This window comes from Salmo salar, chromosome 03 (genome assembly GCF_965601325.2).
Source record: "Salmo salar chromosome 03, fSalSal1, whole genome shotgun sequence".
NCBI lineage: Eukaryota > Metazoa > Chordata > Actinopteri > Salmoniformes > Salmonidae > Salmo > Salmo salar.
The window spans coordinates 25,287,093-25,358,791 of NC_138293.1; the positions used below are offsets into that span (position 1 = coordinate 25,287,093).

Sequence of the window (71,699 nt, forward strand, 5' to 3'; positions counted from 1 at the left end):
ACTCGATTAATTTCTACTTTTATTTATATCCGACTCTGGATTCAAAAATAAGTGGTCTGTTTTATCAATAGATGGCATGTGTGATTGCTTCTTATAACCGAGATAAGGCAATTGGGAGTGTGCAGAACAGGGCAGGCAGCAGTGTGCTGAGTTTATTGAAAGAGTTCCTCTCTCTGACGCCCCCTCGCTCTCCCCCCTCCCCTCGATTTGAAGGGCTGCCTGGGTGGTCTCCCCCTCTCTCCACTTTGGTGAGCTGTTGCTTAGCAGCTAATAATAGGAGATGTTTGCAAAGTAATTTGCCTCTTCCTTGGCCAATGAGAACCAGAGCGCTTTTCCATCAAACCACCCTTTTCAGGATTTGCAGAGGGGCTAACTTCTCCAAATGTTACTGCTACGGGATCAGAGGCAGACTTAAGAGATCTGATCGAGACGTTCCTACTTCGAAATGTTGTTTTATAAGCTATTAGGACGGATGAAGACTGAAGGATCTATACGGATTTGGGCACATAATGTTGGGATGGAGTTGCAAGACTTTGGCTCAAGGAAAGACTAGAATATATTATCCAAACTTTTACCCGGTGGATGCGTTAGTATTCTATCTTGGATTATTGTCGCTTTTGCTGAACTCGCACTGTTTCTCTCTTGCTTTGCTCTGTGCTTTGTTTTCTTGTTTGGACTATGGCCTCGGATCCCAGAGTCCCAGGGGCCGGTGTTTTTGGAGATTTACCCCCAAATTATATGCGTTCTCCGCCGCCAGTAAACTCAGATCTTCTCCGGAGACCCAGCTACTGCCACGCTGCTTTCGCATTAAAACAGATTTCTAAGGTGATGAAATGCTTTCGATGGAATATGCTTACTGTTTCATTCATCGTCTCTGTGAATGAGTGTTATGTTCTGGTACTTTTGCGGAAACTGATGTTACTACTACTCGAATGGAGGAATATCAATTGAGGGAGTTTTATGTCAACATGTCATACAATGTGATATTTCGCTGTTACATTGTAACATTTACTGGCACGCACTGATTTCACACTTACAGCCCGGATCCCCCTATGAATGAGAATAACTTTATCCATTCATTTTTAGAAGCAATACAACTCCAAATAGTTATTTCTGCGTGTGTGGGATCTGTTCAACTCTATTTGTAAGAAGTTAGACTCAGGGTCCCCGTTGTGGGCTAGTTTGTTTGAAAATGCAGTGGGTCTTACAGCGGAATTCACTGATTACGTTTTATCTGACAAAGCATCACTGGACCGCATGAACACTTGGAAATGTGTCAAAACTCCTAAGTGAAACCAAAACATCTGTCCAGTGTCTGTACTAGACCGGTGACATTGTTTGTAAAGTTTGAAAGGGTATAGTAGAAGGTCTTCAGACAGTGTTTTCATTTTAAATTATAGGAGTAGAGATTTTTGGTATAGGAACTGCTTATTGTCAAATCCTTGCATAGCCTGTAAGAAGGTATGTAGCCTATAAAGGAAAGTACGGTGTAGGCTACATCACTCCTGACTCAAATATGTGCAATCTTGTAATCTTTCAACTTCCATTTAAAACTAGGAGTTGCGTTAGTGCACAACAGCATTAGGTTTCATATTTTTTACCAGGAGGTTGTTAGGGGCAGCTGGCTGAGTGTTTAAAAAAGGAAATATAGTAAGATTGGACAAAAATGGAAGTCCTAGTCCAAGTACACAAAAGTGTTCAAATCAAATTGTATTGGTCACTTACACATATTTAGCAGATGTTATTGCTGGTGGAGCGAAATGCTGTTCCTAGCTCCAACAGAGCAGTAATATTTAACAGTGCAGTACTATCTAAAACGATTCACAACAAAACACACACATCTAAAAGTAAAAGAATGGAATTAAGAAATATATAAATATTAGATTGAGCAATGTTGGAGTGGCATTGACTAAAATACAGTAGAATAGAATACAGTATATACATATGAAATGAGTAAGGCAGTATGTAAACACGATAGCCTCTAGTAGATGCTTATTTAATCCTAGTTGTTATTAGTGTATTATTCATGTATAGTAGGCTACACAAGAACAGCATAGAGTACTTTATATCCCATTTGACAACTATGCTGTTTATTTTTGTTAAGTCCAAACCATGTAACCATAATTGTGATGTCATGGGTTTTGATTCCATAGCAAACCCCCATGCCTCTGGTGATGAGTGGCACCCTGACCTCGCTTGTGCCAACTGTGAGGGCCAATTCCAATCCAAAGACTGGCCATTGCTTGACCCTTTTTTATGTTGGGCCCTCAATGACCTACTAACACTTAGGTTTCTGGCTGGTTATATTCTGATATTCACATGGTCTCTAGATCTGACATTATCTCAGTGATGTATTTCACATAGATATGATTTGCTTACAGGACAACTGACATGAAGACTCTCACGTAGCTGACTAATACAGTAGATACTGTAATGTTGAACATGCCCTTAAGTATGTCGCATTATCACAATGAAAGTCATACTCGAGTTAGCTATCTTATTAGCATAGCATTCTCTGCCCTTGTAGTTGATTCTTAGTAATACTAGAAAGACTACTATATTGAGTTTTTTTTATTATCTTACAGTTAGATGCAATGTAGTCTTCCATTAGTGAATACTTGTACTTGTCTATGCCATAGCCATACATTCCATGTAATGCAATCGGTTGTTATTAACGTGTAATAACAATGTAATAACACTTTTCTCTCCCTCCATGTTCCTCCTGTCTCTTTAGGGGAAGGCTGTGGGTCAGAAAGCCCCGTTGTGGGTTCGGGCGAGGTTCCAGGCTCTTCTCTTTTCTTTGGGCTGTCACATCCAGCGACATTGTGGAAAAGTCCTTTTCATTGGACTGCTTGTGTTCAGTGCCTTGTCTGTGGGTTTGCGGGTCGCTGCCATTGAGACGGACATTGAGCAACTATGGGTTGAAGGTGAGTCTGGCGTTTCAGTTTCGGGGTATGGTTTGGGGGGTTGTCTGGGAAGGGGAGAAAGGGGTCGTTTCTTTGCCCAAATGAACTTGTTGGAGACATTTTGCCATCTAAACTACTGAAGGGGGGACAGGAAACTGTATGGGTGCTGTCTGACTGATTTGTCGATCAGTAGTTGAGATGGCTGTTTTTTTTTTAGAGACGATGCTCTACAGTTGTTATTCATGATTGGGTGATATATAAAAATGTGTTGTTTTTTTTCTTTGTAATTTTTAGTAAAATTGAAAGTTGTGATACTTTGTAAGCTCTGCACTTTTGAGTGTGTTGTTTGCTGATGCCAAAGTTGCTTTGCATTGAGAATGGGTCAAGATATTCCTACTTTATTGCACACAAGGAGCTAGCATTGTTGTTCCCTGCATATGCAGGCCTTCTCTTGTTCTTCTCATCAGCCTTGTTTTGTTTGCCATGGTGGTTCCATGATCCATGTATTATTTGCCGTCCTTTCTGTGTGCAGGCTGGGTTATCTGTGCATATTCGGGCAGCTTTATTTGGTTTTCACACTGCCAAATTCCTTTTAAGCCCCCTAGGCTTTTGCCGCACTCCTGATCCCAAGAGCAGATGGGCTGTGTGAATCGTTAGCCATCTTTGAGGAGCTGACCCTCCCCCCTAGCTCCCTGTGTGGTCCTTAACTATTCTTGGATTCCATTCAACAATAAAGGCACCCCCTTTCCTACAAAAATATGTTAATATGACTGAAGATTTCCCACCTGTTTTGGACATTCTAAAAAGAGTCACAGCAGTTGTAGTATAAACACTCCCTAAAGGTTGTATCTTTCAGTATCTGTGTATTTTATTCCTTACCAACACTTTGGCTGGGAAGGGGACTACTCACTTGTTGTCAATGAAATGCCTGTGGTCTGACACACTGTGTTTGAGTTTTTGTCAGATTGGTGAAGCCAAAGATTTTCAGATTTACTTGTCAGATTGTAGTTGTTGTCTGAGTCTGACTCACAAACAAGATGTGAAATTATCGCCGTGTAATTTGTCATGATCATAGTATTTTGGTAATGTGCTAGTGTGTATTTCATACACATTAAATAAACTAACCGTTTGTCTTCTGAAAGGAGGTTGTTAGATGTAGCCATAGGGTTTGTTATGCCTAATCATGGAGTCATTCTGAGAGTGAAATGCCCAAATGCTGAAAAGGAATGCTGTTCCTTTAAGAGGCAGTGCCCATGTTTCTAAAGTTTCTGCCTGTGTTGTTTCCCCCAATAGCCCATTGACAAAGCTGCTCAGAGTTGAATGAAAAGTAAGTGGTTTGGTAACAAGGAGAGGTTAGATCTTCTCACACACACACACACACGCACGCACGCACGCACGCACGCACGCACGCACGCACGCACGCACGCACGCACACACACACACACACACACACACACACACACACACACACACACACACACACACACACACACACACACACACACACACACTTTCACAAAAGGGAGGAAATATTTCCTAATAGAACAGAGAAGTTCATTGCTCTCTTAGAAAAGATGAGTGTCCAAAGAACATTATTTTATTCATCAACAACTTACAGTCTGGACTCAAACTTTAAAAATAGCAAGTGTAGAAGGCTTAATCTTTTCTCATTACAGAACGTACGTCTATAGGGTCTTCTTGTCAACACATGCAGAGGTGTATTCTAACCACATATGAGGGATGAGGGTGCTGATATGAGGACTCCTGGGCTCACACTTGGCCAGCTGGGAGTTCCTGAGAGCATATGCCCTCCATCATATATCCTCAGGCCATATCTGTCCCCAACTCAACCCCCACCCAAATGTCATGTTTGCCACCATGCTAGTGTAGATGTCTGGCTGCTTGTGAAGTCAGACCACCAGGCTTCTTACCTTAGCCTACCCTATACCCTACCTGGCCTACCCAATTCTACCCAACCCTAACCTAGCCCAGGATAATGTGCTAACACTTGTGCCATAGGACAATAGAAAATAGTGTTTTGGAGAGAATTTGTTTTCCGACCCTGATAATGCAAATCCCTGCTGTACACTGTCACTACAGCCGTAGCTGGGACTAGTGTGTCTGTTCTGAATGTTGATATGCTATTGATGGTATATAAACCAGTAGTTGGTGCTAGTCAGAAACATATGGGAGTAGGTTTCTTCAAACTGAGGAAAGGTGTGGTAGTTAAACATATGGTACCTGTTAAGGTGTATATATGGGGTTGTGACAGATACAAGCCTAAACGGTTCTTTCTCTAGGTGGACAGACTACTTCCACTGGTTGGCTAATATAGACAGAGTGCTGACTAAATTCAGCTAAGGAACCTTTTTTTGTTAGTCATATGTTGTTTTCCTTTGGACATTTTTTGCTCCTGCAGAAGCAATGAAGAGCAAGCAACAACACAGGAAAGGGGGCTAGCAGTCATGGGTGGGACCTGGGGAGAATGTGACCTAGTGTGTATTGTCTGTAGGAAGAAAAGGGGAATAATAAAGTGAAGTGTAGGGAGATGAGGTTGGGGTTGGGGGTGGGGGAGCATTGGGGTTGAAGGTTTTAGGGGTATACACTTCAACATTTTCCCATTCCCTAAAAACAACAGTATGGCTTCTCTCTCAGGACACATTTCTCTCACCAGTTCAAGCAGGACTTAGAAGAAAAGGTATATTGCCTGGGTAGGGAGTTGTTTTTTCTGGATGTAATATATGTTTAGCTATAGCGTTATTACTATGGCAACAGTAGATTACCCAAAGGTTTGATATTTTGTAGTGGGTAAAATATACCACCAAAGAGCAGCAAAAAGTTTTGAAAAGAGCATTCAGAGTGGAAAATAAATGTTTACATGTAATGTACAAGTATGTACTTGTAGCCCACATGAACTAAGCCCATCCTTCTTGACACAGTTTTGATGATCTTGACAGACATGTACACACAGACAAGCTGTGCAAATATTACAAAGTGACTTGGGATTTGTGTTTTAAAAAGAGACTGTAGAAGTGGGGAAAATAACATATACAGAGAGCATGAATGACCTACTCCACATGGCAAACAGTAGGTACCTTCTAGAGCCCTAGCAGCACGAGGGGAACAGTAGGTACCTTCTAGAGTCCTAGCAGCACGAGGGGAACAGTAGGTACCTTCTAGAGCCCTAGCAGCACGAGGGGAACAGTAGGTACCTTCTAGAGTCCTAGCAGCACGAGGGGAACAGTAGGTACCTTCTAGAGCCCTAGCAGCACGAGGGGAACAGTTGGTACCTTCTAGAGCCCTAGCAGCACGAGGGGAACAGTTGGTACCTTCTAGAGCCCTAGCAGCACGAGGAGAACAGTATGTACCTTCTAGAGTCCTAGCAGCACGAGGAGAACAGTATGTACCTTCTAGACTCTAGCAGCACGAGGGGAACAGTAGGTACCTTCTAGAGCCCTAGCAGCACGAGGGGAACAGTTGGTACCTTCTAGAGTCCTAGCAGCACGAGGGGAACAGTAGGTACCTTCTAGAGTCCTAGCAGCACGAGGAGAACAGTATGTACCTTCTAGAGTCCTAGCAGCACGAGGGGAACAGTTGGTACCTTCTAGAGTCCTAGCAGCACGAGGGGAACAGTTGGTACCTTCTAGAGCCCTAGCAGCACGAGGGGAACAGTAGGTACCTTCTAGAGCCCTAGCAGCACGAGGGGAACATGTGGACGCTTCAGTGTTTGGAACAGTTATCTAAACAAAAATGCAAGGTAAATGCTATAATTAATCAGAAAATACACAGTCTTCCAGTTCAGGGTCTGCTACAAGAGAATGAAAGGTCTATGAGGCATTATTGGAGGTGAATGGCAAGCCACAGAGCCCCAGCTAGATAAATAAACTCCAACTGCTGAGCCTCAGACCTCACCAGTAGAAAGAACAAACAAGGCCAGAGTCAACCTGGGTCAGTTGAAAATGTTTATTTCAACCCCCCCCAACCCTCTCCCTCCCTTCCTTCGTTCCCCCCACACCTCCCACCACTCTGCAATCATCCAGCCTCAGTTCTTTCCTCAAGGAACAGACACGGGCTGAATGCAAAAGCTCACCAGCTCCCTCAATTATTGAAGTCGCCATTAACCGTCCACTGTGGACAGAATTATAATATACAGTGCTAAGTTATATCCTTTTTTGGATATTTACAGTATTAAAGCAGTGACTCATAGCTGTGTATCTTTTCAAGTTATGTAGTGTTTATGGGACTTGTCTTTTTTACATGTATAATTACATTTCAGCACTATATGTAACTGTAGACCTGTTTAGCATCCTGTATTTTATGTTGCTTGAAAGTCATTGCAGACACTGGTGTGCATTTTTGGGAGTGCTGAAGGCCTATCTCTGTTACAGACCTCCTGCAAGCACAGTCTCACACATCTCCTGTATAATCTCTATTTCATTCACTTGGACAGTTTCTTAAATCCTGCCAAAAGAGATTGTTCTCCTTGGTCAACTTTAAATAGAGTGACACCAGTCACCTTTTTGGGTAGAGTTTGCCCGTTTTCCTCTCCGCTTGCCCCCTCTGGAAAAAGAAGAATGGAGAAAAACATTTTCTTTGTACTTGGTGTGGAGGGGGGGGAGAAATGGTCCTTGGGCTCAATAAATGTATTTCTAGGCTGAATGAGACCAGCAATTTGGGACATTTTTGCCTTTCACCATGGGATGAATGTATGTTTCAACCACACATTAAGCTGCATTAGCAGCCAGTGGAGTGCCTAATGTGACTATTTTTCGCAGCAGCCAACACTAGGGATGATTAGCATAATTAGTACAGGCAAGCCTATACATATGGAAATGTAAAGTGCCTAAATGCCAACACCAGTGGAAATTTATGTCAATGCTGACAGAAGTATCAAGATCTGAATAGATTGTAACTGAAACGGATTCTTTTTGCCTTTCACTTTCAATGGTATTTTTACAGTTCTTCCTCTCAAATTGAACTTCATTTCTCATCCTCTCACTTTTTGGGGGGAAGGAATACCTCACTGTCCTCTCCTTTTACCACCTTGTCCAATTCAGACACTCCCCCCCACCCCCTCAAACATACACACACACACACACACAGACCGACACACACTGTATTTCTATAGTTAAGGTAGAAAGCCAAGCCCCCCCATGCCTGCATTGTTTTATTTGCTGGGAAAAAGTCTTGGTCCATTTGCTTTTGTTGTGAAAGTTCCCTCTTTATTTTTTCCTGTTTGTTGGGAAACATCTGAAAGAAATTCAGGAGGGGTGTGACAAAAGCCTGCATTCAATCTCTGCTGACCTGCCTGGTTTCTCTCTGAATTAGGAGCCTCTCTATCTGCTAAGTAACACATTGAACTGGGATGGGGAGGTGCTGCTGAACTTGTAAAAGGATGGCCTATAGAAAATGGCAGTAGAACTAAAGCTTGATTTCAGTAAAGACTTGTTTCGCTCTCTGCCAGCCAGGGCCAAATCTATCCCTCTGCTTTTATACTGCATGCTTTTTTTTTATGGATAACAAAGAGCGGAGAAAGGGCAAGATGACGGACTGACAGTTCCTAAACAGAACCATTCCAGCAAAGTCTATTTTCTATGTGAATGTATTTGAGTGAGTGGCGAGGCTGTGTGCGCATTTAAGTTTGTACCTCTGTGATTTTGCATCCTAGAAGGTCTAATCTGTGCTACAGTACAACACCGTATATTCTCTGTTTTATTCCTTTGGCGGCTGAAGCAGGTAAAGCATGTCTCTTCCAGCATGTCTCTTCCTTGTGGGACTTCCTCCAAAGCAGCATGGGTCCTTTCAGTGGCCTCCTAATCCAGCTAATCTGGCCCACAACACTTTGAAGGTGGTCTCCGCTAATGGAGACTGGAATTGGACCTAGAGCTTGCATGCGAATGGTGCTGCTGCTGGCTCAGTCCTAATTGTTAACTGGGTTAATAATTGGGGGGGTTTTGTGATGGCGCCTAAAAGTCTCTGAGCGAAGCTGGAGAAGTAGCTCGGCTTCTTGTGTGGGACTTCTTCCTCATTTGATTGGATACATTGTGTTGCCTTTGACCAACACTTTTTGAGTTTGATCTCAACTGTTTACAATCACTAAACCTGTGCAGATGTATAGGCAGACAACATAACAGACAGTCATCGAGAGGATATACATTGATACAGTATGGTATGGTATGGGCATCTCCTGTGAGGTCTGTGGGGCTGGTCTTTTCCTGGGTGGTGGTGGGCTGGACATGAGGGAGATTGGAGCTGACAGGGTCCATCAGTGGTCTGACACCAAGGAGCAGGGGGCTTCATCTCCTTGGTTAATTACATGCCACTTTCCATACTGCCCACTGATAGGGGAGCTAACACACACACACACACACACACACACACACACACACACACACACACACACACACACACACACACACACACACACACACCAGCCTGATAGGTCTGCCTGGCCCTGGGTCCGGACTCTGGGTGGGAGGCCTTCTCCCTGAAACCTGCTACCATTGTCTGTCTGTCTCTGGCCAGCCCCAACCCCCAGCCTTCTTCTGAGAAGAAGTGAGGACCCCATCTGGATGGAGATTAGCTTCAGCTTTAGCATAGGAATGGCTATGGTAGGCAGTCCTCGCTCCACTATGTCTGTGATATAAACACGTTTGACTGATGGATAGAATCCCTGCATATGCTTGCAAGATGAGATGGACCATAACTGGGGATGAATTGGTCTGTAAAGGGGGTGTCACCTCCGGTGGTTGAAGTGAAAAATGGAACAGAGGGAGAACAAATGGAGGTGCTTTTCTTGGAGCGCAGCATCTTGACTGGAGTGGCTTTGTGAAGAAGTATGGGCTCCCTGATCTCTTCAACCATGTTATGTTGATATGATTTACTGCTATCTTATTTCCCCATCCAATATGGGATTGTTGAAGGACGCTGATAGCTACATGTCTTAGGTTTTGACAACTGTCTCTTAATTAAAAGTTATTTTGGCTTAATGCTAACCCTTCACATGGGTTTCTGCAGGTTTTCAAAGGACCCCAAATCCAGACACTTCTCTATAACCTTCCTGACTGCTTTGTGAAAAGTATTTGGGCGCCTGTCTCTTTAATGGCTCCTGGTTGCAGGCTGAGTGGATCAGAGCAGAGAGTGGATCAGAGCAGAGAGTGGATCAGAGCAGAGAGTGGATCAGAGCAGAGAGTGGATCAGAGCAGAGAGTGAAGCAGAGCAGAGAGTGGATCAGAGCAGAGAGTGAAGCAGAGAAGAGAGTGAAGCAGAGCGGAGAGTGAAGCAGAGCAGAGAGTGGATCAGAGCAGAGAGTGGATCAGAGCAGAGAGGGGATCAAAGCAGAGAGTGGATCAGAGCAGAGAGTGAAGCAGAGCAGAGAGTGGATCAGAGCAGAGAGTGAAGCAGAGCAGAGAGTGGATCAGAGCAGAGTGAAGCAGAGCAGAGAGTGGATCAGAGCAGAGAGTGAAGCAGAGCAGAGAGTGGATCAGAGCAGAGAGTGGATCAGAGCAGAGAGTGAAGCAGAGCAGAGAGTGGATCAGAGCAGAGAGTGGATCAGAGCAGAGAGTGAAGCAGAGCAGAGAGTGGATCAGAGCAGAGAGTGGATCAGAGCAGAGAGGGGATCAAAGCAGAGAGTGGATCCAAGCAGAGAGTGGATCAGAGCAGAGAATGGAGCAGAGCAGAGAGTGGATCAGAGCAGAGAGTGGATCAGAGCAGAGAGTGGATCAGAGCAGAGAGTGAAGCAGAGCAGAGAGTGGATCAGAGCAGAGAGTGGATCAGAGCAGAGAGTGAAGCAGAGCAGAGAGTGGATCAGAGCAGAGAGTGGATCAGAGCAGAGAGTGAAGCAGAGCAGAGAGTGAAGCAGAGCAGAGAGTGGAGCAGAGCAGAGAGTGGAGCAGAGCAGAGAGTGGATCAGAGCAGAGAGGGGATCAGAGCAGAGAGTGGATCAGAGCAGAGAGTGGATCAGAGCAGAGTGAAGCAGAGCAGAGAGTGGATCAGAGCAGAGAGTGAAGCAGAGCAGAGAGTGGATCAGAGCAGAGAGTGTATCAGAGCAGAGAGTGAAGCAGAGCAGAGAGTGGATCAGAGCAGAGAGTGGATCAGAGCAGAGAGTGAAGCAGAGCAGAGAGTGGATCAGAGCAGAGAGGGGATCAAAGCAGAGAGTGAAGCAGAGCAGAGAGTGAAGCAGAGCAGAGAGTGAAGCAGAGCAGAGAGTGGATCCGAGCAGAGAGTGGATCAGAGCAGAGAGTGGAGCAGAGCAGAGAGTGGATCAGAGCAGAGAGTGGATCAGAGCAGAGAGTGGATCAGAGCAGAGAGTGAAGCAGAGCAGAGAGTGGATCAGAGCAGAGAGTGGATCAGAGCAGAGAGTGAAGCAGAGCAGAGAGTGAAGCAGAGCAGAGAGTGGATCAGAGCAGAGAGTGGATCAGAGCAGAGAGTGGATCAGAGCAGAGAGTGAAGCAGAGCAGAGAGTGGATCAGAGCAGAGAGTGGATCAGAGCAGAGAGTGAAGCAGAGCAGAGAGTGAAGCAGAGCAGAGAGTGAAGCAGCGCAGGAGAGTTGAGCAGAGAGTGGATCAGAGCAGAGAGTGAAGCAGAGCAGAGAGTGGATCAGAGCAGAGAGTGGATCAGAGCAGAGAGTGGATCAGAGCAGAGAGTGAAGCAGAGCAGAGAGTGAAGCAGAGCAGAGAGTGGATCAGAGCAGAGAGTGGATCAGAGCAGAGAGTGAAGCAGAGCAGAGAGTGGATCAGAGCAGAGAGTGGATCAGAGCAGAGAGTGAAGCAGAGCAGAGAGTGAAGCAGAGCAGACAGTGAAGCAGCGCAGGAGAGTTGAGCAGAGAGTGGAGCAGAGCAGGAGAGTGGAGCAGAGCAGAGGGTGGAGCAGAGCAGCGAGTGGAACAGAGCAGAGAGTGGAGCAGAGAGTGGAGCAGAGAGTGGAGCAGAGAGTGGAGCAGAGCAGAGAGTGGAGCAGAGCAGAGAGTGGATCAGAGCAGAGAGTGGAGCAGAGAGTGGAGCAGAGCTAGTGAAGCAGAGGGTGGAGCAGAGCAGAGGGTGGAGCAGAGCAGACAGTGGAGCAGAGCAGAGAGTGGAGCAGAGAGTGGAGCAGAGAGTGGAGCAGAGCTAGTGAAGCAGAGGGTGGAGCAGAGGGTGGAGCAGAGCAGAGGGTAGAGCAGAGAGTGGAGCAGAGCAGAGAGTGGAGCAGAGCAGAGAGTGGAGCAGAGCAGAGGGTGGAGCAGAGCAGAGAGTGGAGCAGAGCAGAGAGTGGAGCAGAGCAGAGAGTGGAGCAGAGCTAGTGAAGCCTCCATCTGGTGAGTGGTTGAGCTCTCTCTCACAGAGCAGAGCAGTGACTGAGTGTCGGGCCGGGGCCCCAACCGGGGTTCTAGCTGGGTGGTCCAGATGGGCGGAACGAGACACAAATAGCTATAATTTACTTCAGGATCCCTGTAATTACAGTCCCAAAGCTTGAAAGTCAGTTCCTGTAGATGCCCCAATGTATTAAATATGAGCGCAATGTCTCAAGTCAAACAAGTGTGTCTTCTTAAGTCTGGTTTGATTTTAATCAGAGTTCGAAAACAAGTTAACACGTACTAGTGTGTATGTACCCTGGGTGTTTCAGGTTGTTGTTCATTGGATAGGACAGTTTGTTCATGAGTGGCACCAAGGCTGACTTCAAAAGTGATGGCTTCACAAACATAAAGCACTTTGCTTTTGATTATTTGGTGGAAAGGCACATTCTGCATTATCACAAATTACATTAGCTTACCTTATTTTATGAATTCACAAGTAGGCTATGAAGGCTAGAAGAAAGCCGTGAAAGATTGTGATGTGTTTCCAAGCCAGTTATAACTTGATCTTACACTTCGAGACCCGTTTTTCTCCTCCCTCAATTAGAGGAGCTGGCTCAGGATTGGGGGAGGTGGTGCGAGGAAGACAGACAGAGGACGAGAGAGAGAGAGGGAGAGAAGCGGAGAGAGGGAGAGAAGCGGAGAGGCGAGGTGGCCACAGCGAGAGCCAGCCTCTGCGGAATTGTCATGTAGTGGAACACGGAGGGGCAGACGAGCCCACTCTGATCCAGAGCGGTGTGTTTCATGTGCCCTTGGCATGGCCACAGATACCCTGCTCACTCTTTTCAGGGCAGCCTCTGGTAATTAGGGGGCTGGACTCCAGAGTTTCCTCTCAGGGCTTTGATGCTTTCATCCCAGCTCTGCATACCACATCAACAGAATTTCTGCCTCGTTGTTCTCCCTCATCCAACCCTGGCACCACCTTTTGTTCTTTCTCTCTCCTAGCTTCTCCCTCTCCTTCTCTGATGGGTTAGTTCTGGTATGGTGGAAGTTTGCTGTAAAGCATGGATAGCATATCGTGCCTTCGTTTTTTACTGAAACCGTCTGTCTAGGCTAGAGGCTGTGTTTTTGGCTGTTTCAGTTTCTTACACATTCAAGCCCCAGGTGAAACAGACTGTGAAACTGGGGATGGTGGTGCTGCCATTCTGTGTCGTGCCGTGTTGTTAGTGATGGGGTTTGGGCACAGTGAGGAGGATTTCCCTAACAGAACACATCTGCTTCACAGAGGGAGCCAATGAGAAGCTTTGACTCATTTCTCTTGGCTAGACGTTTTGTGTCTGAAGTGCCTTCAAAACCAACATTGGCAAGGGTGTTGGCCAATCTGTGTTCATGTGTATGTACTGCGTTCACTACACTCACGCGACACTCATTTCAATGCAGGGAGCCAACTCTGAACTTGTTTGTGTGTGTCTGCAATGCTTGTTGCACTAGTCTGATAATAATATGAGCTGTGCATAGTCACAATCAGCAGATTTCTCCCTGTCTCTCTCTCTCCATCTCTCCACCCCTCTCTCTCTCTCTGCTGTGGTCTCTGTATCACTTGGACCCATGCCAAGTACTCTGGTTTGAACTACACAGCTATTTAGAACCTAAGTCTTGGAGAGTCGGGAGGAGGGGTGGGCAGAAAGTTGAAAAACTGAAACTCAGCCTAATTAATGACTTTTTTCCCCCACTACCCTCCCTGATTGCTATTAAATTAAACTGTGAATCTTAAAACTGAGTCTTAAAAAGGGTATATTTCTAGAACTGTACAATCTGTGGACCTTTCTGTTCTTCACTCTCTCTGTTGATTGACGTTTCAACTTGCGTCATGCTTCCTCTGCAGTGGTAATGAGGCTCAGCTCTCTTGCCACATCGCAGCGCAATGAACATAAATAACCCGATAGCCCTTATATACGTGGGAGATGAGATGAGTCTTTAACCCAATCCCCCCTCTCCATCTCTCTTCTTCTCTCTTCTAGCCGGTAGCCGAGTGAGTCGGGAGCTGCGCTACACCAAGGAGAAACAGGGAGAGGAGTCTGTGTTCACGTCACAGATGCTCATACAAACCCCCAAACAGGAAGGGACCAACATTCTGACACAGGGTGCTTTGCTGCTTCACCTGGAGGCAGCGCTCTCAGCCAGCAAGGTCCAGGTGTCTCTGTTTGGAAAGTAGGTAGACCCATGGGATCACTGGGGATTACGTCACAGCTAAAGAAAGGGGGTTGTCCGGGCTTACATATATTTCATGTTCTGTATGTCTTCTCTCCTCAGATCATGGGATCTCAATAAAATCTGCTACAAATCTGGTGTCCCTATCATAGAAAATGTCATGATTGAAAGGGTAAGTTGATATTTTTTTAAAGGAAATATCCCTGCCTGTCATTTTTGGTCCATGACTATTAACATGCATGTTTTTATTCTTTATTATGTAGTCTTGATAGTTTGCATAATAACTGATGAATGTATCCATGGTTTGCAGATGATTGACAAGCTGTTCCCCTGTATGATTGTTACCCCACTGGACTGTTTTTGGGAAGGTGCAAAGCTCCAGGGGGGGTCAGCATACTTACCGTAAGTTCCAGAATAATTGTTCTTCAAATCATGCAAATTGTTTTCTTCCATATTGCTTGGAAATACAGAATGTGTTTTAGTGTTTATATGAGTCAGCTATCTTGAATCCCAGTATTAGAGTTACGTTAGGGCCCGTGCCCAGCTAGCTTGGCCTCTTTCACCTTATTCATACATTGGGTTTGGCAGGGGCCAGGGAATGTGACTTGGCTACAAAATCTCAATTGACCTCCTGGTTCTCCCACACTCTTCATAACAAGAGGCTTTAGTTTGGAACCAATACAGTGGCGGCAGCAATAACCTACAGTGGTGGCGATAACAACCTAACATCAAGCTTTGACTAAAGAGCCGGTTCGCCCTGTTGTTAGGAAGAGGCCTACTTCAGTCGTCACCTATGCTTTTCCTGTCGTCGTAGCTGTGAGGGGGATAACCCCCGCATGCACGCACACACACACACACACACACACTGACACGCACACGCACACGCACACACAGTCCCCCAGCCGAGCAGGGGTTGGTAAAGGGGGCAGGGAGAGGGAGGTAGGGAGGGGATGGCTGCTACTGGGTGGGTTGGTAAAGGGGACAGGGAGAGGGAGGGAGGGAGGGGATGGCTGCTACTGGGTGGGTTGGTAAGGGGACAGGGAGGGAGGGAGGGAGGGAGGGAGGGAGGGAGGGAGGGAGGGAGGGAGGGAGGGAGGGAGGGAGGGAGGGAGGGAGGGAGGGAGGGAGGGAGGGAGGGGGAGGGAGGGAGGGAGGGCTGCTACTGGGTGGGTTGGTAAAGGGGACAGGGAGAGGGAGGGAGGGGATGGCTGCTACTGGGTGGGTTGGTAAAGGGGACAGGGTGAGGGAGGAGGGAGGGAGGGAGGGAGGGAGGGAGGGAGGGAGGGAGGGAGGGAGGGAGGGAGGGGAGGGAGGGAGGGAGGGAGGGAGGGAGGGAGGGAGGGAGGGAGGGAGGTGGCTGCTACTGGGTGGGTTGGTAAAGGGGACAGGGAGGGAGGGAGGGAGGGAGGGAGGGAGGGAGGGAGGGAGGGAGGGAGGGAGGGAGGGAGGGAGGGAGGGAGGGAGGGAGGGAGGGAGGGAGGGAGGGAGGGAGAGAGATGGCTGCTACTGGGTGGGTTGGTAAAGGGGGCAGGGAGAGGGAGGGAGGGAGGGGATGGCTGCTACTGGGTGGGTTGGTAAAGGGGACAGGGAGGGAGGGAGGGAGGGAGGGAGGGAGGGAGGGAGGGAGGGAGGGAGGGAGGGAGGGAGGGAGGGAGGGAGGGAGGGAGGGAGGGATGGCTGCTACTGGGTGGGTTGGTAAAGGGGACAGGGAGAGGGAGGGAGGGAGGGAGAGATGGCTGCTACTGGGTGGGTTGGTAAAGGGGACAGGGAGAGGGAGGGAGGGAGGGAGAGATGGCTGCTACTGGGTGGGTTGGTAAAGGGGACAGGGAGACGGAGGGAGGGAGGGGATGGCTGCTACTGGGTGGGTTGGTAAAGGAGACAGGGAGAGGGAGGGAGGGAGGGGATGGCTGCTACTGGGTGGGTTGGTAAAGGGGACAGGGAGAGGGAGGGAGGGAGAGATGGCTGCTACTGGGTGGGTTGGTAAAGGGGGGCAGGGGAGCCTTTGGGTCAGACAATGGTAAGCATTCTTTCAGTTTACGAGTGAGTGTCCATCAGTGAGGGGGCCCTGGAGGGGGACTCAGCTTTGTCAGCAACGAGTAACACTGTGCATTCTCATGGTAATCGCCCGGGCTCCGAGCTGTAAGTTGTCCAACAAATAAAAAGTGCATTATTCAAGTCTTGGTCCCCAAAGAGCGTATAATAAATTAACAGTGGAGTTTGGTTAATTTTACGATGCTTTTTACCATATTCCTTGCTAATTCTCTCTAAATTGATAGTTAAATTACATAATTTTCTTTCACTTTCTGCATATCAAAAAGTTTGATTATAAATTCTACTAAAACCAATAGTTCAATTTGAGAGTCTGGTTTTGAAACCAGTTTTCTGCAGCCACATGCCTGCACATTGAGCAACAAACAGTGTTTTCTCCTGTTTTCGCCCAGCAGGCAGCTCTCTCTCCTCTCTCTCTCTCTCTCTCTCTCTCTCTCTCTCTCTCTCTCTCTCTCTCTCTCTCTCTCTCTCCTCTCTCTCTCTCTCTCTCTCTCTCTCTCTGTCTCTGTCTCTGTCTCTGTCTCTCGCTCTCGCTTTCTCTCATGTAGTGTGAGAGGAGAGAGTAGGGAAGAGCCTTTGATGATCACAGATCCACAAGTATTCCCCTAAATCACAGTGTTGAAATATGTTCTCAAAAATGTCTTTGTTGTTATTTATTTGCTGTTTCTTTTTGCTGCTCTGAAGAGAGCTGGGGGTGGCCTGGCCACTGAGGCTAATGTCCCCTCTAGCTTCCGCTTCAGTTCAGCCGAGTTTAATGCAAAAAGAGGGAGCGGGAGAGAGAGAGAGAGAGAGGGAGAGGGAGAGAGAGAAAAAAATCTTTAGAGAACAAAGAGCAGCAATCTATGGAAAAACAAAAGGGCCTAGGCTGGTTCACTCAAGCAAAAAATAGCAGATAAAGGAGCCTCTCTTTGCAAGCAGGAGCAAAGGCGCTTGGTATGTGGGAATGGGAGACTAGCAGCTTTATTTGAAGCCACTCTCTTCATGAATCATTGGAGTGAGGTTGGGCCCAGAGTTAGGACACTTCGGGGATTCCTTTCTCTCTCTCTACCAACTAAAGTAAATGGCCTCGAAGTATCTAGGTTTAAAAATATATATATATAGTTTTTATATGATTGGTACAACATTATTTTATGACTTGTAATGTTCTGAGTTGTAGTTTTTGTGTTCACATTTTTTTAATATAGTTTCATTATTGGATTTTTTGAAGGTGCGAGAATGTCAAATTAGAACATAAAATCGACCAAGTGGGTTATATATTTGCCATGAGACATCTTTAGATTATTGTAAGAAATAAATGGTACAATTTTAACACAGGACAAAGTCAAAAAGATTTTGATGATCATCTGCAGCACCTGACTACTCCAGAAAACGGAGACATTACAACCTATGCAGCCAAGGCCCTTTCCCGTTGTCTGGTGTATTATGGGTAATGTGATATGATATAGATGTCACAAGGGCAATCTTGTAAAGCAGAGGGTGCTTCCTCTTGACAAGTACTCTCCTTGTATTGGTGGGAGCCATTGAGTTAGCGCACTGTAAAGTTGACTTTGTACAGCCAAAGCTGTCAACTGACACCAAAGCATTATCCCTCAGGCCACATAATTGCCTGCTCTTTGGGGCAAATGATACATTTTGCATGGGAGGAGGACCCAAAGGCAGCAGCAGCGAAAGGACTCAGGATTAGGCCTTTTGAAAGGCTCTGTGAACATCACACCACTAAACAGTGTGAGAGGCAGGCAGGCAATCAGCCCGGCCTCCCAGCAGAGAGAGCACACAGACAGACTCCCTGCTCAGCTCAGCCACCAGCCAGCAAGCCCTCTCACTGCTCTACTGCAGCCTTATCAAGATGTCTGCGAGTCAGAGGTAATTGTTATGACTTGATGCACAAAGTTAAGAAATAGGAGCGAGCAGCCTGCCGCCGTGCCTTTCCCTCTGCATTGTGGCCCCGTGTAACAGGATAATAAACGCTACTTTATAAACGCAGCATCTGCAGCTCCTCGCCACCAGGGAGAGTCCGGCAGAGGCAGGGCAAGACCAGAACCAGCCAATGGCATACAGGAAGGCAGGGAAGTCTGGAGGTGTAGGAACGGTGGCATGGGGTGTAGCTGGAGGAGGAAAGGAAAAGGAAGATGCAGAAGGTTCTGCAGAAAGAGCACAGCTGAACTGCACTGGATAGGACTGTATATAAAGACATGCAGTGTCGCAGATTGCTATGTCCATGGCATCTCTCTACTGTGCCCTGCGACTCCCTCTGAGCCTGTATGTTTCTCTGTTCCTCTACAGGGGGATGCCTGACATCCAGTGGATGAACCTGGACCCTCTGAAGCTGATGGAGGAGCTCAGCCAGTTCACCAGTCTGGAGGGCTTCAGGGAAATGCTGGACAAGGCCCAGGTGGGTCACGCTTACATGAACCGCCCCTGCCTGGACCCCAACGACCCCGAGTGCCCCCTCAGCGCCCCCAACAAGGACCTGAGAGAGGTAAGCTAGCGCCACAGTACCCCTATCTCCCTTCCACCTCTCCATCTCTGCCTCTCTATCTCTTTCCACCACCACTCTACCTCTCTTTTAAAGAAGATAGTATTTTAGTGAGCCGAATGTGCCTGGTTGTTAAATAAGCTAACTGTTGGCCCTGCCTGTCTGTCTGTCTCCCTCCACAGAGTCCTGACATTGCCGGGCGTCTCCAAGGTGGTTGCCACGGCTTCTCCAAAAAGTTCATGCACTGGCAGGAGGAGCTTATTCTGGGCGGCCGGGTCAAGGACACCCAGAATGCTTTGCAGAGGTAAGAGGGGGAGGGGGTGTACACCAGGGCCAGGGGAGGATTGAAGGCGAGTGAAGGGAGTGGAGCGAGGGCAGGGAGGGCCTAGCTAGCAGTGAGGAATCCCTCTGACTCCTAAAAACCTCACACAGCCAAGGAATGCCGCTGACTCCTAAGAACCTCACACATCCGAGGAATGCCTCTGACTCCTAAGAACCTCACACATCTGAGGAATGCCTCTGACTCTTAATAACCTCACACATCTGAGGAATGCCTCTGACTCCTAAGAACCTCACACATCTGAGGAATGCCTCTGACTCCTAAGAACCTCACACAGCCGAGGAATGCCTCTGACTCCTAAGAACCTCACACATCTGAGGAATGCCTCTGACTCCTAAGAACCTCACACATCTGAGGAATGCCTCTGACTCCTAATAACCTCACACATCTGAGGAATGCCTCTGACTCCTAAGAACCTCACACATCTGAGGAATGCCTCTGACTCTTAATAACCTCACACATCTGAGGAATGCCTCTGACTCCTAAGAACCTCACACATCTGAGGAATGCCTCTGACTCCTAAGAACCTCACACATCTGAGGAATGCCTCTCATGAAGCAGGATCAGTTTCCTCCTCTGACCCCTGTGTAGGACAGATCAATCAAACATGATGGACAGCCACATAAACTAAAGACAGATTTGTTGTGGAGGGGAGTGGGGGAAAAAGGCAGCCTCTCCTTTAAGTCAGAGAATGAAAAAGGGGACGCCAAAGATAAGTCCAAATACAAGGGTGTACTACCACACATTTCTAATGCTAAGGATATTTACATTTTACATTTACGTCATTTAGCAGACGCTCTTATCCAGAGCGACTTACAAATATGTAAAACATCTTGATATACTGCCATATGTATGTAAGACACATTTCCTGGGCTCTGTTATGTATTATGAATGATTTATTTTATTTCAATTGAATTTAAAACCACAGCACAAATATGGATGGATTGACAGTGTTGGGCCTCTGCCCAGATCACGACCCTGGCAAATCTGGAGGGAGGGATACAGTCATTTAAAGCCATAGAGTTTTTTCCATGATATGATTTACGATAATCTCATTCACATTTTTAACACCACAACTCTCACATCGATGCCAAGTTGCCTTCAGGGCCATCTGTGCTCGCTGTGGAAAAAGGCATCAAGACACCTGCTTTCACCCGTTCAGGCAATAGAGCCTGAATCTGCATTCAGAAACAATAGCCAACAGTTGAATTCTCCACCCGTTTCTCCACGTACACTGTATACAACCACCTTTTGGTTTATATGACAGCCGAGACAGGAGTCCCCTAACAAGAGGACTCATAACGTTTTTCTGTACTATTTGGGGGGATTTGAATGTGGGGAACATGCCTCCTCTGTGTGGCCTGAGCTCACTTGGCTGCAGGCGTCTGACGGTGTCTCTCTCTCTCTGCCTCCTGCAGTGCGGAGGCCCTCCAGACCATGTTTCTCCTGATGAGCCCCAAGCAGCTCTACGAGCACTTTAAGGACGACTATGAGATCCATGACATCAACTGGAATGAGGACAAGGCCACCGCCATCCTGGAGTCCTGGCAAAGGAAGTTTGTAGAGGTATGTATGGGTCAAAAGTGGTACTCATTAGTGCTCTACACCTGGTCAAAAGTATCAAACTATATAGGAAATAGGATGTCATTTGGTATGAAGCCTATGTTTCTGGACCCTAGCTCCCCACCTCTGCCGCCTGCACCTTTCACCAACCTGTCTTGACCCGTTTGAGTAATATGCCGGCAAATAAGAAATCAGAGAACAAATCATAGAGCGTTCTTTAGGTTGGCCTCAGGTTGGCTTGTTTTTCCCTACTCCTTTAAATTTGAGTCATGCTGTTTACCTACCACATGCGTAAAGGACTGGATTTGGTCCAGGGACTGCAACCTCTGCCTGAATTCCATCAATCCTCAACTGCCTAGTAAACAGAGTCCTCCAAGGAGGCCACTGACAGACTACCAGTTATAGGAACAAGCTGTTTTTGTGATAGCTGACACCCAGCATGCGGACTGAAGGAGTGGGAGGGTCATGCCTCCACCAATGCCCGCTCGCAAGAGAGGAGAAGAGGGAGAGAGTGAACGGGAGATGAGGAGAGGGTCACTGTAAAAACAAAGTGCAGGGTGTTGGGTTCCCCTAAGGTTATCGGCCATTCATGGTGCTGATGGAGTAGCTTGAGAGACCACGTGATCTCATTTGATCCCCTTGACCCTTGCTCTCTGGTATCTGTAGTCCTTATTTGTCAAGCTTCATAGGGGCTCACCTATATCTTGTTTGTGTGTTGTTGGCCCAAAATAGGAAGTTATGGGCATGCCCTGATCAAACTAGATCACTACTACTGGCTTATAATATTCATTAATTAATTATATTAATGACCCTCAGCTCATTTAAAATAAAGTTATTTGTTTCCCCCCCCCCCCCCTCAGGTGGCTCATGGCAGTATCCCCCAGAACTCCACTTCAGAGATCCATGCCTTCTCCACCACCACCCTCAACGACATCATGAAGTCCTTCTCTGATGTCAGTGTCATCCGGGTGGCTGGAGGCTACCTGCTCATGGTAAGAAGTAGTAACCGACTCTCTCTACTGTAGCTTCATCATTGATATCAGTGGTTCAGTATGGATGCGTATTCGCCTGTGCTGAGTTCAAATCCTCACCCTCTCTCTTCTCTCCCGTCCTATTCTAGCTGGCTTACGCCTGTGTGACCATGCTCCGTTGGGACTGTGCCAAGTCCCAGGGGGCCGTGGGGCTGGCTGGCGTGCTCCTGGTGGCTCTGTCTGTGGCAGCTGGCCTGGGGCTGTGCTCTCTGCTGGGCCTGTCCTTTAACGCTGCCACCACACAGGTTCTCCCCTTCCTGGCTCTGGGGATCGGTGTGGATGACATGTTCCTTCTGGCCCACTCCTTCACTGAGACTGGCATCAACATCCCCTTTAAGGTAAATTAGCTACCTCCACTCCCCAAGCCCCCTAGTTCAATCACCTGTAGATCCACTGTAACCTCATACTTAGTCTCTGTCCCAAAATCATGGCTCTGGTCAACATTAGTGCACTATATAGGGAATAGGGTGCCATTTGTGACGCATACTTAGTTATATTAGTTAGAATGACAACAGTTACTTATATTCATCTACTCTGGCTGGCCTGGCACTAACCGTTGACTGTGTTTTGGTTTACCCCTGCAGGAGAGGACAGGGGACTGCCTGAGGAGGACTGGCACCAGTGTGGCGCTCACCTCCATCAACAACATGATCGCCTTCTTCATGGCAGCCCTGGTCCCCATCCCAGCACTGCGTGCCTTCTCTCTGCAGGTACTAGACTGTGCTGTATGCCCCACTGTTTACACTGCCTAGCTCTGCCATGGAACCAGGAGTGCTAGGCACCCACGCTGAAGGAGACACACACATTAAAAAAATTGGGCCACAGGCTTTTTTAGAAGTGACATTTATTATTATTTATTTTTTTTAAATTTAGGGGTGGATCAGCTTAATATAGCAGAAAGAATATTGCTTCCATCAATGTAATTGTCTGCATCATTTCCAATCACCCATATATTTTTGGGGTAAATATATATATCCATACACGCATGCATACATATACACATATATACATACACATACCTGTGGGGGGTGTCTTTGTTCTTTTCCCTTCCTCTTTGTATTGCTCACTGCAGCCTTTATCGCACTCTCTCCCTCCCTCCCTCTCTCTCTCTCTCTCTCTCTCTCTCTCTCTCTCTCTCTCTCTCTCTCCTCTCCTCTCTCTCTCTCTCTCTCTCTCTCTCTCTCCTCTCTCTCTCTCTCTCCCTCTCTCTCTCTCTCTCTCTCTCCTGTTCTCTCGCTCTCTCTCTCTTTCTCCCGTTCTCTCTCTCGCTCTCTCAGGTGGGGAGGGTGGAAATAATCAGAGTAGGGAGTGGATCAGTATATCACTGGGCCGTCAGCCTCTAGCTCTGTGATCTACCCGCCTCCCCCCTGGGTGGTCTGTGGTGCAGTGAAACCATACCAACTATAATGTCAGCCCCAGGGTGATAGAGTAGGGAGGTAGGAGGGGTTCTGCACAGACACGCAGAGAGGGAAAGGGGGATACCTAATCAGTTGCACAACTGAATGCATTCAACCAAAACGTGTCTTCCTGCATTTAACCCAACCCTTCTGAATCAGAGAGGTGTGGGGGGGCTGTCTTAATCGATGTCCAACTACCTTGCTCAAGGGCAAAATGGCACATTTTTCCAACTTGCCGGCTCTGGGATTCGAATCAGCGACCTTTCGGTTTCTAGCCCAACGCTCTTAAAAGCAGCAGCGGCCTTGGGAGTCCCCTTTCCTCTCCCTCAGTTCCCTGGCTTGTTGACTATTTTCGCTGGTGATTTAGGGAGCGTTTTTTACTTTGTTTGTTTTCTTTTACTTTCTGGGACTGAATCCGAGGCACTAAAACAGCAAGAGAGCTTGAATGTAGAGCCCTTTTTTGTGGAGCTCAAGAAGGCAGCTGTGGAGTCGGGTGGCAGCATTGGAGCGAAGTCATGAACAGGGTTGGCCCCTCTCCTAAACAGTATTTCTCTCTCTCCTTCCCCCCTCTCTCTCTCTCTCTCTCTCCTCTCTCTCTCTCTCCTCTCTCTCTCTCTCTCTCTCTCTCTCTCTCTCTCTCTCTCTCTCTCTCTCTCTCTCTCTCTCTCTCTCTCTCTCTCTCTCTCTCTCTCTCTCTCTCTCTCTCTCCCTAGGCGGCCATTATTGTGGTGTTCAACTTCGCCATGGTGCTCCTCATCTTCCCGGCCATTCTGAGTTTGGACCTACACCGTCGGGAGGACAAGCGTCTGGACATCCTGTGTTGTTTCTACAGCCCCTGCTCCTCCCGGGTCATCCAGATCCAACCCCAGGAGTTCTCCGATGCCAACGACAACACCACCACCACCACCACCACCCACAGCCACGCGCCTGGCACCCAGACTACAACAACCTACACAGGCTCCACCATCATTACCAGCACCCAGATCACCACCACCGTCCAGGCCTTCACCCAGTGTGACGCGGCAGGCCAGCACATAGTCACCATCCTGCCCCCCACCTCCCAGATCTCCACCAGCCCTCCCTCTGTGGTGGTGGCCTCCTCCCCTGTTCCCCCCTCCCCCACCGACTCCTACGGCTCCCAGCTCTTCAGCCCATCCAGCTCCACCCGGGACCTCCTGGCCCAGATGGATGAGTCCAAGGAGGCCAGGGAGTGTGTTCCACTCCCCTTCTTCCGCTGGAACCTATCAAGCTTCGCCCGGGACAAGTACGCTCCTCTCCTCCTAAAGCCAGAGAGCAAGGTGGTGGTCGTGGTCCTCTTTGTGGCTCTGCTGGGGCTCAGCCTGTACGGAACCACCATGGTCCATGATGGACTCTACCTGACCGACATTGTGCCCCGCGACACCAAGGAGTACGACTTCATCAACGCCCAGTTCAAGTACTTCTCTTTCTACAACATGTACCTGGTGACCATGGACGGCTTTGACTACGCCCGCTCCCAGCGTCTCCTCATCCAGCTGCACAACTCCTTCATCTCGGTCAAGTATGTGGTGAAGGACAGCGACCAGCAGCTGCCCCGGATGTGGCTGCACTATTTCCAAGACTGGCTCAGAGGTAAATACAGTTTAATTAAAGGAGACCTTATTTTAGTTCATTCTAGAAGCCCCATAGTGATTCTAGTGTTAGTCAGTGTGTATTTGAAAGGGAACTCCGTCTGTGGTGGGTTCTTGCCCTTGAGGTAGAGAGTTTGGTGATGTCAGGGCCTTTGGAGTGACAGGCTGGGGTTTGATGTTTATCTTTAGTCTAAGGACAAAGGTGGAGGATGGGAGGTGGATGGGAGGTGAGTTAACGCCTGTGGCGGTGAAAGTTCACCCACATCCAGCAGGGCTGGAGGGCAGATGATATCATAGGAAGGCCAAAGGTTACCTTTTGGCTCTTCCCTCCGGCTTAACGTTGTTGGAGGTCCTAGACTAGTCGTGAGGGAGTATTACTGTACAGGGTATTAAGCTATTAAGCTAATATTAAGCTATCGAGGGTGGGCCGTGGGTAACCAGGTTTGCCGTTCCAAAACATGAGGAACTGAACTCTTCAATCGATGGAGAACTGGAGTGGCATAAAAGACTCTCTCTCTCCACTCCTCCCTCGATGCTATGCCTTTCTAGTCAGAATCTCCCTGTAATTAGAGAAAGGTTGTGTGGAACTGGTTTTTAGCTGCAGCGCCAGACTTTGTCATTTGGAAAACACGAAAGGCTTTGCTGGTTAGTTTATTCAGCCCATACACATGAGGAACAGAGCTGTTGTTTTTGGATGAGTGTGTGTGATTGTAGGAGGTTGATATTCAGAACACTCTGTAAAACGTCTTATTTTAATTTGATGACTCATTCTAAACGTGCCAGTCTACCATCATGTTTTCACTACTCTAAAATATAACTCCTAGCATAGTACTCAAAACATCGTCAATAGTTATATGATATAATAACCATGAGAATGTAGTGGTAAAAGTAGATCCGACAGAGATGGCTAACCCTGTGCTGTCCTGTGTTCTTTTTCTCTCTCCTTTAGGACTGCAGGCTGCCTTCGATGCAGACTGGGAATCAGGCAGAATCACCTGGGATAACTACCGTAACGGCACTGAGGATGGTGTTCTGGCCTACAAGCTGCTCATCCAGACAGGCTCCAAGAAGGACCCCTTCAACTACAACCAGGTGTGTACCGTTACAGTGCCATGCCCCTACTGAGTTCAATAGAACTCCGTTTCCCAGCTCTGACCTCAATGGGACTTCCTGGTTAGGTTGAATCACCCCTCAATATGTTAGAAGGTATAGTCCTGCTACTGCGAATGCTAAACCCAGTCTCTCTCTGTCTGTCTACTCCAGCTGACTTCTCGTCGTCTGATGAATGAGGAGGGTCTGATTCACCCAGAGGTCTTCTATATCTACCTGACTGTGTGGGTGAGCAATGACCCTCTGGGCTATGCTGCCTCTCAGGGTAACTTCTACCCTCAGCCTCGCGAGTGGATCCACGACAAGTATGACACCACCGGAGAGAATCTGCGCAGTAAGTAGGCATCTCTTTAAAATCATATTAATCATTTTTAATCAAGTTGCTACCATGATCCAAGTTCATAATGGTCTAGGACATGTGTATCTTTCCTTCAATGTAAAGGTATTGTTGATAATAACAACAGATTGTAAATCTGTGAGAACCTGAGTGTCTAACCTCTCCTCCATCTGTCACAGTCCCTGCCGCAGAGCCCCTGGAGTTTGCTCAGTTCCCTTTCTACCTGAACGGCCTGAGGCAGGCGTCCGACTTCATCGAGAGCATCGAGAGCGTGCGCGCCATCTGCGAGGAGTTCACCCGTAAAGGTGTTCTCAACTACCCCAACGGTTACCCCTTCCTGTTCTGGGAGCAGTACATCGGCTTGCGACACTGGTTCCTCCTGGCGGTCAGCGTGGTGCTAGCCTGCACCTTCCTGGTCTGTGCCATCCTCCTGCTCAACCCCTGGACCGCTGGCATCATTGTAGGTCCCCTCAGCTCAGCATCCCTCCTCCTCTTTCTCCTCCTCTTCTTTCTTCTCCTCCTCCTCCTCCTTCCAGGCCTCCCTCCCTCAGCACAGCTCAATAACCCTGCCACAGAGGGAGCGGAGGCCCCATCTCTGGGGAGGGCCCATGGCGGGTTGGCCTGGGGGGTGCTACTCACACCCCCCAGGCCTTTGTCATTCTAATCTGGCCCGGCCGGTCTTAGAAAAGGAAATGCAAAGCCTCTGCTGAAGACTTTACCTCCAGCTCCCTTTGTCAAAAATTGGGGACAGGACGGATCTGCCCAGTCGCGACCTTGGCCTGCTAAACCCATCCATCAGGCCTGGGGGGAGATGGCCTGTCAGCTCAGCGGCTGGGAAACATTTCACACAGCCTGGTCGTGAGGGGAGGGTCCCTGGGCCGCCCGCCTGGTCAGACCGCACTGAAGGGTGACTCTCGTGACCGACCGTTGGGGCTGTAGTGGCGCGGTTCAGTCAGTGTGGCACAGGTTTCAGTTGGAATTGGAATGTATTTCATTTCACTATTTAAGTAGTCAGTCCTACTGAAAGACAGACGGCACAATCTTCCCAAACACGTGGGGGGAGGGGGGGGGGGGGGGGGTCCTTTCAGACCTACATGTGCACAGTCACATTGTCTCTCTTTAAGCTGGAGCTTCTATAGTTTCACTGCCTATATGTGGCCGCGCAATAAAACTGGGTTTTATCATTTCCAATTTAACCGTGACCAAATTGGGACCCCTGCGAACATCAGAGGTTCACGAGGCTAAGCATTTTCAAAGTCCTCTCTCTCTCTAATTGAAAATAATGTTTTTCTAGAGAAGTACATTAGTGGTGAAATTGTGTCAGGAGGAATGACAAGTAGTAGAAGGGGAACGGTGAGAGTCCATATTGTATTTTGTCTGACACTGTCACTCATCTCAGCAACCTTGAAAGAGGGAGCAGCCAGGGACGGAGAGTGAGACTAGAGCCTGAGTGTAATTCAATGCCGTGCAGATGACAGTGAAAACCTTCTGAATGTAGGGTCAAAAATGATGTCGGGTGAAGACCTAACTCTTACCTAATAGTATTATGGAAATAGGCACACAGAGTTGTGGGTGCAAGACATAACTTTCTCTCTCTTCATCTCTAACACATTTACCTACACTTCAATGGTTGTGTTTCATTGTGACTCCAGAGTTTGAGGCAGTGTCTAACCAACCCGTGTTCCTCTCCTCAGGTCTTCATCCTGGCCATGATGACGGTGGAGCTGTTTGGTATCATGGGCCTGATCGGCATCAAGCTCAGTGCCATCCCAGTGGTCATCCTCATCGCCTCTGTGGGCATCGGCGTTGAGTTCACTGTCCATATCGCACTGGTAAAAAACCTCCCCGGGCAGGGTACAAAACAAAGACAATGAAGATAAGAAGTGTTGTCAGGGATGGAATGAGGATGTAGCCACTAGTTACTACTTTTTCCCATGAGTCTTTTCTACTGGACAGCCTGACCCTAACCCTCTGCCTCTGTCCGCTCTCCTGTCCCCAGGCCTTTCTGACGGCCATAGGCAATAGGAACAGGCGTTCTGCGGTGGCCCTGGAGCACATGTTTGCCCCTGTGATTGACGGGGCCATCTCTACTCTGTTAGGGGTCCTCATGCTGGCTGGCTCCGAGTTTGACTTCATCCTGAGGTGAGTGTGAGAGACTTCACTTCTGCCAGGGCAGATTCCCCCATTCCCCCCAGTCCATATGTCGCCTTACGGAGGAAGTGGTGGTGTTGTGTTTATGTTGCTGAGGGGTAGGCCGAGGGGGCTGATGCATGGAGACAATTGTCTGTTTCCCCCTGGGTGAGGGAGCCAGTGTGGGTGGGGGGTCAGGGGTGCATGCAGGTGGGAATGCGGACCCCCACCTGGCCCTGTCTGTCAGTCCTTTGTGCTGCTGCCTGCCTGCCTCCCCCAGCATCCTAATGGCCCCACCCTAATAGCACAACAAATGGAGAAAACAGCAAGGGTGTGGAACAGCTGCTTGTAAACATGTAAATGTTTGACTACCCACTGGGTGGTGGTGAGTCGCACACATGCATACACCACACATACGAGCACACACACACGCATGTAAACACACACATACTATTTTCATACGGAATCTGTAAACATGCCAATCATCCGGTTGAAAGCTTTTGTGCCCAAATAGGGCACCGCAATAAAAAAAGGGTTTGAATTGGTCAGTTGTACCCCTACCAGAAGTCACCTTCACAACCCTCACTCCCAACCAAGACCTCTGGCTTCTGTTGGATGGTCATTTTTTCTCTGCCAAAATGCATCAGTGGAAAAAAGCGAATAGCAATGTTTTCAGCTGAATCTGGCTTCAGCTGAAACTAAACCACAGCCTTGAGAACAGCCTCAAACAGGCCCATGACATAAAAATCGCTAACTGAGAAAGCAGGGCAGCACATTGAAAATATAAATACGCTCAGGGTGGCTTTTTGGCAGAAACGCTCCAAACTTCTCTAAGTGTTTGAGTCAAGCAACATGGTGGTACTGGGAAGGATTGTTTTCCCACCAAAAATGGAGAGAAGGAAAAAGAGACGAGAGAAGGACAAGAACAACAGGGTGGGAAAGAAAGAGGAGTGAGGAATAGAGAGTTGGGAGGAGGAGGGTGGCTGGTTCTAGGATAGTGGTGGAGCTTGGATGCTTGGTTGGAGAACTAAGTGTTGTGGTGGTGGTGGCTAGCAGGCAGCACGAGGAGGGCATTCACACTAGGAGGTCCTGTTTAGATGTAGCAGAGGAGAGCAGAGCCATCCCTCTAGCTGGGGAGTAGCATAAATACATTGCTGTAAACATCTCCTGGCGGTGGTACCGTGGATAAACAGCCCAGCGAGCTCAGCGGCCCCTCTCCAAAGGAGCCACCCTTTCCAACCCCTGACTCCGAATGGAAAAGATTACAGTTTATATAAACAACAGAATTCCTAACACTAGGTCTTCTCTGGAGGTCTAACCCAACCAGGCCGTGGATAGTTTAGGTACTCTCTTCTTTTTTTTACCCCTTAAATAAATCAAGCTCCACTTTTGGAATGTTGACTTAGTAAAATAAACAAGTGACTTTTTTTCTTGCCTTTTCCCAGATGCAGGATAGTTATTATAGTGAGTGGTTGTATCTAACGAGTATCTAACGAGTTGAGTTGGACGGTAACTAGAGGTGAACAGAGATGGTGGTTTCTGTTTCATCTGGTTTTCTACTCTTCCTTAGGGTATGTGTGTTTTCATTTGAAACTACTTTCAGGGGCATAAGAAGTGACCAGTCACGTGTGTGTCTTTTCAAAGTCAGTCATGGTTGAGAAGACTGAACTGAAATGATTGGTGAAGTATTTGGTCATAACAAGTTAAGTTGAGGGATAGATTCTCAGAGTAAAACAGGAAGGTATCCATTTGCCTTGTTAAAGAGACAGACATAGGGATAGTAGAAGAGTAAATGGGAGGGTGCAATAGGAGCACAAGGTGAAATAAAGGCAAGTGATATACCAAACTTTAAGAATGACCTTCCCTTCTGAGGTGTGACACGAACGAAGCCGGTGTGGTAGAGTCGGGGAGAGGATGAACGAAAGTTCCAGAATGCTATTATCCTTGTTCTTGTTTTTCATAATCCACTCTCTTTTTCTTACCTCTTTAAGTCTGGACCACAGTTAAAAGAGCTGAGCTCTCTGTTTTCTGTTAGTGTTTAAGTGGAGTGCTCTCTAATTTTCTCATGCGCTCTTTCTTGTGGCAACCTCAGCCCTCCCTCAGAGCACAGAGAGGCTCACAGAAACCCAGGCAACCTCACAGCTCTGTAGCCCATTATAGAGTACCATTCACCACGCAACCATTTAGGGCAGAGCTAGGAACCACAACAGCTCCATACAATTCCAAGAGAGACAAAGACGAGGCTCTCAACAGCATTGGGAGCATCAAAGGCTGTTTTAGTTGGAGCATGTTGAGAATCTGATTTACCCCCTGCCCTTAACACACAAACACCATTTTTTTCCAGAGCAGCTTCCCATCCACTCTGGTTCTCTTCAGATACCAGACTGAGTATATGGTTTCCTCTCTGTTCTCATTACAAAGGGACACTGACTGTATGTACACTACCTGTATCTCTACTATCATGTGCGGCCCACTCCACACACTAATCAGCAGTGACGTTGAATACAAAACAGGATAGGATGAATAGTAACTCTGGGACACATCCAAACAGCAGGCCTTGTCTATCTCTCTCATGTAGTGTCTGTGAGGTGTAATGTGATTTAGCTGACGTAGGCAGGCGGCTCGGCAGGCAGGAAGAGCAGGCGGGCTCCACTGGCCAGCGCAGTATAAACATAGAGGTGCCTTGCCCTCGCCACACTGAAATTGGAGCTCAATGACTTTGGATATTAAGTTGTTAAAGGGAAAATTACATTAGCAGCAGCGGCAGCAGCAGCTCGGAGGCCAGGAGGGGCACGTTTCTTCTCCCCAGCCTGCAGTCAGACAGGGAGGGGAGGGGAGGGAGGGCCCTGGCGTTTCTGACGTGTAGGATCTGCTGGCTAATGTAAACACATATTTTCAGGAAGTGGCAGTGCTGTAGATAGATGAGGGCTCCCAGAGGGAGAAGATGGAGCCCAGGAATTTTCTTCCAACTTGTCAAGTTGCCAGTAGTAAAGAGGGACGGACAGAGGGAGAGAGGAAATTGAGGGGAAGGGGGGGGAAAGGGAATGAAAAATAATGAGGAAAGTAGAGGCAAACATAGGGCTTGAGGGAGGTGGTCTGATTCTATCTACCCCCAGCTCTGCAATGTCCTCCCTTCCAGTGTGTCCTCATGTCACCTGTTTACTAATGTGCCTGAGTGCTGGTGGCGCTGAGAAGGAGCCTTGGTGACTGAATGTTCTTTCTGTGATGGTTGTGTTCCAGGTACTTCTTTGCGGTGCTGGCTATTCTGACCGTGCTGGGGATCCTGAATGGACTGGTGCTGCTGCCCGTGCTGCTCTCCCTCATGGGCCCACCCCCGGAGGTCACCCCGGCCGACAACGGCAGCCGCCTGCCCACCCCGTTGCCGGAGCCCCTCCCCCCTCCCATGACCCACCACGGCTACTACGGAGGACACGGTCCACAGGGCCCACGACAACAGGCCTTCTCAGAGTCATCGGACTCTGAGTACTACTCTGAAACGACTACCACATCAGGAATTGGGGAGGAGTATAAGTACTGTGACCGCAGTCCTTACATCACCCCTCCTACCTCTCATATACTACTGGAGGACAGCAAGAACCCCAGCTTCCCCAAACTCACGGTACGATAGCGCCACTGTATAGTTGCTACTTCATACATGATACTGCCCAAATACAGTATGATATGTGCATTGCATTGTTATTAACAATGAAAATCATGATTGTAACCTATCATGCCTATTATCGTTCTGCTCTTCCAGGTGGTGAAACCGTTCAAAGAGGGCCCGACCGTAACCGCTCAGAAAGATCTCTTAAATGAGTCTTCTCTGAATGCGGTGACTTCGGTCAGCTCTCAACTCACGCAGTGGGATAACAAACATGATTACAAATCTGACCAGGGACCCAGGAGGCAACATTTACCCAGTGACAGGACCCAGGGTCCTGAGAGGACTAATCACTGTGGTCCCAGGTCTCAGACCAACAGAGGGCCTCATCAGAACAGGACTAAGATGCCGGCCTATAATGGCGGTACCGCGCCCAGTAGTGCTGTTACTACCATGGTTACGGCCACAGCCTCTGTGACTGTGGCTGTGCACCCCAGCTTGCCGGGGGCCTACCATGGGTACATGCACGAGGGCTACGTGGACAGTGAATCAGACTGTTTTGAGGACACTAAGAGGACTTCACAATCTTGTGGGAAAGCTACCCAATCTTCCAAGCGTGAATCCTTGGAGGTTGAAGACCTGGAATCTGTACAGAACCAGCATCAGGCGAACCAGGCACAAGGTGAGTCTCACGCTGAAGCTAAAACACCGTTTTACATACTTGGACTTTTAATTTTATGGTAGATCAACATTAGGCTATATTAGCACATTTTTACATTAACATTCTGTTCATAAGCTGTCTGCGTATGTCTCTGTGTGTGCAGTTATGACTGCTGTTCAACAATGGTTCTCACTGTCCTCTTTCTTCCTTCTTGTGTTCCAGTTGGCCCACGGATCCAGGCAGCCAAAGATTACTAGACACCCTGCTACCCCGCCCTGTCCCCTATGTCTGGAATCCATTTCTGGCTGGCTGCCTCTCACTTGGGAGCTCCCGATACCCAGCCCTTTCACTTTCAACTGTACATAGACCTCACACAGACGAGGATTTATTTTTAAAGATATTAAAAAAGGTCGTTTTAAGAATATATAAATTTATGAATATATATTTTAATACTAAATAGAGGGAAACAACTATTTAAAAGAGTACTGTATAACTTGGGTATTCTCTTGTGTAAAACTCAGATGTATAACGTGATTTGGGGGGGGGTTTCCTCCCTTTCTTTAGATTAAGAAGATGTGCTATATGTAAAAAAGTTCCGAAAAGTGAGACGTTAAGATATTAGGTTATTGTGTTTGTTTTTTTGCTGCTACACTTCAAAAAATGGAAATTATTTGCAGTACCCCCCTCCCCCGATCTATGTTGAGAAATCATTTTAGATGTTCTTACGCTAAGGGTGGAGGGCGTCTTATTGATTAAGCTCTGCAACGCATAATGATCTCTTCTGATTCTCCATCGTTGGTTATGATTGCACTGTACAAATACAAACAAGCTCAGTAAATCTTTTTTTCCTTCTAACAATAACCATTGTGCCTTCACAACACCTTCCCTCTTGAAATGCATAAGCACAGTACATATATTCAAAGTTAGACATAAATATGATATGTCGTGTTTGTTTGAGAGCATCCTTTCACCGTTTTTATTTTGCGTTTAGAATCCCCAGATATGTACTTCATTTACTAATGTGACATGATGTACAGATTTAGCAAAACAATAGAATCTCCCACTTTGGCTTCTTCTATAATACATGGGCTGTTCATCCAGAATAATGCCTGTGTTCAGACAGTACATTAATATATTACCATGTATTTGTCCATTTCAATTAACCTGTAGCTCTGTAAGTCTGTGTGCAGTCAGCAACTTGACTTGTGTCACTTTGGGTTGAAGTTTCTTGAGCGTCATTCATTGTGCCCCAGCTCACTGGCATGTTGCATTATGTTCATTGTCTCGTTGTTATTTTGCAGTCTACATGTTTTATTACTTGAAGGAGCTGTTAAGGGTTTTATTTCTTTCCTGAGTTTATCTAAGCTGTACATTGGGTAAGGTCAACTTTGTCACCCCCCTTGTCCTCCAACTTAACTGGGGTCTAGGGGGTAATATTTGACAAATGCTGGTTGTTTCCCCAATCTTATTCTGAAAGGGAATTTAAATCAAATGCAAAGGGATTTTTTTTTCTTTTACATTTTTTTGGCTGCTTTAGGGTTGTGGTAGACATTATTTCAACCTTGTGCAATTGTTGACTAGGTAATGCATTTTGAACAGGACAACTACTCCAAGACCCACTTCCTGTGTCATGGAGGAAGTCTGTCTCTCTTTCGCTCTCTCTCTCTAGTTTGTGTAGGCCTCATGCAAGCCAGCATTTCAGTGATTTTGTTGTTATTTCATTTTTTACCTTTATATTATGGTCATAGTTGGTCGTTCAGTTGGTCACATCACTGCCAATTTAAATGCAGGGAAATGTAATAGATTTAAGTGGCAGCTTGGGTTTCTTTTGTTCATAGAGTTATGAAAGAAAAATAAAGTAGCTACTGTGCATTCTGGAACTAAACAAAAAAAATTATATGTTTCGAGTACAACCGACATTCATTCACTGCTTCAATACAGAAATACATGAGGGTGTAAGTTATAGGAGTGCTAGGGTAGGGGTTGGGGGTTCTGCATAGAGTTGTAGTTTTATTTCAAATGTATGACATGCCATATAAATTATTTATATACAAATTTTATTTTTGTAGTTTGTACAGATGTTAGTCACTAGACTGAAGTTCTATTTTTAAAGAGTAAATATATATTATATATAATTATATCTATTGTTGCAGAGTTGTTTTTGTTTGTTTGCTTTTATTTTTGGGAGGGGGGGGGGGGGTTGTCCACAATGAGTAGAGGGGGTTTCAGACAGACCCTATGTTTTGTTTTTTGGAGAGAAGGGTTCACTTGAAAATGAAGGAGAGGTGTGGCAGACACTGTCCACCATATTTAGTTTCCTCGCCTTTCCTTCTTCGTGTAATTAATTGAAGTGTTATTACTCTTTTTGTCGATGTCTAAAACACTGTGACTTCCGAAAACTATGCTCAAGAAAACCCTTGTGTGACCATTATTTTCCCTCACCTTCTATAGGAATTGAACTAACAAAATAAATTCAAATGGAAAAAAAATAATAATCCTATCTGTTTCCATGAGTCTTTTCTAAATTAACTCGGTGTGTTTTTTTCTGTTATCATCTATTAACACAGTCAACAGCTTTATCACCTCCCTATGTCATCTTACAACTTGTTGGTGACAGATCTGTTTGCTGGGTAAATACACAGTCCTGTTTAATAGCCCTGCTGACCTCCACAAGTTCTCCAGGGCACATTGTTGAGAAGCCTCATCAAAGATTGTGTCTCCAAAACAAATTCCATCAACTTCATTGTGACACAAGTAGTGGACACAATCCTGACCTGCTGTCAATCATTTTCTTTCCAGCACTCCAGTCTCCTTTTCACCTTTTCATTCGCGATGACATCACAAATCCCCATAGGACCAACGCCTTGAATGCCCTAGTCCTTGAAGTTTGCAGTTCTCAAAAAAAACATTATTTTCCTCAAAACATATTTTTTATTTACCCTTTAGTGTATACTTTACTGTATTTATACTTGGGATATCACTTTTTAAGAGGAAAAGTTCAAAAATCACTGGAGGACATCTTTAACCTCAAGCCAAGTTATTTTATATACAAATTATGATTTGGTCATGGAGGAAGGGCTCTGTTAAATTTGTATCGCTGAAGCATTTAATTGCGTGATAGAAATGTAAAGGTAAATTCCAATTGAGCCTATGCAGCGTTCCAATTGAGCCTACGCAGCGTTCCAATTGAGCCTATGCAGCGTTCCAATTGAGCCTATGCAGCGTTCCAATTGAGCCTACGCAGCGTTCCAATTGAGCCTACGCAGCGTTCCAATTGAGCCTATGCAGCGTTCCAATTGAGCCTACGCAGCGTTCCAATTGAGCCTACGCAGCGTTCCAATTGAGCCTACGCAGCGTTCCAATTGAGCCTACGCAGCGTTCCAATTGAGCCTACGCAGCATTCCAATTGAGTCTATGCAGCGTTCCAATTGAGCCTATGCAGCGTTCCAATTGAGCCTACGCAGCGTTCCAATTGAGCCTATGCAGCGTTCCAATTGAGCCTACGCAGCGTTCCAATTGAGCCTACGCAGCATTCCAATTGAGTCTATGCAGCGTTCCAATTGAGCCTATGCAGCGTTCCAATTGAGCCTATGCAGCGTTAACCCTAAATGTCGTCTTTGCTAACATGGGAACATTGACTTTAAATTTCAATCACGCTGTAATCTGGAATTTCCGTCATATGGATTCAACAGAGCCTTCACACTATTTCCCCCTTCTGTTGCGCTGACAAATGCTCAAACTTCAGCTAGCCAATCTTTGCTGCTAGCTTGCTGATGCTTGGAGGAATAATAAGGGTCAGGTACAGTTCTACTAAAGTAGACTAGGCCTCATTGTTATGACTACAACACCACTGTCCCCCAAACAACAGGTCCACCTGTGTAGATGAAAACTGTATGCTGTAAATTCCTGTGCTTCCCACAACATCTAATTTGTCAGCTACCTGGGTCTTTCGAAGTTACTGTTATGCCCCAGAGCCTTGGTAGAGGGAAGGTGGGTGAGGGGGAAGTCTCCTGAGGTATAAGCACACAATGTACATAGGATAGTTCTTCACCATATTACAGTTAGTTGTATGGATTATATTGGTGTGTGAAAGGAAGATTTAGCTTCAAAGTGCTACATTTCAATCAAATTGAAAGTATCAGATTAATTGTAACTCAGAGAACAGCCACATTTTCAATCAATCATTAATTTAAAAGCAACAACATGCTGCTATGTTCCCATTTAGGGCAATCATTTCAATGCCTATAGCCTACCTATGAAGATGATTATATTCTACAGTTACAGATACCATGTGTGTGTTATCTACTTTCTATTTCCCATTCTAAAGAAGTGGTAGTCAATATTTGGAGCTGTACAGAAGAAGCGCAGTAGTTGGTATTCAGACTTACCGTATGCAGGTGGATAAAAGGCTTTGCAGGCGTGGTTCCCTTGCGTGCTGAATCAATTTAATTAAACCGCTGAAAAACCTCCCACTTACTGACCAACCAATTTTCTCGTGGAGATTTCATTCAATAGGGTTTTTAGTACATTTATATAAAGCCATCTCTTTAAATTTGGTGTACCTTTAATTTGAGTTTTCTCCACAGACTCACTAAAATATATGGAGAGAACGGTTCCGAATATTAGGGATCAATTTGGAAAGCGTTTATGCACAAAATATATTGGTGATTAAAAAAATCCTGAAAGATGCCATATTCAGTTCAATGCCTGAAATATTGGAAAGTGAGAAAAGTGTACAATAGGGGTTGAACAGTAGTCCTATAAATCTCCCCTAATCAACCTCACTAATCATGGAACTGTGATGACAACGGTCCAGTAATTGTGAACCGTGCGCCAGGCTCCAGGTTTATACTGGTCTGAGTTCCCTAATTATTCAAATAGGCTACATGTCCCAAATTATTGCACAACTTGTAACACGTTAGCCTAATATGATCTACTCCGGCTAGCGATCCGTACAAACAACCACACGAACATGACAGAGGAATGAAAGGTAAACTAACAATGTCATGTAATGATGCAATAAGGAAACTAATATTAAAGTGACAGTTATAAATGTATGAGGGCAAAACTGACAGGGGCTACAGATAGTGGCTAATATTTAACATGATACAAATTGTAAACAGTACAGTGAAAAGTTGGGGAATATAATTCAAACATTCTAGAAATCATAAATCAACCTGGTAGTTTTAGCACTATATTTGCGCATGGCTACAGAGGCCTATAACTTGGGTCTCCAAATTTCATCCCTGCAAGTTATAAGGCCAGTATTTCGTAAACTTTACAGTGAAAAGTTGATATGCTTCAGTTTGCTGCCATGTGACTGGTTTCACATGTCTCCAGCGATCATAAGGTAACATTTTTACATTTTAGTAATTTAGCAGACGCTCTTATCCAGAGCGGCTTACAGTAGTGAATGCATACATTTCATACATTTAATTTCATGCATTTTTTTGTACTGGCCCCCCGTGGGAATCGAACCCACAACCCTGGCGTTGCACACACCATGCTGGCGTTGCAAACACCATGCATTTACATTACATTTACGTCATTTAGCAGACGCTCTTATCCAGAGCGACTTACAAATTGGTGCATTCACCTTATGATATCCAGTGGAACAACCACTTTACAATAGTACATCTATATATATTTTTTTTTGGGGGGGGGGGGGGGGGGGTTACTTTATCCTATCCCAGGTATTCCTTAAAGAGGTGGGGTTTCAGGTGTCTCCGGAAGGTGATGATTGACTCCGCTGTCCTGGCGTCGTGAGGGAGCTTGTTGCACCATTGGGGTGCCAGAGCAGCGAACAGTTTTGACTGGGCTGAGCGAGAACTGTGCTTCCACAGAGGTAGGGAGGCGAGCAGGCCAGAGGTGGATGAACGCAGTGCCCTTCTTTGAGTGTAGGGACTGATCAGAGCCTGAAGGTACAGAGGTGCCGTTCCCCTCACAGCTCCGTAGGCAAGCACCATGGTCTTGTAGCAGATGCGAGCTTCAACTGGAAGCCAGTGGAGTGTGCGGAGGAGCGGGGTGACGTGAGAGAACATGGGAAGGTTGAACACCAGACGGGCTGCGTTCTGGATGAGTTGTAAGGGTTTAATGGCACAGGCAGGGAGCCCCGCCAGCAGCGAGTTGCAGTAATCCAGACGGGAGATGACAAGTGCCTGGATTAGGACCTGCGCCGCTTCCTGTGTAAGGCAGGGTCGTACTCTGCGAATGTTGTAGAGCATGAACCTACAGGATCGGGTCACCGCCTTGATGTTAGCGGAGAACGACAGGGTGTTGTCCAGGGTCACGCCAAGGCTCTTAGCACTCTGGGAGGAGGACACAATGGAGTTGTCAACCGTGATGGCGAGATCATGGAATGGGCAGTCCTTCCCCGGGAGGAAGAGCAGCTCCGTCTTGCCGAGGTTCAGCTTGAGGTGGTGATCCGTCATCCACACTGATATGTCTGCCAGACATGCAGAGATGCGATTCGCCACCTGGTTATCAGAAGGGGGAAAGGAGAAGATTAATTGTGTGTCGTCTGCGTAGCAATTATAGGAGAGACCATGTGAGGATATGACAGAGCCAAGTGACTTGGTGTATAGCGAGAATAGGAGAGGGCCTAGAACTGAGCCCTGGGGGACACCAGTGGTGAGAGCACGTGGTGTGGAGATGGATTCTCGCCACGCCACCTGGTAGGAGCGACCTGTCAGGTAGGACGCAATCCAAGAGTGAGCCGTGCCGGAGATGCCCAACTCGGAGAGGGTGGAGAGGAGAATCTGATGGTTCACAGTATCAAAGGCAGCAGATAGGTCTAGAAGGATGAGAGCAGAGGAGAGAGAGTTAGCTTTAGCAGTGTGGAGAACCTCCGTGACACAGGGAAGAGCAGTCTCAGTTGAATGACCAGTCTTGAAATGCTCTACCAACTGAGCCACAGGGAAGACCGAGGTAAAATTAAAAACAATTGTGATTTATATCTATCCTTATCCAAACGGCTAACTAATTTATGTAGATCTTATCAATAGCTCTTATAAAGTAAATTACAGTGTCATTTCTATTTGAAAAAATAAAGTACATGTTGTTCCACTTGGAACCAACAGGTTGCTCGACCTTATTCATTGTTTGATCGTGTGTAAAACTGGTCGAATTATGAGGGAATTGAGCGTAGATCAGAATATGGCGTATCTGTAGACCAGGGTTTCCGTTAGCCGGTAATAGCTGGCTTTTGGCTGATAGAAAATAGAAAAGCGAAAAATAAAATTGCCGCTGGTCTATTGTCCGGGAGAAGAAGAAATAATGTTTTTTAGCCTATTCATTGATGGAAATACCAGTCGATGTAAATCATTTGACTTGTCATGCTGATTGGTCTATAGGCACATTTGCATAATTTAGTGGAATTAAATTGTTCGAGTGTTGACAGTACATTCGTTATGTATCGTATTGATCACGTGTACAGCATACGGATACAGAGCCTTTGAGCGGAAAATATTTCAGAGAGCGCGAGAGCTGCTGCTACAGCATCTAAAACAGCGACTGCAAGACATGCTTTATCAATTGTTTGAAACCTGAATGTTTCACTACATATTGAGGCATGTCTTACCTTGCTTCAAAGTAGGCTAACAAAAATCAGAATGCAGTATCCGTGGAGGCAATTATTTTATATCAACTTTCTTTCATTGTCCAGTAGCCAATGTCAGAATCTTAGTCATATTAGCAACCCATGCTAGTTGTTGCATATTAGATCTCCGCTCTTTCTAAATTTCTAAAATCTATTTTCATCTCTGTCACATGAAACAGCTTGCATGTGGTGCGCATGCATCAATTATGGAACGAACATTTGTGCGTAGCCTGCTGCCTTGTGCGCATTGCTGACCTTATAATGTGAAGAAATCAAAACGTTTTTTAATGTAGCCTAGGCCTACTGGTTGTATGAATGTGGGATCTATCGTCCCACAACTGTCCCAGAGTGTTTGGAAGAGTATATTTCTTTCTCCACATGTACAAGCTGACCAATAGAATAGGTCAACTTTTGAACTATGCGGGATAGTAGATTGACATAGGCTAGTGATTTTGCTGTTCTTACTCATGTTGTTGGCTGAGGAAAGGTACACGTGGACAGCTATTCTAACATCTTCAAAGTGTGCATCATAATTAGGTAAAAGGACCGCATCCTTGACTTGCATGTTCTGTTAATATGAATTACCATAATTTAAATGGGATTTCTGTCATTCTGACCATTGTAGGTGGATGCCCAAATCAGGTTATATGGGTCCTGTACATTTTTCAAATGTCTGGTAAATTAAAATGCTGCCGGTCAAATGTCCAGTGCCACATTTTCCTAATGGAAACCCTGTAGTAGACACATCTCTGCCACGCCTTCATTTCTGGGATCTCCAACAGAAAGAATAGCTGGCTATAACATGCGTTACCTCATGCCTAAATTGAAGGTCAGAATACGAATAGAGAGAAAAGTGCATCAAAAGGTAATTAAGTCGGGTCTCAATCGGCCCAATGGAGGGCTCAGGTCAGTGTGACTGTGTGACTGCATCACAGCCTGGTTTACCTCAAATCCTGGTTTACAATTCTCCTCCAAACAGTGTCCAGGCAGCCTGTAACCTAAGGGGCTCTCCTCTGTCTCCAACCCAGGATTCACTCTCTCTCACACTCACAAATCTAGCTTCACCTAATGGTTGACGGGAATCTGGATTTTCCCACAGGAATTATTACATTGTAACTGTGTTTGTGATGACAAAGGTGGTTGAGATATTACTCATAAAGATAATGTTGCAAACATTAAAACTTTGTTTTAAAGTAATCCGACATAGTTTTAAACACAGTCCTTGAAAATTATTGTTTTTGTTTTACGGGTTAATGAACTATAACGCATGACATAAGTGAATTGAGACCATGCTTACAAAATGCATGGCTGGATGCATTTAGAACTACTGTATGTGGTTCTAACAACCCAAACTAGGGGATAAAAGATAAACATGTTTAGATTTTTACGGGTTTTGATGGCATTGGTTTTAACAAGTTAATTTAGATACGTTTTTCCAGACATCTTGAAAGCCTAGTTATTTTTGTTTATTTTTTTTAACGACACTGGAGGTCTAGGGGACATGTTTCACAGCTTCCGTTGGGAAGCCCGGAAACGTTTGGTACTGACGTAACTTTAACTGCCTCTTACTGTGGACCACCGTGACGTATGCTTCAACAGAAAGCAGCAGGCTGATGGTGGGGGTTGATATGGCACTGCTCATTCATGCCTGCTCCCTGCCTGGCACAGCGCTGACTGCATGGGCACCGAAGCCAAGAATCAGACTGAGTGGCACTTTGCACAGCAGCAAAATCATGGGGGAGTTCTATTCTGTGAACTGTTCCTTCTACTGTCTTTATCCCACCCGCTTCTATGAACTTTATCAAGACAGATTAGTGTTGAAGTTTGAAAAGGGGTGGAAGGGAAAGAGAGCATGGGGGAGAAACATGTGTGTTTGTGGGGGGGGGGGGGGTGACTGTGGAGAAGTGTGTGTGTCTGTGGCATGGGGATGTGTGGAGGCTGGCAGTAGCTGAAAGACCTTATCCACTTTAAATAGCTAGCAATATACAGTATGGGTGAGATAACAGCTGACATCTTTAACAACAGATAACTAGATCTTGGAGGCAAAAATCAGGACCAACCAGTCTCTGTAAAGAATTGGCAAAGGAGAAAAAACTGAGGGGGACAAAAGAGCTAACACATGATCTGCTGTGCATCTTGGGTGGCCTGAGTATGAGTGCCCATTGTTGTTAGAATTCAATAGGGCTGATTAGTAAGAAGTGTATGTGTGTGTGTGTGCGCACACACAGCGCGCTGGAATGCTTGTTTGAGTTTGTGTGAGGGGGTGTTCTGTGTTTGCACATTTGCAGCAACAGTGGAAAAAGTAAAAGAATGAATAGAAATAAAAAAGTACTAGCTGACAACATACCTCTTAAATGTTCTTCCTTCTGGAGTCTTCAGTTGGAGTAATCCCTCTAAAGCACTGTGAAACATTTTAAACTGGGTATATAACATAGCTTTAGAGATAACTTTAGAAATAACTAATGCCATCGTTTTCAATGGCAATCATTATCTTACATAAATGTATAATAAGCTACATAGTTTAATAACTTAAAACTAATAGTCAGTTACTCATTTACTACTCATTTACTACAAACACAATGTAAAACTTGATGCAATGTGCATTGTGTTTGTGCAGGCATGCACCTATAGAATATTGCTCCTATAGAATGTTGCTCCCTCCATTTTGTTTCTTCTAATCAGTCGTCTGACTACACTCCATCATGCAGAGAAGAGATCAATATTTACTAAATGTATGTCAAGCTAACAAATGTGTTTGCAATTTATACATTCTCTCTGACTGGAGGAACAATATGAATTTCCAGGCCGGCCCCTGCAGTGTAAACATGTTTTAAATAAACAGGAACCAACGTAATGCCCTTTTAATTTATTATTTCTGGCCCGCCGAGTTTACAGAAGGGCCTAAATATAAACTCGTAATGCAAAACTAGTGTATAGAAGTGGTTTGTTTGGTTAAAACAATAACAATTTGAATGGCAGCAACACCAGTGAATCCATGCTGGCTGTTCTTTTACAAATTACACACACCACAGCACAGTGTGAATACGAAAAAGACTCAGACTGGGTTCTAAATTCTAAATTGGAAGGGAGAATAATCATACACTCTTAGAAAAGGGGTGCTATCTAGAACCTAAAAGGGTTCTTCAGTTGTCCCCATAGGATAACCCTTTGAAGAACCCTTTTGAGTTCCATGTAGAACTCTTTCCACAGAGGGTTCTACATGGAACCTGAAAGGGTTCTACATGGAACCAAAAAGGGTTCTCCTATGGGGACAGCCGAAGAACCCTTTTGGAAACCCTTTTTTCTAAGAGTGCAAGGTGGCATGGCATTGTAGAGCAATCTGGAGAGGAAGATATGCAGAGGATTATAATTAAACACATGCAAGTGGCAATAAAAGCTAATGAAGGCATAGTGCAGACTGGCAGGCATTTAATGTGGCCGGCTCAACATGGCGTATAGCTGTGGGAGTTGCACCGTATGTCCCTCGCTCTGCGCAGACATCTCAGCTCTGTCCATTAAAAGGATGCTTGAAACCAATGCTAACAGCACATTGATATGTTTCTGCACTAGGCTATTTATGTTCCTTTTTATGTTCTCCCTAGGCTAACATACCTCTCTTTCTCTCTCTGTTCTGAATCTGAAAGTGAATAGGATACTTTATTAGCCAAAATAGCATATCATAGCATATGTTAGGCCCTATATCTTGATCCTAACCATGATTTTCTATAGTCTACAACTGTAAAAACTGCATGGTTAAAAGTATAGCACTAAATACATAATAAAGTGCCATTTGGGATGCATCCCAGGGCTTTGGCTTGCTGTTCTGTTCTATTCCAGACCAGAAGCCTGTCTGTTCTCTGCTCTGCAGTACACTGAAGTACTTCTCCACAGGGTGGAGTATTGCAGTGCGACTGAGCACCAACGGGGAAATTGTGAAAGACAGAGTGGCCCTACGGACTACTTACCACATGTAGAAACGAGGAAAACTCTGCTCAAGCATAACAGCTGCTCCAGGAAAGGGCTCTGAAGAAAGACTGTTCCCATGGGGACCAGCATTACTTACTACTCTAATACTGAGTGGAGGACTGACTGTCATCAAAGCTACAAGTCTAACTGTAGTTATTTGATTAAAGCACGTTTTATGTCTGTTATAGTTTAACTCTACACTACAGTGCTTGGGTAATTATGTTGGACGCTGTAAACATAATTTCTAAAGGCTGACACTGTTTAAGTGTTAAGGTGCTAAGCACTAAGAAATGTTTTCAGCGACAGTGTAATGGTTTGACTTGGTGGTGGTTTAGTGTACTTGCCTGGCTACCCATCCACATTGCTCCGTCCAAACTGACGTTTCTTTTCCACGATGAGTCTGGATTTACCTCCCCTACGATTTCTAGAAGGTGAACACATTCTGACCATTCTGATTGGTCCCGGAAACCGTTGGGTTGGGCCAGAGCCAGCCTACGTGATGACGTTATCAACTTTGATACTCTGATTGGTTAGATTTGTTAGAGACGATCCAATCCCTGATGAATTTGTTTTGTACAACGCCCTTCATTTTGAAGTCACACAAATTACTTCTAGGATGGCAGATTCAGACGTGTGTAGTGATCAACAGAGCAGCGGAATTCAATTAAGGGCGAGTCGTCACGCAATGACTAGAGCATGCTAGATGAAGTTACAAATCCCTAATCAAATGACTCTCATCACCTAAGTACATCAGTGGTGGGTTGAGCTCTTCTAGGAGCCCGGCACTAGCCCACCAAGCCCCAGGAGGCCCAGCTCTAGCCCAAACCCCATCCAGTCCAAACTAGCCCCAATCCCACCCTGCCGAGCTCCAGCCCAAACTAGCCACAGCCCACCCATCCCTTGCCCAGATTGCATGCTGCATGTCCAAGAGCTGACTCACTGTGGGCCCACAGGGCCTCACCACATGAAACAGGGGTTTGGGCCAAAGGCCTGTCCACAAAGATACATATGCTTTTGCTATTAACCATATTTAAGATTAATGGAGGGAATGCCCTTTCAAATGGGGTAAGACACATTTTTGTTTCCATTTTGAGCATGACAACTAACAACCCAAACTAGAAACCTTATATAACTCCAAATCTATAGCAGACAACTAGATACTTCACTTCTGTAAATATATCTTTAGCAAGTGTTACATTTGTTGCATGTATGGAAGACAAAGTACTATCTACTGAATTGAGTAGTGTAATTCAGTAATTTCTGTATGAAATGTGAGATCACTATCTGTGCTTGTTGTAATGGTTGGTGGTAACAACCGGTCAAACGAATCGTATGTAGTTACACCTGTGTGTACCAAGCTGACCAAACAAGAAAGTAAATTAACAAACAAATATAGCCAGCTGAACAAACCTACACTTACATGGGGTGGTGTTGAGCAAATGTGGACAGGTGGTGGTAACATAAAAAATGGAATTAATCACTAGGTTGTGCAAACAGTGTATCATTGTGAGGGTATACAGTGCCTTCGGAAAGTATTCAGACCCATTGACTTTTTCCACATTTTGTTAGAACCATATTCTAAAATTGATTAAATTGTTTTTTTCTCCTCATCAATCTATACACAATACCCCACAATGACAAAGCAAAAACAGGTTTTTAGACATTTTAGAATTGTTTAGAATTTCACATTTATTAAAAATAAAACTTTATTACATAAGTACTTTGTTGAAGCACCGTTGGCAGCGATTACGGCTCGAGTCTTCTTGGGTATGACACTACAAGCTTGGCACACCTGTATTTGGGGAGTTTCCCCCATTCTTCTCTGCATGGCCTCTCAAGCTCTGTCAGGTTGGATGGGGAGTGTCGCTGCAGAGCTATTTTCAGGTCTCTCCAGAGATGTTAGATCGGGTTCAATTCCGGGCTCTGGCTGGGCCACTCAAGGACATTCAGAGACTTGTCTCGAAGCCACTCCTGCATTGTCTTGGCTGTGTGCTTAGGGGCATTGTCCTGTTGGAAGGTTAACCGTAGCCCCACTCTGAGAGCTCTGGAACAGGTTTTAATCAAGGATCGCTCTGTACTTTGCTATGTTCATCTTTGCCTCAATCCTGACTAGTCTCCCAGTCCCTGCTGCTGAAAAACATCCCCATAGCATGATTCTGCCACCACCACCATGCTTCACCGTAGGGATGGTGCCACGTTTCCTCCAGATGTGACACTTGGCATTCAGGCCAAAGACTTCAATCTTGTTCATCAGACCAGGGAATGTTGTTTCTCATGGTCTGAGTCTTTAGGTGAATTTTGGCAAACTCCAAGTGGGCAGTCATGTGCCTTTTACTGAGGAGTGGCTTCTGTCTGGCCACCTTACCATAAAGGCCTGATTGGTGGAGTGCTGCAGAGATGGTTGTCCTTCTAGAAGGTTCTCCCATCTCCACAGAAGAACTCTGGAGCTCGGTCAGAGTGACCATCGGGTTCTTGGTCACCTCCCTGACCAAGGCCCTTCTCCCCCGATTGTTCAGTTTGGCCGGGTGGCCAGCTCTAGAGTCTTGGTGGTTCCAAACTTCTTCCATTCAAGATTGTTGGAGGCCACTGTGCTTTTGGGGACCTTCAACACTGCAAAAATGTTTTGGTACCCTTCCCCAGATCTGTCTCTCGACACTATCCTGTCTCGGAGCTCTATGGACAATTCCTTCGACTTCATGGCTTGGTTTTTGTTGTGACATGCACTGTCAACTGTGGGACCTTATATAGACAGGTGTGTGCCTTTCCAAATCATGTCCAATCAATAGAATTTTCCACAGGTGGACTCCAATCAAGTTGTAGACACATCTCAAGGATGAACAATGTAAAACAGGATGCTCCTCAGCTCAATTTCAATTCTCATAGCAAAGGGTCTGAATACTTATGTAAATAAGGTATGTTTTATTTTTTTTTACATAATTACATTTGCAAAAATGTTTAAAAACCTGTTTTTGCTTTGTCATTATGGGGTATTGTGTGTAGATTGCTGAGGATTTTTTTGGTATTTAATCCATTTTAAAACAAGGCAAAATTTGGAAAAAGGTCTGAATACTTTACGAAGGCACTGCATACATCTAACAGAATGTATATCTATCTAGATTGGAGTCTTCAGGCAAAGTTATACAAATGCAATTGTATAAAAAAAAACAAAAAAACACTGGGATTATTTCTGAGTATGAACTACAAGTATACACTAATGTTCTTACATACAGGTCTCACAGATTGACCAAATGATGTTCCCTCTACTCATTTTTGTGATTTAATGCCAATGAAAGATTGTAGGAGTACTGTATTGAGTGGCCCATGTAGCTGCCCTCGTATGGCTCCCCCGGTTGCAGTTAGACTGACCTCTGCTGGTTAAACTGTAGAATACATTATGAAACTCATACAGCACTGTTTCCCCAAAACAGAAGCAATATTATATCCAGCCTGGCAATTGCAATAAATGAACAAAAAGTTTGTCACATTCTCTTTTAGTGCAAAAAATATGTAAACTAAGGTAAAAACAGTGTTAATCAACCAAATAAAACGTTTAAAACTTTATTACATTGCAAAAGAAGATTAAGACGATAAACACCTACAGGAATTCAAACTATGCTTTCTATCCCATGTTTGGCTGATGTATCTATAACTGGCTCCATTAAAAAGATCTTGGTGTGTTTAGTACTACACACACACAGGACTCATGTTGATAGACACATACAGGCTGTTCAGATAACGAACACCAGAGACAGAGCAGTCCTGAGAGGAGAGTGCAAGAGGAGACGGTCAGAGGGAACGGGGCAGGAAGAAAAAAAAGAAAAAACAGGACCGGCCGGCGCTCCGCTCTCCTCCGATGGACCGACTCGCTGGGTGGTTAGTCTGTTTATTTAGTCTGGAGGTGATGGGAACAGAGTAACAGCCACTGCCAATTTTCTTTGCACAGAGAAAATATTCATGTGGACAGCTGGAATCCAGGGCAGTCAAAATGTGCATCCCAAACAGCACCCTATTCCTTTCATAGTGCACTACTTTTGACCAGGGCATTTTGTAGTGCACTATAAAGGGAATGGGGTTCTATTTGGGATGCATGCGAAAAGTCTCAGGGCCAACAGATACAAGACCAAGCTCACATGAAAACACAGCTCCAGATTCAAATCCCAGCACCATTCAAAAGGAATTTGAGAGGAGACAAGGGGATTTGGCAAGGCAATTAACAATTCAGAAATAGTAGATATGGGTGAATTAATCTGTCTGAAACATGAGCCTATTACCGTTTCAAAATGACAACGAATAAAAAGATAAGTACCACAACTGCTAATCATATCCAATTGTGTGAATAATGTAGTAGGTCGAGGTTCTCTGCTAATCCACTATACAAAACATTAGGAACACCTGCTCTTTCTACAACAGTGACCAGGTGAATGCTATGATCCCTTATTGGATGAAGGGGAGGAATCAGGTTAAAGAAAGATTTTTAAGCCTTGAGACATGGATTGTGTATGTGTTCCATTCAGAGGTTGAATAAGCAAGAAAAAAGGTTCAAGTGCCTTTGAACAGGATGTTAGTAGGTGCCAGGCACACCAGTTTTAGAATGTCAAAAACTGCAACACCGCTGGGATTTTCACACTCAACCGTTTCCCGTGTGTATCAAGAATGGTCCACCACCCAAAGGACATCTAACCAACTTGACAACTGTGGGAAGCATTGGAGTCAATATGGGCCAGCATCCATGTGGAATGCTTGGCACCTTGTAGAGCCCATGCCCAGACAAATTGAAGCTGTTCTAAGGGAAACGGGGGAGGGGGGGACTCAATATTAGGAAGGTGTATAACTGAATAAATGTGCCTTTATAAAACCGACTACACTTATCACTATAGGAAAGCACCAATCACACTGTTGGAGTGCTGTTCCTGATCTCTATTTTATAGTAAAAAGGGAGCTGCCAAACGACCGAGGCAAGCAGATGAAAAGGGCGCAAAAAAATGGGAAATTCAATTCTGAAACTAGTGTAGTGTTGCAACAACACTAGATGGACATCAAGAATGAGGCTGATAATAGATATGGCCATGAGCCATAGTTGTGGTTACATGCGGTCCGGGTAACAAATGATTTTCTATCAACAACAAAAAACAAACTCAAGAAGCAGAGCAGCATGTCATCACGAATAAGGAAAGAATAACCAAAAACCGATGTGCTCTTGTTAACCATTATTGAGATGCCGAGTTCAAAGAAAAGTTTACGTTTGTGGTATACAAGGCCATTGGAAAGTGTTTCGCCTTGCGCTTGCCTGTGAAAATGAGCAGACAGACTGCTGGTTGGGGGAGGGTTGGTTTGGGAGAAGGGAGGAGAATACCACCCAGTGAGATGGGGGCTGGGGTTGTGCTCATAGGAAACAGTTGTGCTGACTACAAGGCCTCACACCATGCAGTGGGACCACCCAGTTGCAGGCAGAATTTGTTTATTTTTATCCTTTGGGGAAAATTGTTCAGTGTGAGCTGTTTTTTAGGGCTTTGATTTGTCATGTATCAACTTTTGCTTGCAGGGTGTGTGTATACACAAGTTGGACTTGTGTATAGTGGAGGTTTGGGGTCAAGAAGGAGAAAAGGGGCGAAAAGCCCCCGCACTATGTGCTAGGCAGAGGTGCACGGGTCATCCTCCAGCTGCCTCTTGATGTCATGGAGCTCGAATGCAGCTCCGGGGTAGAGCATGTGTACAAACACAGGGAAACACATTTAAACTACTTAAACATTAGAACACAAGCATCAGGCAAATGGTTGGTTGGTAAATGCAACAAAATAACATTACGTTAAGGATGACATATCAATAGAATTCATAAAAAAAACTTTAATCAAATCATTTAAAAACTGGACAAATTTCCATTTTGTATACAAATACATTGAAAACATGAATTGTTAACATTCTTTCATGGACATCTATGGTATGTAGTGAGAGGCTTTATATGTTAGAGGTAATACTTTATTTCTTTTGCTATTAATTAAAGTCAGCGGAAATGAATTTATGTCCAATTGAACCCTTGCACAATAGTAACTGCATGATAAAACATTCACAACTCAACGGTACTTTTAATAGCGCCATATTTCCAAGTGAACAAGTCGAGTGGCCGTCCCTCTCAGCAATAACCTGATTTGGGCGTCATCCTTGCCAGTCGCTCTCCATCGATGGCATATTGCAATGCCAGGACTGTGTCTGTCAAGAGTAAGCCAAGGCCACAAAGTTAGAACATCTAGAGGGCACACTTGGGATCAACATTGGCTTTAGATATCAGGTTAGGCAAATGGAACTAGAAAAGTAACTGGTTACTCAACACATTCACATACCCAGTAATTTTCTTGCGTAGTCCACAATATCTGTCACCCCAGCCTCAATGTCATATGATGGCATCTCCATTGGCTTGAGAAAATCACTGGCCCTCTGGACAACACATAACAAGAAAACAAAGACAAATGGAACTTACTCATACAATACAAAGTCATTTGACGTCTCAAATCTTTGATTATATTTCAATTCAAGCCAAAATTGGTGCAGTTATAGGTTCAGAATGTTTAAAGCTGCCCACTCAAGAAAAAAATTCAAACTGTAACCAGTGCCTGCAACCTGGTTCAGGTTGCCAGTCAACCTACCAGGGTATTTAAAAACAGCACAGGAATGAAATCAACATGTATTGATCACATCTTTACTAATGCTGCAGAAATTTGCTTTAAAGCAGTATCCAAATCCATAGGATGTAGTGATCACAATATAGTAGCAATATCTAGGAAAACCAAAGTTCTAAAGGTTGGGCCTAATGTAGTGTATAAGAGGTCATACAATAAATTGTCGTGATTCATATGTAAAGAATATTTGCTGGTCTGTGGTGTGTAATGAGGAGCAACCAGACGCTGAACTTCACATTTATGAAATTGCTCATTCCAGTTACTAATAAGCACACACACCCATTAAGAAAATGACTAAAAACTGTTAAATCCCCTTGGATTGATGAGGAATTTAAAAAATTGTATGGTTGAGAGGGATGAGGCAAAAGGTATGGCAAATAACTCTGGCAGCCAAACTGATTAGCAAATGTACTGCAAATTAAGAAATCATGTAACTAAATAAAAAACTATACTATGAAACAAAAATAAATTATATAAAAGAATGATAGTAAAAAGCTTTGGAGCACCTTAGAATGACATTTGGGGAAAAAAGGCAAACTCCGTTCCATCATTCATTGAATCAAATGGCTCATTGGTCACAAAACCCACTGGATGAAAAATGACTGAGGATAATAACGGATGATATTGCCTCATCTTCAATTTAAGTCTACTACAAAGTGTTTGCCCTCAGGCCTAGAGGGAAGCAAAAGTCATTCCCCTACCCAAGAATAGTAAAGCACCCTTTACTGGCTCAAATAGCCAACCAATCAGCCTGTTACTAACCCTTAGTAAACTTCTAGGAAAAATGGTGTTTGACCAGATACAATGCTATTTCACAGTAAACAAATTGACAGACTTTCAACACGCTTATAGGGAAGGACACTCAACAAGCACAGCACTTACACAAATGACTGATAGGCTTCAGTGCAGCTTTTGACATTATTGATCGTAGTCTGCTGCTGGAAAACATGCGTTATGGCTTTACACCCCGTGCTATAATGTGGATAAAGAGTTACTTGTCTAACAGAACACAGAGGGTGTTCTTTAATGGAAGCCTCTCAAACATAATCAGGAATTCTCCAGGGTAGCTGTTTAGGCCCCTTAATGTTTCAATCCTTACTAACGACATGCTTTGAGTAAAGCCAGTGTATCTATGTATGCGGATGACTCAACACTAAACGCGTCAGCTACTACAGCGACTGAAATGGCTGCAACACTTGAAGAGCTGCAGTTAGTTTCAGAATGGGTAGCAAGGAATAAGTTAGTCCTAAATATTTCCAAAACTAAAAAGCATCTTGTAATGAATCATGTGGAAATTGAGCAAGTTGAGTTGACTACACTGCTTGGAGTAACCCTGGATTGTAAACGGTCCTGGTCAAAACATATTGATACAACAGTAACTAAGATGGAAAGAAATCTGTCCATAATAAAGTGCTGCTCTGCCTTCTTAACACTATCAACAAGGCAGGTCCTACAGGCCCTAGTTTTGTAGCACCTGGACTACTGTTCAGTCATGTGGTCAGGTGCCACAAAGAGGGACTTGGGAAAATTGCAGTTGGCTCAGAACAGGGCAGCTGGCCCTTAAAAGTACACAGAGAGCTAACATTAATGACATGCATGTCAATCTCTCATGGCTCAATGTGGAAGAGAGATTGACTTCATCACAACTTGTTTTTGTAAGAGGTGTTGACAAGCTGAATGCACCAAGCTGTCTGTTTAAACTACTAGCACACAGCTCAGACACCCATGCATACCCCACAACAACGGGGAACGGAAGAGACACACAAAAAGGTACAGACGCATGCATACGCACACATTGTGATATTGTTGCATTAAACATTTTGTATTGTAGATATGTAGTGGTTTAATGTGTTATGATGTACTGTTTTAGCTTTTGTTTTATATGTAATGTATGTGCTTTAATATGTTTGGACCCCAGGAAGAGTAGCTGCTGCCTTGGCAGTAGCTAATGGGGATCCCTAATAAATACAAAACGGAAATTTCACATATTCATCTGCAGCACAATGTGAAAATGTCGCATCGTTTTTTTTGTCAAAAAAAGATAAGCATTTCCAATGACAACCATTTAGTAGGCAATACCTACTCTCAATTGGTTAAAATCACATGATGCACACCAGCGATGACATTGGAAAAAACGTATCTTCCTCTATCTTTTTTTACTACAAAAGATAGAAATGCAACATTTTCACATACATTGATGGGGTGGTGCTGGAGATGATGAATATGAAGTAGAACAATTGTGTAATTTCCCTTTAAGACGAGGTGAGAAAAAAGAAGGGTATACCGTCAACTCCTCATGCACTAACTCCTCCAGCTCAGACACCTGGGAGATGGCCTCATACATGTCGGTCATGGGCACAATGGAGTCCTGCAAACAAGACTGGGAGTTAATATTCCTGAACACATCACTGTCTAATGTCCACTTGATACTATGTCAGACTGAAGACCAGGAAGTATCTAGTATCATTTCTTTAAAAATTCTTTATTTTTGTTACAAGCAACTAAACGGGATGCATCTGAAATGGCACCCCACTTCCTAGCCAGGGCCTAAAATTAACAAACGCCACTGCAAAATGCAGGTAAAATTTGGCATTGGTGGGTAAGATGTCCATTTCACCACCAATGTTGGCAGGTGGTCAGGGCTCCACTGTGTGAGCACTTCACTCGCATTTGTGAATAAAAATAGTTAAGTAGGATCACATTTATAGTAAAATAAATGCTGCAGTAGCTGTATTCAAAGTATATCTACAGTTGTTTCATAGCTGATCAAATAAAAAAATAAAATCACAAAAGTCAAAATATGAATCCTATAGCCTATCCCACCTCGCACTGCAACACTGCCTGGGGGCCGAGAGCATGTTAAGAGCTGCACAGAGGCATAAAAGCTGAAGACTTACTTGAAAGTCTACTGAACTGAGACTTTTATATTGTGTTTCCTGGCTATTTAAATTGTTTTGTTCACAAGTGAGGTTGTTTTTCAATCTGAGTTTCAACTGCTAGGGAAGAGAAGACAACGTTGCTCCTAATCAGACAATCTCACAGGCACAAACATGACTAACCATGGTAACCTCCCAACCTTAAAGGACCAGGTGAACAGTTGTCTCATCTTTGATATTTTGGTTAAGAGTCACGTCACAAAAAATATGAAATGAAAACAATATACAACATTACTTAGTAGTAATACATTTGTTTTAGAAACATTACAAAGCATCCTCGTCTGTGTTTTGCAGGTGTAATTTTAGTTGCCTTTTATTGAGTGGTGAGTCGATGTTTTAATCTACCTGCCAGTGGCTGGTGGACCAAAAAGTACTACTTTATCACAGCCAAGGTATTTTGATCTCACCTCCTCTGAGGAGCTGTTCTCCACTTCCATCTCATCAATCTTCTTCGGAAGATCAGCATCATTCACCCTGGATGTCCCGTTCAGTTCCTTTGCTCTATCACAAGGAACAAAATACATAAACATTTACCACTGAAAATCAATAACAAGATAGTTACTATCCATTCATGGGTTTGAGTGTACCTGTCTGCATAGCGTAGTGTGTTTAGAGTGTAATCGCATGAGGCCATTCCAGGAGACACCATAGCAATCTGGAACATAAGAAAACATTATAGCCGCTATTAAGTTATAGGAACAAAGTGGAGGAGCAATTCAGCAGGTCGGACACGAGTCGTATGTGGCAGGGGCTCCTAACAATCACAGATTACAAAAAGAAAGCCAGCCACGTCACGGACACCAACGTCACCGTACGAGCTAAACAGCCTTTTCCCCACGCTTTGAGCACAATGATGACTATGACGACAAGGAGAGTGCCTGAGGACAACGAGGGCTACATATTTACGGTCTCCACAGAGGATGTGTAAGTCATTCAAACGTGTTAACCCTCGCAAGGCTGCCAGCCCAGGCGGAATCCCTATCCGCGCCCTAGAGCATTTGCAGACCAACTGGCTGGCTGTTGTGTTTTCGGGCATTTTCAATCTCTCTAACTCAGGCCGCTATCCCCACCTGCTTCAAGATGTCCACTATCATCCCCGTGCCCAAGAAAGGGAAAGTAACTGAATGACTAGGACCCGTAGCACTCACTCCATCATGAAGCGCTTCAAGAGGCTAGTTAAAAGACCACGTCATTCTGTTCATCGACTACAGCTCGGCATTCAATACCATAGTGCCCTCTAAAGTTTACCACAAAGCTCACAGCCCTGAGACAGAACTCCTCCCTATGCAACTTGGTCCTGGACTTCCTGACGTGCCACCCCCAGGTAGTGAAGGTAGTCAGCATTCTCTCTTCGACACTGATCCTTAACACGGGGGTCCCACAAGGTGCGACCTCAGTCCCCTCCTGTACACTCACGACTGAGTGGCCTCACAGTTCCAACTCCATCAAGTTCGCTGACGACACGACAGTAGAAGGCCTGATTACCAACAGCGACAAGACTGCCTACAGGGAGGATGTGAGTACTCTGACGGCGTGGTGCCAGGTAAACAATATCTCAACATCAGGAAAAAAAACAGGAGTCGATTGTGGACAAGAGAAACAAGGCTAGGCACGCCCCCTTCCTCATCAATGGAGTCACCATGGACTGTCAAAAATGTGTACGCCGAGGAACTTGACATCTCCGAGGAGCTGAAATAGTCAAACCACACAGACACCGTGGTGAAGGCAAGTTTCTTCAACCTCAGGATGCTGAAAAAAAATGTGGCCTGTCTCCATGGGCCCTCGCAGTGTTCTACAGGAGCACCATCGAGAGCATACTGTCAGGCTGCATCACACTGGTACGGCAACTCCACCGGCGCGGACTGCAAGGTGCTACAGAGGGTGGTATGCTCAACCGAACGCACCCTTGGGTGCACACTGCCTACCCTCCAGGACACCTGCAACACCATGGGGGGAGGCCAAAAAGATAATCAGGGACCCCAGTCATGGCCTGTTCACATCACTTAGATGCAGACAGTATAGGAGCATCATGGCAAAAAGTGTAAGACTGGCCAATAGCTTGTACCCCCAGATCAGACTGCTGTGAATAGACACCACTAGTCAGCTACCTGCTCCCCGTTCTCCTCCTGCCCCCCATAACCATAGCTACATTAGTAGCTAATAAGCCATTTTTCAGATTGTGCCTCTAGAGCTAAAGCCCAAAGAGGAGGAGTCAAGCCTTACCATGCATGTCTTGGAGTTCTCTCCGATGAAGGAGTCTCGGAGCACCTGTGTCAGTTTGCTCATCCTGAAGGGTATGTGGTGGCTGTCCATCCCCAATGAGCGAATACATTCCTACAGGGAGAGGAGGGAGAGAGTAGGGTTTAAACCAGCGTTTCGCAAACTAGGGGTCGCGATCCCCCACAAGAGAAACCGAAATAAAAAATAAAGCTTTGTCCATAGAACCACGTCAGTAATAAACAGAGTAGTTTTCTTCCTACAAAATGTGGATCTATCCTTTGAACCGCTTAAACTACAAAGTATTATGACCCCCACCACTGAAAGACATGACTCTCAGGAACACATAGGAGTCTGCTTTTTCCTTCCACAATGCCCACAAACCAAAGGATTCATTAGAACAAAGTGGACAAGACCAGGCACTAAATCAGACAGGGTAAAAAAAAAATTAAAAATGATGTTCTCTCTACACATTATTGCCTGATGATCCCAATACCTTTGATGCATTTCAGTCACTTCAAACCATACCTCCTTCAGATTGAAATACTGTCAAAAGTACTGTCAGACTGATTTGTAATAGAATAATAGCCCCAATTAAAAAAGTAAACGTTGATTACTTCAAAAAAAATATTATACATTCATTGATTGAGATATATATAAATAAAATGGGGTCGCGGGCCCAGAAAGTTTGGAAACCCCTGGCTTAGAATGAGTGAGGAGCTGCAGCTCTAAACTTAGTAACATTTAGAAAGAAACCCCCTGCAGAATAAGCTGCTCAGTGTATATTCTCAAATCATACAATTAAAAAAAAGTTATTTTGAAGTCACAAGATATTGTTATATTGGTAATCTTGACATTGCCTACACATTTCTGAGGGCTTTTGCTGTATATACCGGTGGTATGCAGGTGGTTCATACCTGCTATATGATCAGGGTCATATTCACTTGGCACAAAACAGACTGCAACAGAGGGACAAACTGAACATGTCCAATTAGAAACACCCGCTCCCATTTTCTGTTGCAAAACATTTTGCTACGATGTGTACACTAATGAATACACCCCAGGTAAAAGGATTTCTAAAGAGTGAAAAATAGAAAGGACAGTGGGCTAGTAGTTGTAGTAGTAGACAGTAGTTGTATTCACCTTGAGAGCCAGCAGGCTGCGGTTGATCTCGGCCGTCTCTACCAGGGTCTGTCTGTCGTTGCTGCTGACGTCTGTGCCCCTCTCGTTCCCCGCCAGGTCCACCAGGGAGAACTTCCCGTGCAGCTGGTTCCTCTTCCGCAGGATCACCTGCAGGATGGCGTGGGAGCGAGACGAGTTGGCGTTGGCGGACGTCTGGCCGGACGTCCTGCGAAAGATGCAGCAAATCGTGGTCACAAATAAATCACTACACACTTTAGTTGCTTACACTTTAAAATAAGTTGCATCCTGGAGGACTCTATAGGGCTTCAGTATGCTAAAGTTAGATGAGATATTCATATTTGTCAAAATACAAAACAGGAATGGAAGACAATACACTTGCTAGACAGGGGGAGGGAAAACCAGGGGTCTGTCCAGGAGGGTGCAATGTTACAGAACGTTCAGATAGAAATGTGCAGTGTAGACAAGATATGATTGTGCGGCAAGAAGAATATGGAATCCTGTAAGCTCTATTCATTCCATGTATATCTAACATTTTCAATGTTTCACCTCACTGAATACACTCCGGGTGGAGTCAAAACAACATATGTACCTGCATGCACTGCCCATCTCAATCATCTTGATGACGTCTTCAGCACATGACACGTACATCTCCTGCAGGCCGACCACCTGGACCTGTTGTTTCTCATCCTCTAGCACTCGCAGCTTGGCCTTCTTGTTCAGCAGATCAAACACCTGCATATGGGAAGCCAAGTGTGTTATTAGTGCTCTGGTCAAAAGTAGTTCATTATATAGGTTGCCATTTGGGACACAACCTTAGCCATATCTAAAATTAGTGTAAACTTTTGTTCCAATCATGATGGATTCTCCAACAACAAAACCAAATCACCCAAGCTGCTTGATGAGTACTACGAGTGCTTCCTTCTCACCTTGCCATTGTAGATCTCAAAAAAGGTCACATAGGGGCACAGGTCCTGACTGGAATATCTCCTCTGCTTCAGAAGGGTGAACACATCCTGAGCTAAGCAACAAGTAAGAGGAACAAGGAGTTACAAGACACTGAAAGACATCATGGAAGTATGGCCTAAGTAAAGGTCATGTATAACATTTACCTACATAAAAAAAAAATATATATAAAATGTGAGAAGGAAAGATCTATCTTTAGTAGTGACCTCAGAAATATCAAAATATTTCCAGAAAACAAACAAAAAAGATAACTAAGCCAATATTGTAATGTTGATACTGATAGAAAGTAGTCAATCATTTACCTGCCAAGGCATAGATCCCTTTGGAACTGTTCTGGCTCTTCCCTGAAAAGTCTCCTCCCATTGTCTGAATACAGTAAAACATGGGTACAAATTTTACATGAGAAAACTGCTATAGTGTCAACCTGACAGGTAAAGGGAAAGACTTACGTGAGTTTTACCACTTCCAGTTTGGCCGTAAGCAAAACAAGTTGCCATTCCTCCGTCGAAGATGGTCTGGACAAGAGGCTTGGCGGTAAACCTATCATTAAGAAATACAAGTATGTGATTGTCTTGAAAAAACAAGTAATGTTGATAGACCCAACAAACTTCATAAAAGAGAACATACATGCAAACGGTATTTGAACAGAGTGTTTTGAATCAGCAAATAATTGTAAAATAAACTGAACATAATATTGTTTAGAAAACAAAAGTGAATACCTGTACACTAAGTCATTGGTGGATGACTCATCAAAGGAGTAGTCAAAATGGAAGACCTGGTTGTCCAGGTATTTGGTCAGGTCCACTTTCTGCTTGGGTTCATGAACAAGCAGCGTTCCATTACCAGGGATAGTCACCACATCAATTTCTTTCTTGGCCACCTCTAAGACAATCACACACAGAAACTCAACATTAGAATGGACCAAAGAAGCAGGGTCATGATACAAGGAGTGAGTTAAAACATACTTATTTCAGACAATTAAGCATACCTTTATTGTTTAGAGGACGCTTGCGAACACACACACAAATTCTATGAGCTTCAACCTGTTGAACAAAAATAATAACTTAAGATACATTCTCTAATATAAGCAATAATTATAAATTACCTTCCACATTTCAACACTTGTTCTTCATCTTACCGTATCCGATGGAGATAAAGGAAATACTTCCAAGGTCTCTCTGAAGTCTTCAATCATCTGGTAAAACTGCTTGTTCGGTCGGTTTGTGTCTCCAAACTACAGGAAGCAGAACTACATGTATAAGAGAAGTGATAAACTGGTGGGTCTGTAGTATTTCAAAATATTTTATTAAATGCTTTCACTAGTTTAACACCGATGTGGAAAACCAATGTCAAAGCTGACGTGCACACCTATTTAATGTAGGCATATGAGGTAATAACGGCATGTAAAATTTTGCGCTACACGTGCAACACAGCTTTCCTAACCTAGCCCACAATGTCTGATGTGTGCATCGAGCAGTCAACAAGTCGAGCAGTCATTTGAAAGAGTAAGAACATTTAAGCGAGACAACTCAAAGGCAAAATCCATTAACCAAGATAATGGGATTCATTGCCCTTGACAATCAACCGTTCTCAGTCGTGGGTGATATTGAATTTCGCGTCTGGTCGAGCACCGGTACACACTATAAGGGAGGAGGTGAAGGCACTCAGAGTGTGGTGTCAGGAAAACAACCTCTCGCTCAACGTCAAAAAAACTAAAGGAGATGATCACAGACTTCAGGAAACAACAGAGCAAGCACCCCCCCCCCCATCCACATCGAAAGAACAGCAGGGGAGAAGGTGTAAAGTTAAGTTCATCGGCATACACGTCACAGACAAACTGAAATGGTCCACCCACACAGACAGTGTGGTGAAGGCGGCGCAACAGCACCTCTTCAACCTCAGAAGGCTGAAGATATTTGGCTTGTCACCCAAAACCCTGAAACTTTTATAGATGCACAATCGAGAGCATCCTGTCAGGCTGTATCACCGCCTGGTACGGCAACTGCACCGCCCTCAACCACAGGGCTCAGGCTCTCCAGAGACCATGTTGTGCTGTGCACAACGCATCACCGGGGGCAAACTACCTGCTCTCCATGACACCTACAGCACCCGATGTCACAGGAAGGCAAAAAAGATCAAGGACAACAACTACCCGAGCCACTGCTTGTTCACACCACTACCATCCAGAAGGCGAGGTCAGTACAGGTGCATCAAAGCTGGAACCGAGAGACTGAAGAACAGCTTCTATCTCAAGGCCATCAGACTGCTAAACAGCAATCACTAACTCAGAGAGGCTGCTGCCTATATTGAGACTCAATCACTGGCCACTTTAATAAATGGATCACTAGTCACTTTATACAATGCCACTTCAATCATGTTCACATATCTTAAAATTACTCATATCACATGTATATACTGTATTTTATACCATCTAGTGCACCTTGCCTATGCCGCTCAGCCATCCATATACATATTCTCATTCACCCCTTTCGATTTGTGTGTATTAGGTAGTTGTTGGGGATTGTTAGATATTACTGCACTGTCGGAACTAGCACAAGCATTTCCCTACAATCGCATTAACATCTACTAACCATGTGTATGTGACAAATAAAAATTGATTCAACTACCAAGTGGTATTTTTCCCAGATGGTGCCCTACCAGTTACACAGTAATAGCGTCACTGCTATTAGCTTCACGCCATATGGAACGCCGTTTGGGTCTTTGTGTTTCAAAAAAAATATACACGTCAAATAAAACTATTATTGAATGTTGTCTGTTCTGAATTTGCACGTGCAAGCCAAGCGCCACCACTACTATCAGTAGCACTGTCAAAGCTGTACAAAAATAGTCTGCAAACAAGAAGATACCAGCCACGAATGATGCGTTTACAGCACCGTGTTGGTAATAAAGCATTATTTGTTCGACCGCAACTTCTGGGGTAGCTAGCTAGCTTTAGCTTGGTACCTAGCTAGCACCAATACAACCAGCCTGAAAACAGTGACCAGTAGAAACTGCTGTCATTTTCATTATTCTTAGCAATGTGAGTAAGTATTAGCTACGTAGCCACTTGTTGTTTGCCTACTAAAATTAAACTTCAGTTCGTGAAAATATATAGCTAGCCAGCTACTTAACCCGGTTGCCCAAAGCTAACGTATTAAGCAGCCAGCTAGCTTCACCTGGCTAGTGAGGCTCAACTGGACCGTGTTGTGAAGCTAGCCACAATAAGAATTACGCACAATAGTGTAGTTTGCAGTTTGCCTTCAAAATAAAAAAAGTACCTATTTGAAAGTGATGCAGAAGGTTACAATTGGTGGAATCATGCCATATTTAGACTAGATCATGTTAAACAAGGTTTGAATGTAAAGCAATGAAATGGGGTATCAGTCTACTCAGTGACACCCACAGAACACAAATATGAAGAGTTTACGCAAATATTAGCGTTGTAGCTCTTATCGCGGGACTGACTGTGAAATCACCTCCCCAGTCAGCCTATTGTGTGTATTGACATTCATATTGCACTGTACAGCTTTACCTAAGGATTGGGGATCAACGAAATGGGGTATCAGTTTAGGCAATACCCAATATATTTTTCCCCAACATCCTCCTCTGAGTTATCAGATTCCAAAACATCCACGCAGTATTGTTTTTCCTCTGGAATAGTGTTCAATACACATAGGTTGACAATAAATGCGTCTCCATTCACAGTTATTTCAGAGTCCTGCAATAAGAGCTACGGCGCTAATGTTCTCTGGATGTCACAGAATAAACTGATACCCCAGGTCATTATTCCACAATCCATAGGTAAGCCTGTACAGTGAAATAAGAATGCCCCCGATGAAATTCAAAAGTATAATACCCCAGTGGGCGGCAGGTAGTCTAGTGGTTAGAGCGTTGGGCCAGTAACCGAATGGTTGCTAGATCGAATCCACGAGCTGACAAGGTAAGAACTGTCGTGCTGCCCCTGAACAAGGCAGTTAACCCACTGTTCCTAGGCCATCATTGTAAATAAGAATGAGTGCTTAACTGACTTGCCTCGTTAAATAAATACAAATATATATTTTTTTAAATGTCATTGATCCACAATCCATAGGTAAGGCAGTGAAGTATGCCCCAATGCAATTCCAAAGTATAACACATCCAGCGTGATTTCAGATTTGTCAAGTTAGCAAATTGTCTTTTGCTGATTTTATACAACATTCCAACCTCGTTTAGCATGATCTATTCAATTATGGCATAATTATACTATTTGTATTCATTTGCATCACTGTCTCTGACATACTTTCATTTTGAAGGCTAACCGCAAAGTCCACATTGTGGCTAATTCTTATTGTGGGTAGCTTCACATAGATGGGTCCGACCACCATTAATCAAATAAGAAATCTTATAAATTAGGGTTATTTTAGATGATACCTAGCTACTGAAACAGATTGTCGTTTTGCAATGTTTGAGGAAGAACATTGTTTGCATTATGAGCTTGCTAGGTTGACTTTTTTTGACTAGCACTGATGGTGCGCGAGACAACTTTACCAGCATCATAGCATACATATCGGTGTAATCAATGTGTAATAACTACGTAAAAAATGTATGAAGGTGTTAAATTAGTATGTGATGTGCAGTCATATTCTGGACAAAACGTTGTTCCATAGAAATCCTGGTTGAGAATGTGAGAATGAAACGACAACAACGAAACAGCACAGCAAGTAAGTGAAAGAAATAGGTTTTGATTATGTTTTACTGGTAATGGGGACATACGTAAATGCCAACAAGATAACCTTTTGGTCAGTGTGGTGTGTAACCTTTATTTAACTAGGCAAGTAAGTTAATAACAAATTCTTATTTACGGAGGATGCTGGGCCAATTGTGAGCCGCCCTACGGGACTCCCAATCACGGCCGGATGTGATACAGCCTGGATTCGAACCAGGGACTGTAGTGACGTCTCTTGCACTGAGATGCAGTGCCTTAGACCTCTGTGTCCATGCGCGTGTGTGTTAACTATTTAACGGTACTAGAATGCTTAAAAGGCCGCTATATACATACACACACACTGCTCAAAAAAATAAAGGGAACACTTAAACAACATCCTAGATCTGAATGAAATAATTAATCTTATTAAATACTTTTTTCTTTACATAGTTGAATGTGCTGACAACAAAATCACACAAAAATAATCAATGGAAATCCAATTGATCAACCCATGGAGGTCTGGATTTGGAGTCACACTCAAAATTAAAGTGGAAAACCACACTACAGGCTGATCCAACTTTGATGTAATGTCCTTAAAACAAGTCAAAATGAGGCTCAGTAGTGTGTGTGGCCTCCACGTGCCTGTATGACCTCTACAACGCCTGGGCATGCTCCTGATGAGGTGGCGGATGGTCTCCTGAGGGATCTCCTCCCAGACCTGGACTAAAGCATCTGCCAACCCCTGGACAGTGTGGTGCAACGTGGCGTTGGTGGATGGAGCGAGACATGATGTCCCAGATGTGCTCAATTGGATTCAGGTCTGGGGAACGGGCGGGCCAGTCCATAGCATCAATGCCTTCCTCTTGCAGGAACTGCTGACACACTCCAGCCACATGAGGTCTAGCATTGTCTTGCATTAGGAGGAACCCAGGGCCAACCGCACCAGCATATGGTCTCACAAGGGGTCTGAGGATCTCATCTCGGTACCTAATGGCAGTCAGGCTACCTCTGGCGAGCACATGGAGGGCTGTGCGCCCCCCCCCAAAGATATGACACCCCACACCATGACTGACCCACCGCCAAACCGGTCATGCTGGAGGATGTTGCAGGCAGCAGAAGGTTCTCCACGGCGTCTCCAGACTCTGTCACATGCTCAGTGTGAACCTGCTTTCATCTGTGAAGAGCACAGGGCGCCAGTGGCGAATTTGCCAATCTTGGTGTTCTCTGGCAAATGCCAAACGTCCTGCACGGTGTTGGGCTGTAAGCACAACCCCCACCTGTGGACGTCGGGCCCTCATACCACCCTCATGGAGTCTGTTTCTGACCGTTTGAGCAGGCACATGCACATTTGTGGCCTGCTGGAGGTCATTTTGCAGGGCTCTGGCAGTGCTTCTCCTGCTCCTCCTTGCACAAAGGCGGAGGTAGCGGTCCTGCTGCTGGGTTGTTGCCCTCCTACGGCCTCCTCCACGTCTCCTGATGTACTGGCCTGTCTCCTGGTAGCACCTCCATGCTCTGGACACTACGCTGACAGACACAACAAACCTTCTTGCCACAGCTCGCATTGATGTGCCATCCTGGATGAGCTGCACTACCTGAGCCACTTGTGTGGGTTGTAGACTCCGTCTCATGCTACCACTAGAGTGAAAGCACCGCCAGCATTCAAAAGTGACCAAAACATCAGCCAGGAAGCATAGGAACTGAGAAGTGTTCTGTGGTCCCCACCTGCAGAACCACTCCTTTATTGGGGGTGTCTTGCTAATTGCCTATAATTTCCACCTGTTGTCTATTCCATTTGCACAACAGCATGTGAAATTTATTGTCAATCAGTGTTGCTTCCTAAGTGGACAGTTTGATTTCACAGAAGTGTGATTGACTTGGAGTTACATTGTGTTGTTTAAGTGTTCCCTTTATTTTTTTTAGCAGTATATATATATATATATATATATATATATATATATATTTTTTTTTTTGGGGGGGGCAAGGAAAATTTCAGATATCGGTAAAAAATGTAATATCGGTGCATCTCTAATAGAAATTAATTGGGGGAATTAACGGTAAGTTAGCTATAGACCTACTGGTCTGCATCTTCACGAAAGCACATTTCCACAGGATAATAGTACCATGTAAACATTATACAATGTTTCATACCTTTCCCTTCTTGGGCACCATGTCATAACTCTTGACTGCATGGGACAATCTTTTGTTCACTGGTTTGCTCATGTCTGCGGGTACCACAGAGCTCCGTTTGTCTGAAAGAGAGAAGATATCAAATGTGATGATTGATGCTCACGAAGATAGCGGGGCATCTCAGAGTCTAGAATCATGTCCCCAGTCCATTTAATGTCTTATTAATTGTGATCTATAAGGAAAAACTAAATCGTAGATCAGCACTCCTCTAAGACTATTTATGAATACATGTCCAGAGCGATAAAGTGATGTGTGACTCAAAGTTCCTAAAGCTCACTTGAGGTGACTAAGACACTCTTGGTCTCGTTGACTGGCGGCAGGACAACAGTCTGTCTCTGATCGTTCCTCTTCCCCTCTCGGTTGGGCACATCTGGAAAATGAAGCATGTTGAATATCAAGAAGACAGAGGGGAAAAAAATTGAGGGTAATGGAATTCATTATTTGAATGAAAGTAAGAAATATAGCCTGAGCGCCAGTCTGTTTGTATCATGCCAACTCCCTGTCACTCGACAATGAGAGCAATGGAGTTGGCAAGAGCACAAACAGATCTGGGGGCAGTATATAAGGGATAGGCAATAAATCAGAAAGCACAAAATGAGAAGCAACCCCCACCAGAAGCTTTGAGGACAGAGGGTGGATACTCTGAAGACAGGAATTCTTGTTTAGTCTTAGCAGGTTCAGAGACTGGAGCAGGGGCCCGGAACAAGCATGTCTGCCGTATGGACTTTCTAGGAAGTGGAACTGAGTAGAAGAGTACAGTTAGCCTAACACCTTAACCACTACAGTTGAATTAAGTAGTCTTGGTATGATTAATAACTCTTGTTCATCATCCTTCTGATCCCAACACTAGGCCAGTGGTGTAAAGTACTTAAGTAAAAATTCTTGAAAGTACTAAAGTAGTTTGGGGCATCTGTACTTTACCATGTTTGACAACTTTTACTTCACAACATTCCAAAAGAAAATGTACATTTTACTCCGTACATTTTCCCAGACACCCAAAGGTACCTCGTTACATTTTGACTGCTTAGCAGAACAATTGTCTTAGATTTGGGTATGTAATGTTAGGCGAAAATTGAAGAGAAAAAAAGGGTCCGCTCCTTATGGTATCTTTACTTTTACTCAAGTATGACAATTGGGTACTTTTTCCATCACTGCACTAGACACTAAACCATATAAATATCATGATTTCAAATGTAGGCCTAGTAAACAGCTGGCCAGCTCCTTTTCCACTACTAATTCTCAATGTGTGTTCAATTTTAGCTGGGCGAATCAGGCATGCCATAAGCCATGTCAAACTCATTCCACGGAGAGCCGAGTGTCCGCAAATTTTCGATCCATCCTTGATTGACGAATTAAGGTCACTAATTCCACTAGTAAGCACCCTCTGTTGAACAAGTTGAGGGGACTAAATTACTTTGTGTTACCTTAGATTCTAAACTGTCATGGTAAAAATATATACATTCAACGGTTGTAAAGATGTGGAGAGGTCTGTTCATAAGAAAGAGATGCTCGACTTTGACACCACACTTCAAAAAGCAAGTCCTGCAGACTCTAGGTGTCTTATCTTGATTTTTGTACAGTCAAGTGGTGAAACGAAAATACCTAGTTAAGCTGCAGCTAGCCCAGAACAGAGTGGCACGTCTTGCACTTCATTGTAATCAGGAGGCTAATATAAATACTATGCAGGCCAGTCTCCCTTGGCTAAGAGTTGAGTGTGACTGCATCACTTCTTTATATAAGAAACATGTGGAATATTCAAAATTGTTTACAGTGAACTTATACACAGCTGACACACTTACCCCACCAGACATGCCACCGGGGGTCTTTTCAGTCCCCAAATCCAGAACAAATTCAAGAAAGCATACAGTAGTATATAGAGACATTATTGCATGGAAGACCCATCTCATATTGCTCAAATGAACAGCAAACCTGGTTTCTTTTTTTTATGACAAAATACCTCATGGCACAATGCCTCTCTCCTAGATAGTGTATAGGTATGGATATGTAGACAATGTGTGCCATTTCTAAATGCATGTAGTTCTGTACTTGAGCTGTTCTTGTCTAATAATGTTCTGTATTAAGTCATATTTCATGTGGACACATGTAAGAGCAGCTGCTGCTTTCACAACCTCACCTGGTTGTCGAGGTCTTAATTGAAAGGTAAAAACCCGCAGACACTCGGCCCTCTGTGGAATGCATTGAACTAGAAAGAGTGCTAGTACCCTTAACTGCTTAGGGTCACTTTTCAGTACAAATACACTGAGTATACCAAACATCAGGAACACCTTCCTAATATTGAGTTGCACCCCACCCTCAAAACAGCCTCAATTCATTGGGGCATGGACTCTAAAAGGTGTTGAAAGCATTCTACAGGGATGCTGGCCCACGTTGACTCCAATGCTTCCCACAGTTGTGTCAAGTTCGCTGGATACCCTTCGCCTGGTGGACCATTCTTGAAAAACCGAGCAGCGTTGCAGTTCTTGACACAAACTGGTGCGCCTGGTACCTACCACCATACCCCGTTCAAAGGCACTTAAATCTTTTGTCTTGCACATTCACCCTCAATGACACATGTGCAAAATCCATGTCTCAATTATATCAAAGCTTAGAAATCCTTCTTTAACTGGTCTCCTCCCCTTCATCTACACTGATTGAAGTGGATTTAACAGGTGACATCAATAAGGGATCATAGCTTTCACCTGGTAAGTCTGTCATGGAAAGAGCTGTTCTTATTGTTTTGTATACTCAGTGTATGTCTATATAGTTTCAACCACAGTAGGCTGATATAATATTGAGTAGACATATTTTGGAACCTAGTCACAAAATTGAATTCTAGTTGTAAACAGTATGGTATAGGTCTTGTCTGTACATGATTGGTAGCCATCACGTACCAAATAGTTCATCAATTATTTATGTACAGATTACGTACTGTCCCACTACAAGCGCAGTTCCACTCAACACCACGTGTGTAAATTTATTGTGCACCATTGATTAAAGAGTTATTATGCACCTGATGATACAGGCCAATATGTGATTTTATCTTCAAATCAAGGAATAACTGAGGAAAACAGCGATTTTGCATATGATTTGGTTAGAGAGGAACATGCATTGCATGCAAACCTGTCTCCTCAGGAGGACCCACTTGAGCAGAATCTTATGAAGGAAATATCCATAATTAACCACCTCTCACACACCACACCACTGACACACACACTTCTAAGACAGGGGTAGGCAACTAGATTCAGCCACAGGATGATTTTTGTCGGAGCGAACGGTGGGGTGCTGTAACATAATTACAGTAATTAGATCACTGCAAATTGTCTGCAACTATGCCCAAAAATATATTTGAAAAGAACAATAATTTTATACCTTGATAACATTGAGACACAATCACGTCTCTTTTTTTATTCATGGGAATACTTGAACAGAGTTCCTAAATTAACAGATTTTCATACACTAAACATTTTTTTTTGCTGAATTCACAGTATTTTCTAACCTCCCCAAAAAACTTGTTCTAACTAAGCATAATAACTTCTCAAGACAAGTCACTTACGATTGGAAGGAGCAGGGATCCTGGATGAACGGAGACGGCTTCCATATTTCTGGAGAAAATAAAAATCGCACATGTAAGCAACATTGGTCCTAAAATCAGGAACATCAACTTTCAAATGTAATAGACTTTGAACCTCAAGTTCTTAGGCCCACCCCTAGAGTATGCTTACCTTCTCTGGAGGAGCAGGTGTAGTAGCGGATTTCATGTGCTCAAAAAGCTCTTCATTCAGGGACCATAATTCATTAATTTCGAGCTAAATGACAGGAATAGGTGCAGTATGTCAACAAACATCAGTTTCTTATAAATAATAATTAAACTTGCAGCACATAGCATAGCTAGATCTATGAAAGACCCAACTATTGTCTTCCAGATCTCTTACATGAATCCAAACGTATTACATGTCACTCAAACTAGTTTAAATGGCGATATTTCACTCAAAGAAACATGTTAGTACTTTGTTCATTAGTCCACTGTTGATATGGTCCCAAAAATGCATCAGTCAAAATTAAAAGCACTTTCAGCCAATTGTTCTCTGTAACATAGACAAGGCACTCTTGAGCCACTTACCTCCTTTCCCCTGCATACAGATTTCTCAAACCATTCAACCTTTACAATAGATGTTGTGGAATCAACAGTTTTGACGTTTGCAGGATGCACTCGCCCTATAAAACACATTCAGCCATCAGTCACTTTACACCACCTGTTAGCAAGTTCACGCCAATGCCTAGCCGACTAAACTCCACGGGGGAAGAAGTTGGTGGAGTTCATTAGAAACTTCCTTCACCGTAGAGTTTAGTCAGTTAATCAAGGTGCAATCCCCTGCCTGGAACAGCGTTAGCTACTCCACTGTAACGGTAGTCACCCATTTCTACAAAAGGTTAACGTTAGCTATACTATTAAAAAAAAAAAAATCTACGGATGGCTTCATCATTATCCTATCCAACTAACGTTAGTTAAGTCAACTCCCGTACCTAGCTAAATTTACTAAAGTGTTTAGCCATCTTGTTTTTTTGTAACTACAATAGCTAACTATTTAAAGTCAGTAGGTACCTGGAATAATGACAGACTATTAGCTAGTTACTGTAAATAAAAAAACCACACAGGTAACGACGTTAGCTATTCGCAGTTAACGTTGTGTTGAGTAAATGCGGCTAACGCGTTAGCTGTGTTTAACTCATTCACCTGTACATAACAGGTACAGTACAGTAACTGGTACAGTACAGTAACTGACTTAAGCAACAACAACAAAAAGTTAGCCACTGTAGCTAATATAACAACAGCTAAATACATAAATTACGTTAATGTTTGCTAACTATGAAGCGAAATCATGTGGGAGGCAAATGTAACTTACTAACGCTAGCTAACCACCTTAACGTAACGTGTATATTTGGTTGTATTGCAGGGCACATTTGAAAAAGAGACCTAGCCAACGTTAGGTCTCAATATGTCTTTCCTCGTCAAATAAAAAGGTAACGTTATAATAAAAAAAGTTAACTACACAGCTTACCGTCGCTTCTTTGGATGTTGACTGAAAGCCCAACAAGATGGTTCGCCATAGTTGAATCCATGTTAATTCGTGTAAGCACTTGACATATGTTGAAAAGTTATCAAACGCCAGTCAACCGCCAAAGATTTGAAAGTCGTCGCACGTCAGCGGAAGAAGTAGAAAAAGGCGATGCTCATTGGTCGTGGGCAAGGATGTTTAGTTTTAAGCTTGTTCACCTAATTCAACAATTTGAAAAACAAGCAAACATAAAACTTTAAAAAGACACCCATGTCATATGCACATGAGTAAAATCATATAGGATAACACGCAATAAAGTCTAGGACGTATTTCCTTTGTTGGTCCTCTTGTGACAAGATGGCTCGACAAAATTGACAACACGGTTGTAACGTAAACGTCGTCATGGCTAGAAGAACTCCAGCTTTTCTCAAATTAATGCCAGATTTGAATTTTCGTAGCAGGTCAGGAGAATTTACGCAGCACCGGCAGGTTAGGATAAATAACATAGCAGGTTGAGATGATTAGATTAAGGTTAGCTAAAATGCAAAAAACTAAAACTTTTGACTTTCATTTGACCAAAGCTGTATCCCTTCTAGTCATAAATACAAATAGAAGAAAAACACTTCATTATTGCAGGTGTCGTATCCATTTGAATAAGTATGTGGTAGTCTTTTATTTTGTACCTTTAATAGAAACCATTCACTTGAACTAATGTCGTTTTTGACATATTGCTTGCATTTCCCATTTTAAATATGGGTGTATGATGCAATGACATGCATAACCACAGTGTGGCAGTAGCTAGCTACCACCTTGGAACATCTAGCTGCCGGCCAGGAACATGGCATGTTTTTTTAACCTCCGAAATTACCAATGAATGTATACAGTGTTAACCGCCACTTCTCACATTGGTGCATAGTGCTCGTTTAGAAAAGTTATATTCAAGGTCTTGTAGATAAGCATTTCACGGTAAGATCCAGTGTTGTATTCGGCGCATGTGACAAATAAAATTTGATTTGATTTGAATCAGTCTTGGAATATCATGTAATGATTCATCAGCATTCAACTTAACATAAAAACACCACCTAATTTCTTATGAGATTTTAGGATGGTTAGCTGAATAGTCCACAAAAAGTATCATCCGTCCAAAACTGCCAAATCTTTTATTAATGTAGGCTAAACTGTCTGGCGAATGTCCCATAGTAACATCCTGTTGTCCTGCATTTTGGTATTTTAAATGTGGTCACCCTAATATATTATGACTCTCAAATCAAATTCAACAATTTGTTACTGTGACTCATTATGTTATTTAGTGTAATCAATGATTTGAGCTTGATACCTTCCACCATTTATTTCGATGCCCAGCCTGCCCCCCAAGATGTTCCTGGGACCTGCCTGAGGACATCATTACCTTGTTTTGTGTGGATGGAGGATAAGTGACACCATTTTACGGGAAGAGCAATAGTTACTTTATCTGCCATTTAACCCAGCTTGTGGGAAAATACAGTCATTGGACAATTTGGTAAAAAACTGTAACAGTTTGCTCTTTCATTTGTAGGGGGCTTTGAAAAGGCTAAATGAGTC

The 71,699-nt window shown here is 44.5% G+C and overlaps 2 protein-coding genes across 3 annotated transcripts; one reads left to right on the plus strand and one right to left on the minus strand.

The window, feature by feature from the left end:
• The first annotated feature begins 299 nt into the window (after positions 1 to 299).
• LOC106599390 (protein patched homolog 1) lies at positions 300 to 35,194 on the plus strand. The gene is made up of 20 exons (XM_014190600.3): positions 300 to 825; positions 2,735 to 2,927; positions 14,200 to 14,389; positions 14,492 to 14,561; positions 14,700 to 14,791; positions 18,722 to 18,917; positions 19,097 to 19,218; positions 20,673 to 20,820; positions 21,678 to 21,809; positions 21,938 to 22,186; positions 22,433 to 22,558; positions 23,959 to 24,856; positions 25,805 to 25,947; positions 26,119 to 26,299; positions 26,482 to 26,762; positions 27,997 to 28,134; positions 28,302 to 28,444; positions 31,673 to 32,051; positions 32,190 to 32,715; positions 32,917 to 35,194. Exons 1-20 carry the CDS (start codon positions 679 to 681, stop codon positions 32,949 to 32,951), a joined length of 4,389 nt encoding a protein of 1,462 aa, XP_014046075.1. The 5' UTR covers positions 300 to 678; the 3' UTR covers positions 32,952 to 35,194.
• Positions 35,195 to 50,086: 14,892 nt separating this feature from the next.
• Positions 50,087 to 70,278, minus strand: LOC106599389 (kinesin-like protein KIF2C). 2 transcript variants are annotated; one of them, XM_045714665.2, is made up of 22 exons: positions 70,122 to 70,278; positions 69,182 to 69,276; positions 68,784 to 68,867; positions 68,615 to 68,663; positions 68,182 to 68,214; positions 65,674 to 65,802; positions 65,339 to 65,431; positions 65,023 to 65,123; positions 59,329 to 59,424; positions 59,179 to 59,233; positions 58,910 to 59,072; positions 58,640 to 58,730; positions 58,493 to 58,556; positions 58,154 to 58,245; positions 57,817 to 57,959; positions 57,228 to 57,432; positions 56,091 to 56,201; positions 54,455 to 54,522; positions 54,275 to 54,368; positions 53,216 to 53,299; positions 50,596 to 50,689; positions 50,087 to 50,464 (listed from the first exon to the last, which is right to left on the minus strand). In XM_045714665.2, exons 1-22 carry the CDS (start codon positions 70,180 to 70,182, stop codon positions 50,388 to 50,390), a joined length of 2,082 nt encoding a protein of 693 aa, XP_045570621.2. In that variant the 5' UTR covers positions 70,183 to 70,278; the 3' UTR covers positions 50,087 to 50,387. The 2 variants fall into 2 exon arrangements, with proteins under 2 accessions (XP_045570621.2, XP_014046074.2); XM_014190599.3 differs by lacking the exon at positions 68,182 to 68,214.
• Between the last annotated feature and the right edge of the window lie 1,421 nt (positions 70,279 to 71,699).

Bases quoted from the DNA above. Each gene is read 5' to 3' on its own strand.
- LOC106599390 (XM_014190600.3), top strand. From the start codon at position 679: ATGGCCTCGGATCCCAGAGTCCCAGGGGCCGGTGTTTTTGGAGATTTA. The intron at 22,559-23,958 runs GTACTAGACTGT...CTCTCTCCCTAG, and splicing joins TGCGTGCCTTCTCTCTGCAG to GCGGCCATTATTGTGGTGTT. The intron at 28,135-28,301 runs GTAAAAAACCTC...TCCTGTCCCCAG, and splicing joins TCACTGTCCATATCGCACTG to GCCTTTCTGACGGCCATAGG.
- LOC106599389 (XM_045714665.2), bottom strand. From the start codon at position 70,182: ATGGATTCAACTATGGCGAACCATCTTGTTGGGCTTTCAGTCAACATC. The intron at 69,277-70,121 runs GTAAGCTGTGTA...TGTGTTTTATAG, and splicing joins CAACATCCAAAGAAGCGACG to GGCGAGTGCATCCTGCAAAC. The intron at 68,868-69,181 runs GTAAGTGGCTCA...CCTGTCATTTAG, and splicing joins CTGTATGCAGGGGAAAGGAG to CTCGAAATTAATGAATTATG.